The sequence below is a fragment of the Chiloscyllium punctatum genome, chromosome 30 (assembly GCF_047496795.1).
Source record: "Chiloscyllium punctatum isolate Juve2018m chromosome 30, sChiPun1.3, whole genome shotgun sequence".
Lineage (NCBI taxonomy): Eukaryota > Metazoa > Chordata > Chondrichthyes > Orectolobiformes > Hemiscylliidae > Chiloscyllium > Chiloscyllium punctatum.
Genome location: NC_092768.1, coordinates 47478980 through 47539927, shown reverse-complemented (window position 1 = coordinate 47539927; position 60948 = coordinate 47478980). Strand labels below are relative to the sequence as shown.

Here is a 60948-nt window from a genome sequence, read left to right as displayed (position 1 = left end):
GCAAGCAAGTCCTCACCTCAATGTTCTTGAGGTAGTAGAAAGCACTGAACCAGTTTCCAAGGGAGCAGCTGGCCCAGCACCTAATTTGTTGACCAACCAGTCTATGGGCAACAGGTATATTTAATTTAGCTTCCATGACTTGTGGCTGAAGTCAAAAAGGAGAAATCTATTGAGATACCTGCAATGGCACAAATATAATATTTCACATGGCCAAGAAGAACCAGTGTCCAGTAAAGCTCAGAGATTCAAGCAAATATTATAAGAAAAAGAGAGAAAGAAGGTGGTACCATTGATCTAAATGAAATTAGATCCTCACTAAAAGTCCAGCAACTTGGACAGGAACACACACTTGGAGCACTGGCATTTCAACATTACAGACAAGGTTTTAGTGTTTGATCAAAGACAAATTATTCTAGTTTTTTTGGAAAAACATTAAAAACATTGCAGCATTGTCAGGTGTACAGCCAAGGCTCACTAAGTAGTGTGGCATTCAGAGATCTCTGAAGACATTCAAGATTTCACAAACCATTGTAAAATCCACGAGTATACAGGATTACATAAAATTTCCATTTCTATAATCTCTGAAGAAAAGTCAAATGACAAAAACCAACAAAGTTTTCAAAAGAATGTAGTTGAGGAGAAAACAAATTTGCAGTACAACTCACTTGAGCTGATGGGTGAATCTTTAACTGAAGTTATTCAGACAGCAAAGCAATGTGATGAACAAATTAGTACAGCAGATTTGACTTTAATGTCGGGTAATGAGGTGACCCAAGTTCAAGTGGAAGGTTTTAATCTTGCAATCTTCAGAGAGGAATTGTCAGACCCATTGACAAAGGCAATACTAAATAAGCAGTAAACCTGGAGTAACATGCTTGAGGATGTAAAAATATCTAATTCACCAGGAAATCACGCACAGACAGCCAATGAAAATGTTCTACTTATTCAATAGGTCAAATTAAAGCATACTTCAACACAGTAGATTGAGAAGTAAGATTTTTTTCTTGCACAAAAATGAAGGTGAGGTGCATATGACACAACTGTAGCCAAATCTAACTCCACAGATTCAGAATGTGGTCAAGAAGAAATGGCTCAAAAATCTAGGATATTGCAAAAAAGAAGACACCTGTTTCCATGGAGCCATCATGAGCTAGTGGACATTCAGCCAGTTAAAGATTCTTCAGATGATGTCAGAGAATACCTGCCTGAAATAACAGAGGAGTTCCTCAATGAAGGGATTTTGGGAGAGAAAGTGGTTCTCCAAATAAAGGAATGCACCAACAACTACGTTTAGCAGGAATGACACCCATTTTGTGGAATGTTGATGAGAAAATAATTTTTTTAAATGGTGGACTGAAAGTAGCGTGGATCTTGCAGCTGCTCCCGAGACTCAAGCTTATTTCTAGATTTACTTCCAGATTTCTTGAAGTTATATCATTTCAGTAGTTTAAGACATTTATTTTGATTCAGATTTAGCTCTTTTCACAACAAAATCAATATTTAGATAAGCACATGAATAAGAAATGTTTGGAAGGGTCTGAGCTAAGCAGAGACAGGTCAGAATACTTTAGCTTGGGATTATGGTAGGTATGGACTGGTTAGGCCAAATGGTCTGTTTCCATACTATATGATTCTATGACGATAAAACATCCTCCAACAGAAAAATCATTCACAGACCAGTCAAGGCTAAGATCTCCTGTACTCTTGTCTGTTTACCAGCACCCAATCCATGTTCATCGATCCATGCATCACAATGAGAACCATTACAACATAGTCAATACAGGGTCACAGAAAACACAATAAAGTGAAGCAATCTGTGCACTTACACAGGAGAGACAACAAGAGAGGACAGCAAGCCAAGTCTACTCGGTACCTCAACCCATACCTTCCCAACTCCAGGGAGAGATAGCAGACAGAGATGAATCATTCAGCAGAGTTAAAACATATTTGAAAGCAGACTGAACAATGAAGCATGTTTTTCATTTCTTTTCTCTTGCAGTAAAGAAGATCATTGCTGAGACAGAAGATGTCTCAAACCATCCAGAAGATTGATGATGGCATCTTGTGAATGAAAGACAATGAGTGAGAGGTATCAATATACACAATCTCTGAGTTGCTAGTGGTTTATTCAAGGAAGTTCGATGTCAGCAGGAAAGTGCTGTGCAATCTTGTGGGGACACTGCTTAGAGGACTAATTCCCAACTGTGCTGATCATTCTCTTGCAGTTCAACAGATGGCTCTCAGTGCAGTCTATACCATCCTTTCCATCCAGTTAGTAGGTGAAGGAACCAGCCTGGAACAGCATCAAGAGCATGTAGAGATTGTGAAGAAATAATGGAACCTGATGAACAAGTCCAGTTCCAGAAGGGTTGTCAGATCACAGCTGATTTGCCAGAGCATGTTCCATGGTCAGCTGGACAACTATTGCTCAAGGTCTGTGGCAGTTGCCTGACAAATATCTGCTTCTTGCTCTTCGAAAACCTGTACCTACAACAGAGATGACAACTTCAGGGCTGGGCCTCGGACATCCTTCATGTGCTGGGACTTCATTTGGAGTTAATCGCTCACTAGGAAGTGAAACAGTGGATTCTAAGAGGGATAACCATTTTGACCTCACAGAACCAGACAGCAGCTGTGTCCCAGCCACTGCTCTGTTCCCCTCCCCGGAACAAGTTCTTCCAGGATGGGTGAAGAGCTGCAGCTAAGGGTACAGCCTGCATGGTGATTACTATTAAACGTCTTGTGTACTCACTCAAGAGAAAAACTTGCCCCATCAGTGGGGATTTGCACTCGGCCAATTTCTCCCTGCCAGCCATGGCCTATATGAAATTCTCACTCAGCCCAGAATGGCAGACGTGGTGACGACATTCTTCCCATAGATATTCAGTGGCCTACATATATCCCTCACCAATTGGGTGAATTTCCTTCCACCCAATGATTCGGATATTGAATCACAGCAGAGAGGTTTCACAGCGAATTGATGTTGATACAAGTCAGTCACTGAATGAAGTGTGTGAGGTCACTCAAAGCCCTGTTTGATCAGACCGGTTGAAGTGACATCTGTGGTGACAGTAGGAGACTGTCAGGAGGGGTTGTATTTGATCAGGGAGTTGTTCTGTTGACACTGTTCATTGACTAGCTTGCCAAATCTTTCGGCTGAGAGACTGTCAGGCAGTTCCGATGATCATCTTCTTTAGGAACTCCTGAAAGTATCATCTGTTTCAGAGCTGGGTCTCAAGAGATGCTGTGATTAACAGCTTGATCCAATACTTGTGTTGGTATGACTCCTCACCTGTTATTCAGTTACTGTGTGTCAGAGCTTTAGAAAACATCATTTTTGGAGTGAGACAACACTATTGAAGTCTGACAAATGCATTGGTCAGCCTGTTGGGGAATAAAGAGAACACCAGTGTAATCACATTTGCTGTGTTGTCTTATCTGTAAAAAAAAATCTCTGGCACCAGCAGAAACAATCAAGCCCTTTTTCAAAATCCTTACCAGGATTAAGCCACTCTTTGGGGCAGGTAGTAGCAAGTCTCAGTGGAAGCATTCCAAATGTTGGGAATATTGGCCAAATTTGGGGAGTGGGGTGACTTCCAGAAACAAATGTAAGTTTACATCATATGCTTGCTGTTGCATTCGGGCACTAAGAGTGAGGAAATCATCCAATGTTGCAGAACAACACTGCGGATGATCTTCTCCTTCACTGGATCTACAAAGGCTAGCTCCTTAAATGAAAGGCTTCTAGAGGAGCCAAGCTGGAGTCACCCGGACTTTAAGACGCATTTCACGTCAATGTGTTTATGATTATCCGAACACGGTGAATTCTTACATTTCAACTGTGTGTCCTTCATCTCCAGCCAGGACCATCTCTACAATCATGCAGTGGCCCTGTAATCATTCCTCAAGAAGCAGACACACCATTTTCAACTCACCCGATGGGCTACCTGGTACAAAATATTAATTGGTAATTGCTGCTGTCCAGCACCCAAATGAGACCTCAGGACATCAGCCTCTGAATATGGTCCAGAACCTTGTCTTCCTAACACCAACTCATCTACTCCAGATCTTCATATTGAAAATACTAACAGATTTTCTGAATATCAATGTTTGTGTAATACTAATGGATCTTTTCACCTTCATCACAATATCAGAAGTCCTTCCAAACCTTAATTTTATAACATTTCAGCTGTGTAAGAACCTTGCCATTCTAACACTAAGTGATCTCCCCAGATCCTCAAATTTGTATGCCACTTATCTCCTCCAGATTGAGGACATTGTAACAATAATTGACCTCCTCTAGATCCTCATCTTCGGAACAGAAATTGTTCCAAAAACATCCACCTTTTCATAATGCTAGGTGATCTCATCCTGAGCCTCAAGTTCATAAAAACAATTGACCCTTTTCACAGTTGTACTTGCAGATATTGTAAAGAAATAATTTTATTGTCAAGAAATATTTAGTTTCACTGTGGAATATTGGTGGACCTGCACATGTCACATAAATGCATGCACCTTCTCTCAGTGGAGACTGCTGGACCATGAGGGTCATCTTTTCCTGAGCAGCAGATGAAGAGAGGGCAAGGCTTGGGGTTTTAACTCACCTGGGAATGGAGACAACTAGACCTGCGGGAAACACCGACAGAGATACATCGATCCCGACAAAATTCATATAGACTGACAAAAGTTACATTAGCACAAAGCAGGGAAGTGATTGGTAGATAGTCTTTACATTGTTTCTCTACTTCAAAGAGAGAGTGAGAAAAGGCAAAAGTTGTAGCTTTTATTTAAATTAAATTTTCAAATTTAATTTTTTTTTACTTATCTGACTAAAAATGTTTTAATTAATGGTACACCAGGGGAGCTCAGTCTAATTGGTTGTGTTACCTGATATGGGAAAACATAGATGATCCTGGCAGACTGGATAACCACATCTGCAGGAAGTAGCACTGGTTTGATCAGCTTCAGAATGAGGTTTCAGAGCTTGAGCATCAACTGGAGGCACAGCAGTGATCCAACAGGCTGAGAGTTATGTGGACAGTATGTTTTTGGGGACATGGTCATCTGGCAACTTAAGAAGCATTTCTCATTGATGGTGACCACCAGTCAGTAGAAGGGAGGGAGTCAGAGATTCAGGAAAGCCCCAGAATGCATCTCACTCAAGACCAGATTTTCTGTATTGGAAAGCACTGAGAGTGATGGGTCCTCTGAGGAGTGCAGCCAGAGCTTTGTGGTGCAAGGTGGAGAGCAGAAAGAGTGCAAGAACAATAGTGGTGGGAAACTCAGCCAGGACTCACAGGTAATTCTGCAGCCACAGACCTAACTCCAGAATGGTGACTTACCTTCCTGGGGTCACAATCAAGGATGCCACTGAACCTCCAAAGCATTCTGAAGGGCAAGGGTGAACAGTCAGAGGTGGTTCAAATTGGTACCAATGAAATTGGTAGAAAGAGGGGAGAGATCATGCAACAAGAATTTAGGGAGCTATATAGCAAATTTAAAAAGCAGGTCCTCAAAGGCTGTAATCTCTGAATTTCTCCCAGTATCACATTCTGGTGAATATTGGAATAGGCGGATAGACCAGGTGAATGTGCTGGAGTAGAAACAGGACTTTAGCTTTCTGGATCACTGGGTCTATTTCCTGGGAAGGTAGGGCCTGAACAAGTGTGATGGTTTGTATCTGAACCACAACTGAGACATCATCCTTCCTGGGTGATTTGCTAGTGCAGTTTTGGTGGGGATTTAAACTAAATTTGGCAGCAGGATGGGATAGTGGATGCACAGTAGGGTGTGATACACAGAACAACATTGAAGAAGGACTAAGTCAGTCTCGAAAAACGTGCATGAATTGATGGTGTTGAATACCACAAGGGATACGATATTGTTGCTAGAATGGATCCGTGGTTGAGGGTGTGGCAGACTGGCAACAATATTCCATGGTATAGGAGCTTCAGGCCAGGAGGCAGGATGTAAAAGAAGCAGTGTTGCAATATTGATCAAAGGATCAATTACTGCAAGAGAGGGATGATATCTTAGAAGGCACCTCAAATGAGGCCATTAGTTGGAACTTTAAAACAAAAATGGGACACTCACAGCAACCCCAAGTAGTCAGAGAGAGAGGGAAGCCTGATAGGTAAGCAAATCTCACAGAAGTGTAAAAACAATAGGGTAATAAGACTACAGTATTTCAATTACCCCAATATTATCTGAGATACACAAAACTTGAAAGGCACAGAGGCAGCAGAATTCTTAAAATGTGGACAGGAAGGCTCTATGAGCAGGAAGTTTAGCAGGGTTTGAGGAAATATTTTTCATCCGATGGTGGATACCTGGAACTTACTACGTAAAAGGTGGGAACCCTCAACACATTTAAGAAGTATTCAAATAAGCATTTGAATTCAAATAAGCATTTGAATCGCCATAGCATACAAGGCTGCAGGTCAAGTGCTAAAAAATGGGATATGAATAAACACAAGAATGATGGGCCGAGCGTCTCTTTCCATTCTATAAAAACTCAATCACTCAGTGAAACGAGCCAATGCATTAATTCACAGAAAGCACCAAAGAGAATCAGTGCAGGAATCTATACAGACAGCAGTGAAGAGAATCAATGCAAAAGACATATCTTTTATTTACGGAGCTAGCTGCCCAAGATAAAGGACCAGTGTGAATATTATGATATGAGAGGATCAATGTGTGAATGGTCAAGATGGGTAGATGGATGAGGTAAGTAGGGGCTAGTGTAGTTAATGGGTTGAATGGCAGCTGGTTAGGGTGGGAGAATGGACAACTAAGTTGGGTGTTAGTCAGGTCAGGAGGGATTGTCAGAAGGGGAGTTCTGTCTGATCAGAGGTGATCGGGTATTAGGGATGGTCAGGTTGCATCTGGGAAGGTGGCCTATTGGATCGGGCAGTGAAGTTGTCCAGCCAAGAATCAGAGGTGATGGGGATCAGTTGGCTGTAGTCAATGGGTCAGATATTAGCTTGGGATTTAAAATCTCCTGGGCAACTATTCAGTTAAATGTTACATCTTGCTGGGGTAGCACACTGGAAATCAAGCCCCACTACTCTTGGAGATATCACAAAAATTAGAGATATTAAAACGCACATAGAAATCTCCGATTTAGATGTGCTTTATACCCAAAATAACAGAAAATACTGACTAGATTTCTGTACTTAACAACAATGACGATATATGAGAAGTAAACAGACTCTAGCTACAGGTCAACAATAAGGAGCTTCTGGCATATCACTCTACTCGTTAAAAGTCTAATCCCTTTCAAACTCTCCTTTACACACAGATACAGAGGGAAATAAGTGAGAATGGTTCCTGTTCATAGCATTCCAGAGATGATTCTTGTGAATGTTGGTCTTCCTTCTTCAGATGTTTTCACTGGTTTGCCATGGGGACCAGTTCACCCTTTTATAAAGTTGCGAACTGATTAATTAGAAAATATCATTTACTGCAACTGCTGAAGAAAAATTAAACTGCGTTTTCTTCAGATTGCTAGGTGTTTTTGTTCCAGAGAACAAATGCAGCTCCAAGCTGCCCCAAACCAATCACCATTGTTGGCAGACAGAAGGCCATTGTCAATGAGAACTGATCATTGTTTCAGTCAGTTACTAATTGCCAAAGCTGCCTTGTACACAACTCTCTGGTTCCAACTTGACTGCAACATACATTTCAGGTACTGCTGAAATCAGCAGCTATATGAACGATGCCTGCAATGACAGTCAAACTGCTTTCAAACCAGTCAACAATCCTCCAGCAATTCTTGATTTTAAAACAGTTCTTTTCTCATTTCAGTCCACAATTAAAAATACAGGAAAATAAAACAGAATTTATAAGAGCATATTGGAACTGAACAAACTCTCTGATACTAATTCAGATTTGGAGACTTTTTAAGAGGCTTTTTTCCCCATTGGACTTTGCAACTTCTCGGGAAATTCCCATAGGGATAGTATGTTTGAACTTGCAAGGGGTTTCATTGCACATTTTGTGCTTCAAGAGCAGTAGCTGATGATCTCGAGACTAGAAGATCTGCACTAATGTTTGCATTGGGCCCAATGCCTCCTGAAGCATGTCATGCTGTTGCTTCTTATTGAATCTAGACTATATCACACTGTGTATCAGCATCAACCTCCTTCTTAGATAGTGCAGCACTCGATAGCATGTCATTGATGTATATCTGTTTCCCTTGCTTGTACTTCACTTCCCAGTTACACCTCTGTACATGAAGTAACATTCTTCACCAGCCACAATACCCAGAACACAACAATCAGATACTTAAATACCATCTATGTACAGCGTTGTTCAGTTTGTGTTAACCCTCTGGATAATACAACTGGTTGTCCTTGTTGCAAGGGGTTTCTCTCAGTCCTGGCATCACAAAGCAGGGTGACTCCATTGTTGACAACACAGTGTTGTGATCACTAATTGTTTGATGGGAGTAAAAACTGCTTTTTTTTCCTGTGTCCCAGTCCTACTGAACACCCTGCATAGTGAGTTTGTGCGCAACTTTTAAAATTCACTCATGGGACATGGGCACAGCTGGCAGGGCCAGCATTTATTGTTTGTCCCTGGATGACCTTGAAAAGTGGTGGTGAGCTGTCATCTTGAACTACTGTAGTCTTTGTTCTGTAGGTAGATTGACAATGCTGTTAGGGAGGGAATTCACATTCAATGAGAGACTGGCAAATACTTGGGACTGTTGATGTTCTGAGAGACAAGATAACTTTGTGGAGGCTTCATTACAGAATACATGCCAGTAGGGTTCCTATCCTGCAATCATGTGTTGATGGACCAGGAGAAATTCCATGTGAAAGCCTTGTCATAAATATTGCACTGAAGAGTTTCTTTTCTGTGTGAATCTTGTAATGTCCTAGGTCATCAAAGATATCAGAAACCTTTTACTCCCCTGTATGAATCCTCTGGTGGAACAAGAGATTCCAGGACCTTGAGAATGATTTGTTGCATACATTGCACATAAATGGTTTCTCCCCTGTGTGGATGCACTGGTGTCTGTGGAGGCTTTCTGACTGCGAGAATGATTTGTCACACACTTCACACTTGAATGGTTTGCCTTCTGTGTGGATGCGTTGGTGTGTGCGAAGGATCCCTGACTGAGAGAACGATTTGTCACACACTTCACATGTGAATGGTTTCTCCCCAGTATGAACGTGATGGTGTGTGCGGAGGGTCGAGGATGACGAGAACGATTTATTGCAAACTTCACAAGTGAATGGTTTCTCCCCTGTATGAATCCTCTTATGGAGCAGCAGGTTGCATGACCTTGAGAATGATTTATTGCACACATCACATATGAATGGTTTCTCTCCTGTATGAATACGCTGATGTCTGCAGAGGTATGATGAATCTGAGAATGATTTGAAACATACTTCGCATGTGAATGGCTTCTCCCCTGTGTGAATGCGTTGGTGCTTGTGGAGTGTTGATGACACAGAGAATGATTTGTCACACACTTTGCATGTGAATGGTTTCTCCCCTGTGTGAATCCTCTGATGGAGCAGGAGACCTGACGTGTCAGAGAATGATTTGTCACAAACCTTGCACATGTATGGCTTCTCCCCTGTGTGAATGCGTTGGTGTATACGGAGTTGTCCTGACTGTGCAAACTTTTTGTCACACACATCGCACGTGAATGGCTTCTCCCCTGTGTGAACACGTTCATGTGTGCGCAGGTTTTCTGACTGCGAGAATACTTTGTCACACACCTTGCATCTGAAAGGTTTCTCCCCTGTGTGGATGCGTTGATGCACACGGAGATGTGACGACACGGAGAATGATTTATCACACACCTCACATGTGAATGGCTTCTCCCCCGTGTGAATCCTTTGATGGCGCAGGAGTCTAGATGAGTCAGAGAATGACTTGTCACAGACCTTACACTTGAATAGCTTCTCCCCTGTGTGGATGCGCTGATGTCTGCAGAGGTTCTCTGACTGTGAGAATGATTTCTCGCACACCTCACACCTGAATGGTTTCTCGCCTGTGTGAATGCGTTGGTGTTTACGCAGGGTTGATGACTGGGAGAATGATTTGATACACACTTCACACGTGAAAGGCTTTTCCCCTGTGTGAATGAGTTGGTGCACAAGGAGCTTTGATGACTGCAGAAATGATTTGTTGCATACCTCACACAAAAATGATTTTTTCCCCGTGTGAATGCGCTGATGATTCACCAGGCCTGATAACTGTGAAAAGCCCTTGTCACAAACCTCACAATTGAATACCTTCTCCCCAGTGTGAATGTGTTGCTGATTCATGAGCATTGATGATTGTGTGAAATCTCACGAATAGAGCTCACTCTTAAACAGCCTCTCCCCTGCAGGAATGTGTCAGTGGGTCATGAGACTTGATGAATGACTGAAGCTCTCAACTTGGAACCACTCACGCCACATCCCAGCCTCACCCTGACTGATCACCCACAGCCAAACCTTCAGAAAGGTTGGTTTTGATGGAAGGTTCCACACCACTAACCAGTTTCAGATCTGTCAATGGTCCCTTGAACCAACTGATTTCCAGATGATGGCCCAACGTTCTGTGTTGAACAATGCTACACGAGGACTGAATGCCTTCACACAGTTTTGCAGCTGTTCCTTGGGTGATGGTCAGCATCTATCTGCGACGTCTATCCTCTGTATTGTCTGGTGTTGTACAGTGCAATCGTTCTGTAAAACAGGAAAATAAAACAAGTTTCCTCCAACTCCTTCTACTCCTTAACTCGAGGGAATTATTCCTCAGTAATTTTTTTATTTATTTCTTTATTGGATAGAATTTTCTGTATAAATCGTCATTTGTTCCCATCTCTAATTGCTCTGAAGAGGAGGTGCTAAGCCACTTCATCAACCACTGCTGTCCATATGGTGTAGGGACATCCAAAGCACTTTAGGAATGGAGTTAAAAGATTTTGAACTGGTGGTAGCGTAACAATGGCAATACAGTTTCCAGACAGGCTGTGGGCTTTGAAGAGGAATTGGCAAGTGGTGATGTTCCTTTGCATTTACAAACAAGAACTAGGAGCTAAGCTATTCAGTCCCCTAATCTTACAAGTGTAGTAATTTCTGGACTACTTCTGGTTAGTGAGAATAGGAGGATTTGGCAGATGAATGCGTGGCTTGACAGCTGGTGCAGGGGGCAGGGATTCAGATTCTTTGATCATTGGGATTTCTTCTGGGGTAGCGGTTACCAAAAGAAGAGGGAGGGGTTGCACCTGACCTGGAGGGAGAGCCAATAACCTGGCAAGGAGATTTACTAGAGGGTTTAAACTAGTCTGGCAAGGGTGTATGATCCAAAGCAGTACTGAGACAAAAGAGAAGGATGAGGACAGTGCAGAGGTTAATGAGAGCAAGTTAAATCGTAAAGGTGGTGTTGGTAATCCCAGTACCAAACAGGACAGGCAAAAGCACCGCAGGGAGCAAGGGAAGTCTGAGTTAAACTGCATTTATTTCAATGCAAGAGGCCTGACAGGTAAGGCAAATTAACTCAGGACATGAATGGGTACACAGGACTGTGATACTATAGCTATTACAGAAACATGGCTGGGGGAGAGAAAGGATCGGCAGCTCAATGTCTCAGGGTACAGATGCTATAGAAAGGACAGAAGAGGAGTCAAGCAAGGAGGGGGAGTTGTAATTTTGAATCGGGAGGACACCACGGCACTGAAAACAGACATTCTAGAGAGTTCGTTCACTGAGTCTAAGTGGGTAGAACTGAGAAATAAAAAGGGGGAGATTATTTTGATAATATTGTACAAGAGGCCCTCTAGTAGTCAGCAGGAGATTGAGGAGCAAATATATAAACAGATCACAGATAGCTGCAAGAATAATAGGGTTTTAATAATAGGTGATTTTAACTTACCGAACATCAACTGAGATTGTCATAACGTTAAGGGCTTGGATGGAGAGAAATTTGTGAAGTAGGTCAGGAAGAATTTTTCATGCAGTAAGTAGATGGCTCTACTAGAGAAAACTTGACCTCCTCTTGGGAAATAAGGCAGGGCAAGCGACCGAAGTGTTAGTGGGGGAGCACTTTGGGACCAGTGACCGTAATTCCATTTCAGTACTTTTAAAATAGCTATGAAAAAGAATATGTCTGGTTCACAAGTTAGAGTGAAATTGGAGCAAGGCTAGTTTGATAGTCTTAGACAGGAAATTTCAAGAATTGATTCAGGGAAGCTGTTTGTAGGCAAAGGGATGTCTGGCAAGTGGGAGGCTTACAAAAGTGAATTAATGAGGCTTCAGGGCCAGAATGTTCCTGTTAGAGCAAAGGGTAAGGCTTGCAGGAGTAGGGAACACTGGATGATTAGAGTTATTGAGTCCTGGTCTTGAAAAAGAAGAAGGCATGTGACATGTAAAGGCAGCTGGGATCAAGGGATCCTTGAGAAGTACAGAGAGTGTTGGAGTACACTTGAGAGAAATCAGGAGGGCTAAAAGAGGACATGAGATGGCTTTGGAAGATAAGATAAATGAGAATCCAAAGAGATTCTACAAGTACATGAAGGGCAAAAGAGTAACTATGGAGAGAACACGGCCTATTAAAGATTGACAAGGTTATCTATGTGTGGAGATACAAGAGATGGGTGAGATCCTAAATTAATATTTCTTGTCAGTATTTACCGTCTTAAGGTGATGTCTTAAAAAAGTCCACATTACAGAAGAGGTGGTACAGGAAGTCTTAAAACATATTAAGCCAAATAAATCCCTGGGACCATGTATATCCCAGGACAATGGGAAGCTAGGGAGGAAATTGGGGGGCCCCTAGTGGAGACATTTACATCATCAACAGCCACAAGCGCTTGGAGATTGGGGTTGGCTTAATGTTATGCCATTATTTAAGAAAGGCTGCAGAGAAGTGCCTGGCAACTACAGACTGGTGAGCTTAATGTCCATAGTGGGTAAGTTGTTAAGGAGATTCTGAGAGACAGGATCTACAGGTATTTAGAGGGGCAAGGACTCATTTGGCATTGTCAGCATGGCTTTGTGCATGGGAAATCATGTTTCACGAATTTGATTAAGTTTTTGAAGGACTGACCAAGAGAGTAGATAAGGGCAGTATGATGATGTTGCTTACATGGACTTTAGCAAGGCCTTTGACAAGGTACCGCATGGTATGTTGTTGAGTCAGCTTAAATCTCATGGGATCTAGGGAGAGTTAGCCAACTGGATACAAAATTGGCTTGATGGCAGAAGGTGGTGGTACAGTGTTTTTTTTCAGAATGTGACCAGCAGTGTTTCACAGGGATTGGTGCTGGGTCCACTCTCATTCATCATTTATATAAATAATTTGGAGGAGAATTTAGGAGGTATGGTTAGTAAGTTTGCAGGTGACACCAAGATTGGCGGTATAGTGGACAGTGAAGAAGGTTATCTGGGAATGCAGTAATATCTTGATCAATTGGGCCAGTGATCTGCGGAATAGCAGATGGAGCTTGTTTTAGATGTTGCATTTTGGTAAGGCAAGGCTTACACAGTCAATGGCAGGACCCTTGGCAGCATTATAGAACAGATCTGTGGGTTCAGGTTCATAGCTCCTTAAAAATGGAGTCACAGGTAGACAGGGTAATGAAGGCAGTTTTCAGCATGCTTGTTTTCATCAGTCAGAGCACTGAGTCCAGGAGTTGGGATGTCTTGATGCAGCTATAAAAGACATTGGTGAAGCCACATTTGGAGTACAGCGTGTAGTTCTGGTTACCCCAATATAGAAAGGATATTATTAAACTGGAAAGAATGCAGATAAGATTTACTAGGATGCTACCTGGACTGGAAGGTTTGAGTTATAAGGAGAGTTTGTATATGCTGGTACTTTTTTTCTTGGAGCATGGGAAACTGAGGGGTGATGTTATAGAAGTCTATAAAATCATGAGGAGCATCGATAAGGTAGATAGCCACAAGTTATTCCCCATGATAGGAGTCTAAAACTAGAGGGCTTAGGTTTAAGGTGAGTAGGGAGAGATACAAAAGGATACACAGGGCAATTTTTTCACACAGAGGGTGATGAGTGTCTGGAATGGGCTGCCAGAGGTAGTAGTCGAAGCGAGTATAATGTTATCATTTAAGAAACATTTAGACAGGTACAAGAGTGGGATAGGTCTGGAGGGATATGGACCAAACACAGGCAAATGGGACTAGTTTGAATTGTGAAAACTGGGAGGCATGGGCAAGTTGGGATAAAGGGCGTGTTTCCATGCTGTCCACCTCTATGACTAATCTGCCGTAGTAGTCAATATGTTCTTGATTGTTCTGACTTTGGCCTAAACTCCATGTTCCAACCAATCATTGCTATTCCTTGTCCTTCTAAATCATAGAATTCATAGGTTTATAAGGTATTTTCAAAGCAGTGTGGCAGTGGTGTAAGAACTGAATGTTCAAGGTAGTGGATAGAATGCCAGTTGTGACAATACTATGGCTTTAAGAGGTGTATTTTAACCAGGCTTTTTTTGGAAGAGAGGTAATAAGCTGTCTATTTGAATCCGATAAAGTAAATAGCTTGTGATGGCTTGTTTTATTTTAAGTTGGAACAATTGAAGCAGTCTCAATGGATGGAGTCAAGCTCCCATAGAACCAAGATTTTTTAGTTTTGCTTTAAGCAGTTGCTGGGTCTTGATGCGGAATGTGGAAACTCTTATTACTCTCTCCGTTATATTTAAAAGCTGGAGTTTTCTTCCTGCTGCTGAGACAACCTATTTCACTGAATTTGCCTTTGCCAAGGGTGTGTTTATGGGATGTTACAATATTGGAGCAGTTAATTAGTAGTAGTTAATATATATTGTTTTGTTAAGCAATTTGATAGTTCCAGTAAAGCCAATTCGTTTATTTTACTTATAGTATATGAATAGTGTGTTCGTTTGAAGCCTGGTAATTTGACCAATCAAATTGCATCCAGAACACAAGATCTTACACTTATCTTTAACATAAGAAGCAAATAGGGTCTAGACTATCTCCTGAATATATTTTGAGGGGGTTTAGACTTGTCCATAACACAATTAAGCAGATTTCTTTGTCCTGGACAGTGTTGAGTTTTCTATGGAATGATGGAGCGGCGCCCATCCTCGCACATCATGCTCAACGTCACCGACATTTCACTGGTCAGTTTCCCAAGCTTCGGGAATCTCATACTGCTCCAGGAATATTTCGATTGGGTGTGAGAGATGTCAATCAGAGAGCACACCCACTCTCCCCATTCTCTTCTACACCATTCACAATTCATTCGCCAATTAGCAGTACCCAGGATAATAAATCAACTCCAAAAATAAACAGAGAACTCAGTAAGATAAATCAGTAAGAATCCTCACTCTGCACATCCCCGATAATTACATCTCACCTTCTCATATTCAAGAATGAGCCATCCACAAAAACCCAGCTGGAAATCAGAGGGAAATGCTTCCAATAAACATAATCAATACTAAACAAACAGCTCCAGTCAAACAGTTCAGCACAAAGCACCGAGTAAACAGCTCTCTCAGCTGGATCTTCTCACACAGCATAAGGGACATTTCCACCCCTGACTGCCCACAGGATAGTCAGACTGCCTGAAAAGTGGTGTGGATATTATGAGATACAATTTGTATAAACGCTGCCGTTCACTCGTCATCTCACTTGGTTTTCAGTCCCGACAGGAAGTGAACCAGCTCTGGAAGAGGAAGAGGAAGAGGAAGAGGAGAGAATGGGCAGAGTGGGTGGGCTCTCTGATTGACATCTCTCATAGTCAATCCAAATATTTCTGGTGTAACGCCAGTTTCCAGAAGCGTTCGGAATGACCAGAGAGATGGAGGTGACTTTGAGCAGCAGATGAGGTGGATATTTAAACTTGACATTGTCCCACCTGAATAAATCCTCACTTGCTGCAGCTGTTGTCTCAGTTCCCTTGGTAAATGTTTGACAGAGATTTCTAGTGTGAGAATATCGTTCTTCATCTTCAGAGGATTTCAAACTGACAACATCAGTGTGGGATGGGTTTAACAGCAAGTCAGAAGAGAGGAAAAACCTCAGCAGACAAGGCAGTGTTGCTGTGCCATAATGGGATTAGCTGAGAACAGGGAAGCGAGTTTTGAGAAGATTTCTTTTGCGAAGAAGGAAACACAGGAGGGAGGGACATAGAAGCAGAGAGATGACTAGAAAAGGAGATTGAGCAAATGCTTGAAAAGCAATGTTCCTCAGGGAGTGACACTGATTTGTGGAATGATTGTACTCTGGGAACAGCACATTGCTCAGCGAGTAATATGATGCCTAGAGGAGACTCTTTAGTTAGGAAGTAACTGTGACTTGGAGACTGACTCCTGTGACAATGCTGTCACTTTAAAAAGGTTATTTTGTCCTTGTTCTTTTGAAGAGAAGCCGTAAAGGCAAAGATACTGAAGCGTCTCGTTTAACAATGGAAGGGGAGTGGTCAATTCTCCCAGTTCAGGTTTTTTCTAGCTTGTATTAGCTGGGGCAGTCACAAGATGTCAGAGTCTAAAGGAGTTGCAAACTTTAGCAACAAATTCTTTTGAATTTCTTCTGAATTTCTCTGGAAGAAGATCCCCCTGCCTGTAAGAATCTGTGATTGAATTTACCCTTTTCCCAAAGGGTATGTTTAAAGGATGTTACTATATTGGAATAGTTCATTAGTTAATTCCTGTATCAAGTCAGTTAAGTTTTCCAATTGTTAAGTTATTCTAAATTCCGGTTTCTTTTGTTCATGCTTCAACTGTAGTGTTTAACTAAATTATTTTGTTTGAAGCCAAGTAGTTTGACCAGTTGCATCACGCTTGGAACAGCCACTTCACATTTACCTTTACAATAAGAAAAAGTTCAGGTCTAGGCTACCTGCTTAAAATATTCTGAGGGTGTCTAGCCTGGTCCATAACACTCCAGGGTGACCAATTTTGAGACAATAAAATGACAGGTATTTACGCTGTTGACCCATTGAATTCGGGAGTAGGGGATAGGGCCATTGCTGCTGTGATTACGAGGAAAGTGCTGTGGAGGGGGAGGCTCAGAATGGATGAGGGTAGTTAGTGATAGTCAGAGCTTGTTTCTGATGAAACTGTAGTTCTATCATTGCACACTTGGAAATATCCTTTTTGGTCCTCATTAAGCAATTTAAACAAAGAGCACCAATTGTAGCACCAACGTGGGGATGTGACCTTCTCCTCATCAAATGTTGCCAGAATGAGCTCAGAAAAGGTGAATCTGTCAGCACAGGGTAAACAGGTAGACAAATCTTCATTAACTATCAACTCCATAAGGACATAAAAGTCATAATCTACATGGCAGTCACTCTCCAAACAATATATTGATTCTGACTGGGGAATGAGACTGTGAAGCAGGGAGTGGCAATTGGAATCAGGGAGTAACTCCCTGATCAAGGCAATACCAATACTTAAGGAGTGACTGTGACTTGGACATTGACCTCATGGCAAAAACATCTGAGGAAATCACATCAAAATAAAAATTCTGCAGATGATAGGATGTCAGCTTCATGGAGTTTCTCTTACAACCTATCCCCTTTTCAGTCAAGTCATTGCCATTCACCCCTGGACAAATCAGAAAATTAGCCCTGAAGGAATAGCAAGCAGAAAGCTTCATGAGGAACACAAATGATTTGAGAATTGTACCAAGGAACAGTACAACTTAGATCTCCAATATTAACTGGCTTAAGGAGTAAATCGAGGCCAGAATCTTCAGTACCATTTAGGGAGATGTATTCAAATCGGGAGCCTCAAACCTTTATACTTTCACTCCATGGTCATCAGAAAACAATCTGTGACCAGTCACAGAAAACAACTGTAGAAAGTAATCACAGGTTTTCCATTTAACCATGTTGTTGGGAGCCAAGTTTAGATGATAAACATGTGGGTGGTAGTGAACACTGGCATGAAACCTGCAATCACAATGATACAACATTGCTGAAGCTCCAGATTACTGCCCACAAGCCTTAATGAATTCAAGGTTTGGTAGCCTTAATAAATTAATGAATTGATACAGTTTCAACCAGATTATGTTAGTTGTGTCTATAAATATCCATCATAGCCATATTGATTGTTAAATGCATAGATTATCTATCAAGATCCCTGCAAATCCATTGCTGTTCCACTTCTGCAAGAGGCATTGTAAACTGTCATAAATGTCCACTGCTTTTTGTCATTTATACAAATGATTTGGATGTGAACATAGGTTAGTATAAAGTTTGCAGGTTACGCCAAATATTGGAGGTGTAATGGACAGCAAAGAAGATTACCTCATAATACAACAGGATCTTGATCAGATGGGCCAATGGGCCGAAGAGTGGCAGATGGAGTTTAATTTAGATAAATATGAGGTGCTGCATTTTGGAAAGGCAAATCAGGGCAGGACTTATACACTTATTGGTAAGGTCTGAGGGAGTGAGTTTAACAAAGACATCCTGGAGTGCAGGTTCATAGTTCCTTGAAAGTGGATTCGCAGGTGGATAGGGAAGATGTTTGGTATGCTCGCTTTTATTGGTCAGTGCATTGAGTATAGGAGTTGGGAGGTCATATTTTAGCTGTACAGAACATTGGATAGACCATTATTGGAATACAGTGTTCAGTTCTGATCTCCCTGCTATAGGAAGGATGTTGTGAAACTTGAATGGGTTCAGAAAAGATTTACAGGGATGTTGCCAAGGTTAGATGGTTTGAACTTTAGGGATGCTGCCTGACCTGTTGCGCTTTTCCAGCAACACATTTTCAGCTCTGACCTCCAGCATCTGCAGTCCTCACTTTCTCCTAGGAGAGGCTGAATAGGCTGGGGCAAGGGACCTAAGGGGCAACTTCTTCACACAGAGGATGGTGTGTGAATGGAATGAGCTGCCAAAGACTAGTACAATTACGATATTTAAAAGACATCTGGATGGGTATCTGAATAGGAAGGCTTTTAAGGAATATGGTCCAAATGCTGGCAGACAGGACTAGATCAATTTAGGACATCTGGGTGGCATGGATGAGTTGGACATGCGGGTCTGTTACTGTGCTGCACATCTCTGTGATTCTATGAATACATTATTACAAATAACTGAAATTCTTGCCAGAATTACTGGTTTTGTAATAAATATTGACCACATTTCATTCCCAAACTTAATTTGATATTGGACATCTTTTCAATGCCTTGATTGGTTCATCTTTCAGTACTCTGATTGGATAATCATTTGAACACAACTCATCATGAGTTAAACCTTAAACATAAAAGTGTATATCAATCCTGACCAAAATCAGAGGCCAAAAATAATTATTCACATTAAAAATAACAGAATGTGAATAATACATAAAAATAGTTCTCCATGAGTCAAAAAGTGTGGCGTAATGAAGGATCAAAACAAATTATTGACTTGAACAAAGTGTATCAGTTCAGGAAATCAGCCCAGAGAAAACAATCATTCTGAAGGGTCAAAAAGTTTAGCGCTGAAGAAGCACAGCAGGTCAGGCAGCATCTGAGGAGCAGGAGAATTGACGTTTCCTGATGAAGGGCTTATGCCCAAAATGTCAACTCTCCTGCTCCTCGGTTGCCGTCTGATCTGCTGTGCGTTTCCAGCACCACACTTTTTGACTCATGGAGAACTATTGTTGTGTATTATTCACATTCTGTTATTTTTAATGTGAATAATTATTTTTGGCCTCTGATTTTGGTCAGGATTGATATACACTTTTATGTTTAAGGTTTAACTCATGATGAGTTTTTGTGAATTAGTTTTAACAAGCTTATTCTCAATTCTAATGACAGAATAAAGTTTACCAATCTCTTCTGATCTGGCATCTCAATTTACGAGGCTGTGTATTGAAGATCTTAGCTGAACTGTTGTGTCCTCTAATCCACTGCACTTAGTGACTCCTATACATTGCACCCAGTGACCCCTATACATTGTGCCGACTCCGACAGTTGATATACTGTGACTCCTGTAGATCACCCTCTTTGACTTAAAACCACCCGAAGTCTCTCCTATGGATTACCCAGATGCCTCCTATAGATAACTCTGAAAGGTCACTCCTTGCCATTGCCAGAGGTTTGGTATGCTTTCCTTTATTGGCCAGAGTATTGAGTACAGGAGTTGGGAGGTCATGTTGCGGCTGTACAGGACATTAGATTAGATTAGATTACTTACAGTGTGGAAACAGGCCCTTCGGCCCAACAAGTCCACACCGACCCGCCGAAGCATAACCCACCCATTCCCGTACATTTACCCTTTTATCTAACACTATGGGCAATTTAGCATGGCCAATTCACCTGACCTGCACATCTTTGGACTGTGGGAGGAAACCGGAGCCCCCGGAGGGAACCCACGCAGACACGGGGGGAATGTGCAAACTCCACACAGTCAGTCACCTGAGTCGGGAATTGAACCCGGATCTCTGGAGCTGTGAGGCAGCAGTGCTAACCACTGTGCCAACGTGCTGCCACTAGTTAGGCCACTGTTGGAATATTGTGTGCCAATCTGGTCTCCTTCTTATCGGAAAGATGTTATGAAACTTGAAAGGATTTAGAAAAGATTTACAACGATGTTGCCAGGGTTGGAGGATCTGAGTTACAGGGAGAGGCTGAACAGGCTGGGGCTGTTTTCCCTGGAGTGTCGGAAGCTGAGGGGTGACCTTATTACAAACTTATGAGGGGCATGGATAGGATAAATAGACAAAGTCTTTTCCCTGGGGTCAGGGAGTCCAGAACTAGAGGATATAGGTTTAGGGTGAGAGGGGAAAGATATAAAAGAAACCTAAAGGGCAACTTTTTCACGCAGAGGGTGGTGCGTGTATGGAATCAGCTGCCAGAGGATGTGGTGGAGGTTGGTACAACATTTAAGAGGCATTTGGATGGGTATACGAATAGGAAGGGTTTGGAGGAATATGGGCCGGGTGCTGGCAGGTGGGACTAGATTGGTTTGGGATATCTGGTCGGCATGGACGGGTTGGACTGAAGGGTCTGTTTCCGTGCTGTACATCTCTATGACTCTATAAGTCCCTGCCAGACCACTCCCGTCCTCAACAAATACCCAAAACATTAACCATGTGATCCACAAAAGTACGCACCGTCTCCTTTCCCCATGATACTGTCAAAAATTTCCCCTTCCCCTTCAGAATGATTTGGAGAAAAGGAGAACTGCAGATGCTGAAGAGTCAGAGTCAGAAAGTGTAGCACTGGAAAAGCACATCAGGTTAGACAGCAACTAAGGAGCTGGAGAGTTGACATTTCAGGCATAAGCATTTCAGGCATCAGGAAACATCAATTCTCCTGCTTCTCGGATGTTGCCTGACCTGCTGTGCTTTTCCAGCACCATACTTTGACTGATCTCCAGTATCTGCAGTCCTCACTTTCTCCTAATCTTTCTCTATGAACTGTGTAAGAGTTTATGCATTGTCCACAACTCTGAGATGTAAAATCCAGAATTGGGTACACTCCTTCCTACTATGCTCTGTACCTGGAGACCAAGCCAACCAGGAACTCAGGTCCAAGTCCGCAGCTCGAACCCTTCACTTTGCTGCTAAAATTACTGAGAAAGGACACATTGACCATAAAGGAGGAGAAAGTGAGGACTGCAGATGCTGGAGATCAAAGTCCAGAGTGTAGTGCTGGAAAAGCACAGCAGGTCAGGCAATATCCAAGGAGCAGGAGAATAGATGTTTCCTGATGAAGGGCTTATGCCTGAAATGTCAATTCTCCTGCTCCTCGGATGCCGCCTGACCTGCTGTGCTTTTCCAGCACCACACTCTCGAAATTGACCATAAAACCTCATCATCAGATTACTGGTTTTTAATGAGCCACTAACATGGAGATATAATTTATCTGGTGGGACAAAAATAGATGTTGACTATGTATGAGTAAGAGCTGTGTCAATACCTTGCACATTACAGTGATCATTAGAACAGATCTCACAGGGTATTGGTCAAGAAAGAGCCAATCAGCAGAATGTGGCTGCACCAGTTCTTCAAATGAGCATCATATACTTGTGTTAATCTCTCACATTTTACTCCATACCCTTGCATGTTATTTTTATGCACATAATCATCCAATGCCCTCTTGAATACTTCTATAGAATTTATCTCCCACCAGACTGCCAGGCAGTGTTTTTCATTCCAGGAGCCATTCTTGTAAATCACTTCTGCGCTCTCTCCAATGAGTTCACATCCATCCTACCACAACTATATACAATATTTCAGTTGAGGTCTATATAGTATCTTCTACAAGTTCAACATTACCTCCTTGCTTTTATAGGGATATTACATACGTACTTCATGTTCTGCAGCAATCCAACCACATTCAATGATCTATCCACATAAACATCCAGATCCTTGTGTTCTTGCATGCCCTTTGAAATACAACATAAAACAGGGGTTACAATTCTATGTTCTTCCCAATCAAAGTGCACAACTTCACACTCCTCTGCTTTGGAACTCTAGATTTGCCCACCCATTAACCTGTCGACGTCGTTTTGGAATTCTACACTGTCTACCTGATAGAGTGAATTTATATTTTTAACCTGTTAGGGTTATACAAAGATTTTCAGATTAGAGAAAACAACAGACGTTAAAAATCTTAGAAATGAGTCTGTCAGCAGGAATGTAAGCAACAATAGAAGGCAACATAACAAAATGAGTAAAGGGGAAGCAGCCACTGAAACTACAATATCGAAAATAAGATATAACCACCACCTGATGAAGGAGCAGCGCTCCGAAGGCTAGTGCTTCCAAATAAACCTGTTGGACTATAACGTGGTGTTGTGTGATTTTTAACTAAAATAAAATGAAATGTGTCCTGACTGGGTGAAGGAGATGTTAACAACATTAATCAATTATCTAGAATGGATAGTTGTGATTCTTTTTATGTTTGTATGAAGCAACATTGGAAGTTGAATAATGAGCTGATGTGACCAAATCAGTGCTATAAGATTTTCCCCTGCGCCTTCAGAGTTTTACTTCAGTTTAATTGAGTTGGAGCTCTCCCAGCATCGCTTCAATAAAATAATTATTAACCTGTACTCGATCTCTAGTAATTAATTAATAGAAGTAGCCTCAACACTTCTCGCACATTACAATTCTTCCAAGTTTTGCATCATCTCCAAACTGAATTAAATTGTAACCTGCACACCAAGATCCAGCTCATTAATTTAGCATATGGGATATAGGTAAATAATTACTAACTTTAGTGTATAACTGTGGATAATTGGGTACTAACTTTCGTGCAAAATTATTCGAGCAAATAATTTCTTTCATCATGATAGTTTAGATAATTTACAGTCTCAGCAAAATAGCTGAGAGAGCTGAAACGCATAAACTAGACGAGAAAAGACACATTGTTAAAATTTATATTTCAGGAATGGAATGTACCTATGAACAATGGAAGATGTTACAAGCAAACAGATAAGGTGAAAAGAACATCAAGATCCAAGTTTAGCAAAATCTCCCTTATGTCACCAACTTGGAGAAGTGGGGAAGTAATAAGGGTGGAACGCAGCTGGGTAGTGGCAGAACACAATAAGGGAGATTGATAGGTATGAAGGCCTATGAGGTAAACGGGGAGTACCAAAAATTAAAACTGTATAAATTGCAAAGCAATCCCTAAATGTGTGTGCCCACTGATCACCCCTTCTTGCAAGAATGTTTCAATAAAATTCTCTGCTTCAGATTTTGACTCGGACTGAAATTTATTATACTGTGAGTTTTATTTCTCACAAGGTGGGGGCTTCGTCTGGGAAGTCCTTCATCACCAGCAGGGTAAAGCACCGTCAACGGCTGGGAAGACGCATCCCATTATTACTATGGAAAGACAGGTCACTTTAAGAGAGAGTGTCCAGATCTGAAAAAGGAAGCAAAGGCAGTACCGTTTATGAACCTTGATGAAGAATAGGGGTGTCAGGGGATCCTGCCTCCAGGGACCCACCAGGAACCCTTGATAAATTGAAAGGTGGGACCTTACAAAGAGGACGTAGTTTTCCTAGTCGATAGGGGGGTAGCAAGGTCATTCTTAAATTTTAAGCCAAAGGGAGCGGGAGCAAAAGAGTTAATTGGATTATGGCGACAGTTTTGTGATGAGAGGCACGAAGAATCAGTTTTACGCTCATAAGATACTGCCACTAAATTGGGAATTGAATTAGCTGCAAATGGTGCTATGAAATCTGTTGAGGTTCTTAAAAATGAATGTGCTCGAGCAAAACAATTACAGAAACAGAATGAGAAGTCACAAGTGATTGGTAAACAAACAGAACTGCGCAATTACAGTTTTTAAAATGTTTTTGTCACTTGTTACGTTTTCACCCTGAATTATGTATTATATATAATTAATAATTAATATTTATAATAAATCAATTGTGTTAGCCTGAATCAATATTAATTGGCAGGATTCCTTCACGCATTCTCAGTGACCTGTCATATTGATTCATGGTTAATTTAAAACATGACTGCATTAATTCATTTTAAATTAAAGAACTGAAAGCTACATTACTGGCCAGAGTGCGTGCAGGCAGTGGCAGCAACAACCTTATTGGTAGAAGAGAGTCGAAAACTTACTTTTGGGGAAGCCTTAAATAGTCAGCATCCCAAATCAGGTACAGAACAAATTGCACAGAAAGCAGGACGATGGCTCAAAGACTCTAGGATCTTGAAATATGAGACAGTCTTAATAGAGCAGGATGATCTTGTGTTAGTCACAGACAGTTATGTGAATCCAGCTGCATTTCTGTGGCGGGGAGAGGGGGTAAAAGGCCCAATGGATATGCTGTAGTAGATGGAATAGAGGGAAGCGTTACTGTGGCTGTAAGACCGCCCAATGGCTGGTCAGCCCAAACTTGTGAACTCTATGCCCTAGAAAGAGCTCTCAGAAACTTAGAAGACAAAGAAGGAATGATATATACAGACTCCAAATATGCGTTTGGAATGGTACATACCTTTGGAAAAATTTGGCAAGAGAGAGGACTGATAAATAGCAGAGGAAATGAACTAGCACATGAGGAATCAATAAAACAAGTGCTGGAATCTTTGTTACCCCCGAGAGAAATATCGATAGTTCATATAAACGGACATCAGAAGGGGAATGACCCGGAAACAAGGGGAAATAAATTGGCCGATGAGGTAGCTAAAGAAGCGGCCCTAAATCCACAAGGAGCAGTGATACTCTCCCTAATATCTGCAATTCCAGACCTTCAGGGTACCCCGTTGTTTACTGCAAAGGAGGAAAAGGAACTAAAAGATTTAGGAGCTGCAAAGACAGCAGATGGGTGCTGGATGTTACCCGATGGGAGGGAAATGTTGAATAAAATGATGATGTGAGAAATTATGGCTGTCTTACACCAGGGGAGTCACTGGGGAGTGCAAGCAATTTGTGATTTAGTCTTAAGAAAATATGGATGCAAAGGGATATATACGATAGCCAAACAGATATGCGAGGGATGTGTAACATGTTAAAAAAAACAAGGAGGTGTTAAGGAAACAAGTCCTAGGAGGGAGAGAACCTGGGCTAAGACCATTTCTGAGCATTCGAGTAGATTATACCTAATTACCCCGAGTGGGAAGACTGAGTTATGCTGGTAATGATTGATCACCTAACTGGATGGGTGGAAGCATACCCTTTAGCCACTGCAACTGCAAGTGGGGTGTCCAAGATAATACCCGAACAATTAATCCCTAGATACGGTGTAGTGGAATGCATAGATTCAGATCAGAGAACTCATATTACCTCCAGGGTACTCCAGGGGGTAATGGAGGGATTAGGAATCTCCTGGGAGTTCCACACTCCTTGGCACTTCATCAGGAAAGGTTGAGAGAATGAACCAGACACTCAAGAAGCAGTTATCTAAATTAGTAGTAGAAACCAGACTCCCTTGGACTAAGTGTTTACCTAAAGCCCTTTTGCGAGTGCGAACAGCCCCAAGGAAAGATATGGGGCTGTCCCCTTATAAGATATTGTTTGGCCTGCCCTATCTGGGAACAAAAGGGGAACTGCCGACCCTGGAGACTAAAAATCTGTTCTTGAAGAAGTATATACTGGACTTGTCCTTCTCTTTGTCTTTCCTCAGAAAACAGACTCCATCCCCTGAATTCACTGTCCATCTGCTCCAGCCGGGGGGTTGGGTCCTAGTCAAATAGTGGACAGAGGCCAAATTGCAACCAGACTGGGAGGGGCTGGACCAAGCACTCCTAACCACTGAAACAGCAATAAGAACAGCAGAGAAAGGCTGGACTCACTACACTCGGATCAAAGGGCCAGTGGAATCTCCAGTTGAGACAGAAGTCTGAACAGCTGAATTGACAAAAGAACCACTTAAACTTAAGTTGAAAAGACTTTAAATAACTGACTATACAGTAGTGGCATGAGCGCGGGATAGTTTCTGTAATACAGTATGCAAAGTCTCTCCTGATTATATGGCAGCAGCGTAAGCGCGGGATAGTTTCTGCAGTACTGTATGTTAAGTCTCTCAGTACTTCCATACCACTACAGAATGGGAAAAATGTTTAGGTACATTATATCAGCTTTTCTAGTCTTAGGACTCTGTCAGATTATGGTGATGTCATCTTACTCAGTGATAACGGTTCCTGAAAGTACAAATCCACAAGTCATAGAAACAGATGCCTGCAGCCTGGTGGATTGTGGAGATGTAATAAATCAAAGGCAGTACAGTAACTCAGAGATACGTCTTAGATTTTATGAAAGAATTCCAAAGGGGGGTTGTGGCATGGGATAAAACCAGCGGGAAGAAAATGTCCCAGAGAGAAAAGTGTAAGAGATATCTTCGGAATAAAGAATGTAAAGAATGGCGGAGGCAGGAAGGCCTCAGAGGTGACCTCTTGATTAATCCACTCGTTACAGTACACCAAGACCCCTTCCATTCAGCTCTTGACTGTCCCGATAAAAAATGGAACCCAATATATTTAATAATAAAGAAAACTTCATGGTATGAAGCAGTTTTAGGGGGAGAAAACTATCAGGTCCAATTAAACCAAATCCTTGGGATAGAGATGAAAGCAGACGGGAAGAATTTCCTGGGATGTTGTTTTAAAATACAGGTGAAAGGCAGAAGCCGAGTAGGAGAAAGGAATAGTAAAATCCTTTACTCTAACCCTAAGGTGATAAAGATAGTAGAGGTAAAGGACTTAAAGCAGACCATTGAAGTAGAAACGGGATATGGGGGCACAAATGCCTGGGTTGAATGGGTAAAGTATACTGTGAAAAGTTTGAATAAAAGCAATTGTTATGCATGTGCCTGTGGGAGACCAATGGCCCAAGTAGTCCCCTTTCCGCTCAGGGGGAAGTGAAACAGGAGGAGCATGATATGCATAATAGCCCTGTATCAGGATGAGACTGCATGGAGTAATAAAAATTGTATGCCCTTCTATTAAAGTTCCCTCCTCTAAAGAAGGAAAGCTTGAAGATTCCGCCCCCCCATGTTATCGGCCGTGGTTGGAAATCACAGATTGTGTGTAAATAGGCGAGGAACAGATCGGTCCAGATATTTGGGGGAACTGAAATCATGTACCGAGATTGAGTACGTGACGGAAAAGGGAGGGAACTACTCGGCATTAAGGATTTTACGAGCAGATCTGTGGTGGTACTGCAGAGAGAAAATATAGAGACCCGCCCTACCTCCAGATTGGAGGGGCATGTGTGCAATTGTACAATTGGCAATTCCGTTCACCCTGGCATTTGAAAAGAAAGAGATAGTAAAGGAAGGGGGATGAAGTAAGAGATCATTATTGGGTACTTCGTTTGATGATCAGGTATATCTAGACTCTATAGGAGTCCCAAGAGGGGTACATGAAGAGTTCAAGGCTCGTAACCAGATCATGGCAGGCTTTGAATCAGCTCTCTTTTGGTGGGTAACAGTTAACAAAAATGTGGATTGGATAAATTATATTTTCTATAATCAGCAAAGGTTTATCAATCACACTAAAGATGCAATTAAAGGTATAGCCGAACAACTTGATGCAACCAGCCGAATGGCATGGGAGAATAGAATGGCCCTAGATATGATCCTAGCAGAAAAGGGGGGAGTGTGTGTAATGTTAGGAGGGAGCTGTTGTACCTTTATTCCAAATAACACAGCCCCACATGGGTCTATTACTCAAGCCCTGCAAGGTCTAACAACACTAGCCGAAGAACTAGCTGAAAATTCAGGAATCAGCACATTATTAACTGGGTGGCTAGAATCATGGTTTGGAAAATGGAAGGGTGTGGTGGTTTCAGTCCTTACCTCTTTGATCGTAGTGGTGGGAGTACTAATCGCACTAGGATGCTGTATCGTACCCTGCACACGGGGATTAATTCTAAAGTTGAAACAACTTTAGCCACACAAATGCCTTTAAAGAACAATCCGCGGGAAGGGCTCTACCTGTTGAACAATGAGGAATAAGTGACCCCGGGAAGAATTCCAGAATGGATGAAATTTCGGGAAAAATGTTGGTCAGTTTGGAAGCAACATATTAAAAAAAGCAGAAGATAACAAAAGATAATAAAAAAAAGGGGAGAAATTGTGGGATATAGGTAAAACAGTGGTACTTCTAAAAGTATAATTGAGTTCAAAGTTTGTGAGAAGATTTGTAACTCAGCTGCTCGTTGTTGTGGTTCTGTTCGCCGAGCTGGGAATTTGTGTTGCAGACGTTTCATTCCCTGTCTAGGTGACATCCTCAGTGCTTGGGAGCCTCCTGTGAAGCGCTTCTGTGTTGTTTCCTCTGGCATTTATCGTGGTTTGTCTCTGCCGCTTCCAGTTGTCAGTTCCAGCTTTCCACTGCAGTGACCGGTATATTGGGTCCAGGTCGGTGTGTTTGTTGATAGAATCTGTGGATGAGTGCCATGGCTCTAGGAATTCCCTGGCTGTTCTGTTTGGCTGGTCCTATAATAGTAGTGTTGTCCCAGTCGAACTCATGTTGCCTGTCATCTGCGTGTGTGGCTATTAAGGATAGCTGGTCGTGTCGTATATACTAATTAGTTATACAAATGTTATACATTAGTGTATAATTGTGCGATATAGGTAAATAATTACTAACTTTAGTGTATAATTGTGGATAATTCGGTACTAACTTTAGTGCATAATTATTCTAGCAAATAATTTCTTTCATCATGATAGTTTAAAAATTTACAGTCTCAGCAAAATAGCTGAGAGAGCTGAAACACATAAACTAGACGAGAAAAGACACATTGTTAAAATGTATATTCAGGAATGGAATGTACCTATGAACAATAGAAGATGTTACAAGCAAACAGATAAGGTGAAAAGAACATCAAGATCCAAGTTTAGCAAAATCTCCCTTATGTCACCAACTTGGAGAAGTGGGGAAGTAATAAGGGTGGAACGCAGCTGGGTAGTGGCAGAACACAATAAGGGAGATTGATAGGTATGAAGACCTATGAGGTAAACGGGGAGTACTAAAAATTAAAACTGTATAAATTGTAAAGCAATCGCTAAATGTGTGCGCCCACTGATCACCCCGTCTTGCAAGAAGGTTTCAATAAAATTCGCTGCTTCAGATTTTGACTCGGACTGAAATTTATTATACTGTGGGTTTTATTTCTCACACAGCAAGAAAAGCAAAACCTAATATCAATCCCTGGGGAACACTCCACAAACCTTCTTTCGGCTTAAAACATGCTTATTGACCGTTAATCTCTTTTTTTTTAATGACTCAGCCAATTTGGTCTCTATGTTGTTACTGTTCCTTGGATGCCAAGACCAATAATTTACCTCACAAGTCGTCCCACGTACAGAACTAAAAATGTCAAATCCTTATTGACAAAATGTTCCTGTAATTAATAATAGAATGTTTTATTTTGGGACAATAATATCTATAACAGAACAACAAATGTCAACATTTATCAGGTCTGTCCAAATCTTGTGAAACTCAACATCTCCAGAAATATCTCGGACATTTCAGAGAAAAAAAACTCACATTTGATGAGAGAATGTTGAAGATAGTTTCTCTGGCTGTGCCTTCCTGTGTTTGATGGAGCGAGGGACAGGCCATCTCCTCAAATATGACTGAATTACAGCCCCAAGCCCAGAAAGCTCCCTCTTCACTGAGGCTGTTTAAAATCTCCACAGGGACGCAGTTCAATTCATCCAAACCGCTCACAACCCCGCTCCGAACTACATTACCCATAGTGTATATGGGATCCGCGTCTGAACAGAGAGGGTCTGCAATATGGAATCAGGGAAAAGCTGCCCGCGGTGCCTGACGGGCATTGTAGTTCCTATCCACACAGCGACGGTTGGCACCCGAGCGTTCGGCAGTTTAAATTTGAAAGCGCGCGAGCTCGAGCGGCTTCACGAAGACGGCGCTGGAAACGGATGTGCGCCCTTGTAAATAGGATTTTTTTTTAATGGAAGGTTCCGCTTCCTATGAACTTGAAATTATAAACCCACTAATCGAGACAGTATCCCAGCTCACAATGACATTGATTATTATATTGCATAGAAGGAGGAAATGAAATAAATCAGCATTAATACGTAAATGATGTTAGGGAAATTCACGGGATATAAGGCTGATAAGTCTCCAGGATATCTCCAAATTTGCAAATGACACAAACCTTGGTGGTTGGGTGAACTGTGAGAAGAATACAGAGATGCTTCATTGTGACAAGTTGAATGAGTAGGTAAAATGCATGACAGATGAAATATAATGCGGTCATCCAATTTGAAAGCAAAAACAGGAAGGCAGATTATTATCTGACAATAGATAGCAAAAAGGAAAGGCGCAATGAGACCTGGCTGCCCTTGTACACTATCACAGAAAATATACATACAGGTGCAGCAGGTGGTGAAAAAGGCAAACTATGTTGGTCTTCACAGTGAGAAGATTTGAGTACAGAAGCAGGAATGTCTTGCTGCAATTGTAGATTGATTTTGTAAGATCACGCATGGAGCACTGCGTACAGCTTTGAAAGGATGTTCTGGCAAGGGAGGAAGTGCAACGAAGATTCATCAGACTGATTCCTAGAATGGCAAGACTGATGTATGAAGAGAGTCGAGAGTGTGGTGCTGGAAAAGCACAGCAGGTCAGGCAGCACCTGAGCACCAGGTGAATCGATGTTTCGGGCATAGGCCCTTCATCAGGAATTCCCGATGCCCAAAACATCGAATCTCTTGTTCCTCAGATGCTGCCTGGTCTGCTGTACTTTTCCAGCACCACACTCTTGACTCTGATCTCCAGCACTTGCAGTCCTCACTTTCTCCTAGTTGATTCCCTCATGATATGTGAAGAGAGACTGGATTGGTTAAGACTATTTTCACAGGTATTCAGAAGAATGGTGGGGGGATCTCAAAGATACCTGTAAAATTCCAGCAAGACCATAACAAGAGTAAATGCAGAAGGACATTCCAATGACAGGGAGCTCAGAACCAGGGGTCGCAATTTAAGGATTTGGGCTAGGACATTGAGGAGTGAGATGATGAAAAATTCTCATCCTGAGAGTGGTGAACCTGTAGAATTCTCTGCCATAACGTCATTAAGGCCAAAACATTGAATTTTTCTTAAAAAGGAGTGAAATATACTTCTTAGAGCAAAAGGAATCAAAAGATATGGGAAGAAAGCAGGAACAGGCTACTGAATTGGATGATCAGCCATGACCATGTTGAATGGCAGAACAGGCTTAAGGGGCTGAATGATCCACTCCTGTTGCTGTGTGAAAGGGAAGAGAATGGATCCTCTCTGCTAAGATAAAAAAAAGACAAGACTGTTGTGTACGTGTGGTTGGGGGAAGACAAATCGAGATCAGATATAATGTGGTAAGATTCTGAAGTTATGGACCTCGAGGCTGAAGTGGAAAATGAAGTGTTGTGCTTCAATGGAACATTGTAGCAGGCACAGGGCAAAAATGATTGCTTGAGAGCAAGATGGTTGATTGAAATGGTAGGTAGCTGGGAAGCTAGGGTCATTCTTACACATGGAGTGAAGTTGTTCAACAAAGTGGTCATTTGGTCTGTGTTTGATCTCACTAATGAAAAGGAGCACATTAGGAGCAACAAATGTAGTAAAATAGTTTGAAGGAAGTACAGAAAAAACAACACAATAATCCTGGGACTATAGCCATTTTACCTTTACCTTATTCAGTGTACATCAAACTCCGAATCGAACAAAATAACAAAACAGTTGAAAATGACTCATGCCATTTCCCAGAACACGAAATAAATCTTGGAAGAGTATAATTATCACACCATTATTACATCAAGGTCTGATGGGCTGAGGAAACTCATGTCTGTAGAGACTTACCCTCTACTTACTCACCATATTTAGAATAGTAGTCCTCCCAGACAGGACAGTACAAACATTCCCCATGGTACTAGTCAAACCCCTGTTACCTAAGAGGGTCTGTCTATAATTCATATCCCCACATGCACTCCCAAGAGCCGGCTCACTTCAATGCATTTACATACTCTCAAAACCACCAAAAAAAACACCAGGACAATGATTACTGTAAAACCCCTCCCCACCAAATCACCTCACACATTGTAACAATCTCACATCCTGGTTCATGATCAATCCATTAAGATTGGGAGCTGGTTTTGATGGGAAGACCCTGTTTGTTAGATCAAATTGGTTTCAATCTCATAAGTTAAAAAACATCACACAACACCCGTTTATAGTCCAACAGGTTTATTTGAAAGCACTAGCTTTTGGAACACTGTTCCTTCATCAGGTGGTTGTGGAGCATAAGACCATAAGACACAGAATTTATAGCAAAAGGGGTGGCATGGTGCCTCAGTGGTGAGCAGTGCTGCCTCACACCACCAGGGACCTGGGTTTGATTGCAACCTCAGATAACTGCCTGTGTGGAGTTTGCACATTCTCCCCATGTTTGCATGAGTTTCCTCCGGGTGCTCCAGTTTCCTCTCGCAATCCAGAGATGTGCAGGTTAGGTGAATTGGCCATGCTATATTGCTCATAGTGTTCGGGGATGTCTAGGCTACTGCATTAGTCGGGGGTAAGCATGGGACAATGGGGTGGGGTAATGGGTCTGGCTGAGTTACTCTTTGGGGGGGGGGGGGGGGGCGATGTGGGCTTGTTGGGCCGAAGGGCCTGTTTCCACACTGTAGGGATTCTACGAAGATTACAATGCCATGTAAGTGAAATGATATATTAAACAAACCTACATTGTTGTTAAATCTTTCATCCTTTAGAATGGGTTGCAGTTTTTGGAGCTGAGCTGAGATGTCACCCTTTATTATAAAACCTTATCTCAAGAATGTAACATAAAAGAAGTTCTGGAATTTACATAGTAATGAACCAAAAACTGCAACCCATTCTAAAAGATTAAAGACTTAATAACAATCTAGATTTGTTCAATTTATCATTTCAGTTACATGACACTGTAATCTTTTGCTATAAATTCTGTGTCTTATGGCCATATGCTCCACAACTCCCTGATGAAGGAGCAGTGCTCTGTGAAAGCCAGTGCTTCCAAATAAACCTTTTAACTCTGTCCACTCCAGTCCAACACCAGCTCCTCCACATCAATCTCATCAGAAAGTTCTCTGGGATGATCTCATTTAGGAGAAAGTGAGGACTGCAGATGCTGGAGATCAGAGTCAAGAGTGCGGTGCTGGAAAATCACAGCAGGTCAGGCAGCATCCAAGGTGTAGGTGAATCGATGTTTCAGGCATAAGCCCTTCATGCCCGAAACATTGATTCACCTGCTCCTTGGATGCTGCTTGACCTGCTGTGATTTTCCAGCACCACACTCTCGACTGGGATGATCATTTCAAAGAAATGTGGAGCACATTCAAGTGTGGTGGCTCCATACAGCTTGTTACATTGTCACTATTATTTACAGTCCTGTAGGGTGGCCAGAAGAGTTCAGTGATCAAAACAAATTGAACTGTATAGACACTCACTAATTGTGTGGTCTGCTGGATTTCATGAAATGTTTTTTCACTGCTGCCTCAGCCTTTCCATTTGACTGGGGATAATTTGGAGATGATGTGTGGTGTGGATTAATCAATCATTCAGGAAATGTCTGAATTCTTCACTTGTGAACTGAGATCATTGCCACTAATCACAATGTCATGAACTTCATGACGACTGGTGTGGTTTCAGACAGTCTACAATCTCACTGGGAGCTGCTCTAACTCCCCCCACGTCTCAAAAATAGACGACTGTGACAAGATAATCAGTTTCAGTGAGAGTGAAGAGGTATACTCCAAGTTTCATCCATGGGCTGTCTGGGATGTGACGAGTCATGATCATCTCTTTATCTTGTTTAGCTTGATGTTCATTACAAGCACTGCACTGGCTGATGTGGTGCTTCACCTCATTGTTAATGTTTGACCAGTACAGCACCTCTATTATCTTTTTCAGACTAGACTCAATTCCATGATGCTTTGTGTTGGATGTGTTTCCATATCTCTTTTCTCATCTCTTTAGGGATAACCTTTAGGGATAACCAAGATGCAATCTTGGGTGATCACTTCATCTCTGTTTGTCCAATATTCTCTTACAGTCACAGGGGAGTCCATAATGGTTTTAGTCCATTCTTTCATCACAATTTCTTGTAACATTTGAAGAATTACATCTGAAGAATTGAGTCATGGAAGACACTTTTCTGTCACAGCCAATGTCTGGGTTAATGATTTCCAGAGCATGTCATATTGTTGCTTCTTGAATCTGGAATATTTTGCAATCTGCACCAGCATCAAATTCCTTCAGAGACAGTGCAGTTCTCAACAGCACGTTAGTGTTGTATATCTATTTCCCTTGGTTGTACTTTACTTAATTTTCTGAGCTATCAATTGGAAGTGATGTCCTTTGCAAACATTTAAGAAAAGATCAAAGTGGTTTGAGAGACATCCTGTGAATTAGCTTGTGGTCAGAGTCCACCATCACTTTCTCTGTCACAAACAGGCATTGGTAAAAGCAAAGTCATTATTCACACTCTCTTTCTCAATTTGTATACAGAGTTGTTCAGTTTGTGTTAATGCTCTGGATACAAACACAGTGGGTTGTCCTCACTGCCTGGGGGTTACTCCAAGTCCTGTTTCACTGACATCACACTGCAGGGTGACTCCATTGTTACATCATAATCCCTCAGCACTGGTGATGTCATCACTAGTTGTTTGATGGGAGTGAAAGCTGCTTCTTGTTCTGTGTCCCAGTCCCACTGAACATCCTGCACAGTTAGACTGTGTACAGGTTCACATTCTGAGTACAGATTGGCAGGAACCTGACTAGTTAGACTTTGTGTGGGTTCACTCATGTTCAAGGAGATCCAACAACAGTCTGAATTGTTTCTCTCCTGTTTGAATGCTAATAAACCAGATATATACTGACTATGTCACACACCTCATCCCTGAATGTTTTCTCTCCTGTGGGAATCAGCTAGCGCTGTAGTAGATCAGAGGAATGGGTAGGAGCCTTGTCACAAACACTACATGAATCCCATTCTGTCCCAGGAGAAACATTATAAAAAGCTTTGTCAAAAACCTCACACTTGAACTATTACTCCCCTGTGTGGATCTTCCAGTGAAGCAGGAGATTCGATGATCGTGAAAATGATTTGTCACAAACATCACATATAAACGGTCTCTCCCCTGTATGAATCCTTTGATGGAGCAGGAGAGTGGATGAGCTTGAGAACAGTTTCTCACACACCTCACACCTGAATGGCTTCTCCCCTGTATGAATGCGTTGGTGAACACGGAGGTGTGATAATGTTGAGAATGATTTGTCACACACCTCACAAGTGAAAGGTTTCTCCCCTGTGTGGAAGCGTTGGTGTATACGGAGGTGTGATGACATCGAAAATGATTTGTCACATACCTTGCAGGTGAATGGTTTCTCCCCCGTGTGAATACGTTGGTGATTACGCAGAGTTGATGAAACCGAGAATGATTTATCACAAATCTCACATATAAAAGGTTTCTCCCCAGTGTGAACACGTTGGTGTACATGAAGGGTTGAAGACTGCGAGAATGATTTGTCACACGTCCCACAGGTAAATGGTTTCTCCCCTGTGTGAATACGTTGATGTCTGCGAAGGTGCGCTAAATCTGAGAATGATTTGTCACATACTTCGCACGTGAATGGTTTCTCCCCTGTGTGAATGCGCTGGTGTACATGAAGGGTCGATGACTGGGAGAACGATTTGTCACACACTTTGCATGTGAATGGTTTCTGCCCTGTGTGAATTCTCTGATGTCTCAGGAGGTGAGAAGAATCAGTAAAAGCCTTTTCACAAATTTCACACTGGAAGGGTTTCTCCCCGGTGTGAATCATCTGGTGTGTTAGCAGGTGGAAGGAGTAAGCAAAAGCCTTTTCACAAACCTCACACCTGAAGGGTTTCTCCCCTGTGTGAATCATCTGGTGTCTCAAGAGGGTTGTAGACGTTACAAAATATTTATCACAAACTTCACACTTGAATGGTTTAACTTCCATGGAATAGCCTTGTGTTAACAGTGTTTGTAACAAATGCACTTCACATGTCACCAGATTCTATGAACCTATGGAGCCCTCCTTACACCACCTCATACTTGAATGGCCTCTCCCCTGTAGGAGTGAGTCAGTGATTCAAGAGGCTCAATGATTGAAGCTCTCACCACAATTGCAGACCACTCAGATTTCTTCCCAGCCTCACCCTCACCAATCACCCACAGCGAACCTTCACAAAGGCTGGTTCTGATGGAAGGCTTCACACCACTGACCAGTTTCAGATCTGATGATATGTCAGAGCTCCCCTGACCCGACCAATTTCCAGATGATGGTTTCACTGCCCAACCTTCTCTGTGTTGAGCAATACGTTGAAGGGACTGGATTTCTCCCCACCGTTGTGCAGTTGATGATAGGCAGGATCTATCTGCAGTGACTACCCTCTCTGTATTTTCTGGTGTAGTATGGTGCAATCCTTCTGTAAAACAAGAAAAGGAAACATGACTTCCTACAACTCCCTCATACATCTTGAGAATTGTGGACAACCAGTAACAGGAGAAGGCAGCTCCATGACCACAGGGAGAAAGTGAGGACTGCAGATGCTGGACCGTCAAAAAGTGTGGCACTGGAAAGGTATAACATGGTTAGGCAGGATCCGAGGAGTAGGGGAGTCAACGTTTGGGCATAAGTCGTTCAATCAGGAATGTGTGATGGGAAAGGGACTGAGACATAAATAGGAGGGTGGGGTTGGGACTGGGGGGAAGGTGATAGGTAGATGCAGGTGGGGGGGATGTGTGATAGGTCAGTGGGAGGGTGGAGTGGATAGGTGGGGAGGAAGATGGTCAGGTAGGATATGTCAAGAGGGCGGTGCGAAGTTGGAGGGTTAGACTTGGGATGAGGTGGGGGGGGGGGGGAGGAGAGATTTGGAAACTAGTGAAGTCGATATTGATGCCACATGGTTGAAGGATCCCAAGGCTGAAGATGCAGTGTTCTTCCTCCAGTCGTCGAGTGGCTAGGATTTGGAGGTGGAGGAGGCCCAGTAACTTCAATGTCCTTGGTGGGGTGGGAGGCGAGTTGAAGTGGTCGGCCACAGGGCAATGGGATTCTTTGGAGCACGTGTCCCAAAGATGTTCGCTGAAATGCTCCGTGAGTTGGTATCCTGTCTCCCCGATGTAGAGGAGAACACGTTGAGACACAGACACAGTAGATGAGTGGGTGGGTGTGCAGGAAACTCTCTGCCAGATGTGAAAAGATCCTTTGGGGCCTTAAATGGAGGTGAGGATGGAGGTCTGGATGCAGGTTTACACCTCTTGCAGCAGTAAGGGAAGGTGCCGGGTATGAAGGCTGGGTTGGTGGGGGCAGGGGGGTTGGGGGGGGGGGGGGGGGGGGGGGGGGGGTGGGAGGCATGGACCTAATGAGGGAGTCATGGAGGGAATGGTCTCTGCAGAATGCAGATGAGGTAGGGAGGGAAATATATCTCTGGTGATGGGGTCTGATTGTAAGTGGCAGAAATGGCAGAGGATAATGCACTGTATCCGGAGATTAGTGGAAAGTGGAAGCTCCATGATCACCTCCATTCACAGCCATGCTGGAGTCAGCACATGAAAGCGAGACACAATGTTAACGTGTCTTCAGGAAAAAAATATCGAGTGGATGATCAAACCCACCCTCTCCTGAGAAACTGGGAGAAATCTGTGTCCCCAGATCATTCCAATCCTTCCCACAGTCGAAAAATCAGGATTGCATGATGAATGAGATGCTTATAAGACTGTTATATTTAAGGTATCTTTCAAACTTCATGGAAAATTTGACACTCTGGAAAGGAGGGTTTGTTGTGACGTTACATAACCCTGCTTGGTTACCATGAGGACAGGTTGGAAATTACTAAGCAAGATACAAAGTTATCACTCCCAAAGAAAAAGACAAGAGCAGCTGGTGCTGACTGCACAAACCATTTAGTAGACAATAGACAATAGGTGCAGGAGTAGGCCATTCTGCCCTTCGAGCCTGCACCACCATTCAATATAATCATGGCTGATCATTGCTAATCAGTATCCTCTTCCTGCCTTATCTCCATAACCCTTGATTCCACTATCCTTGAGAGCTCTATCCAATTCTTTCTTCAATGAATCCAGAGACTGGGCCTTCACTGCCCTCTGGGGCAGAGCATTCCACACAGCCACCACTCTCTGGGTGAACAAGTTTCTCCTCATCTCTGTCCTAAATTGTCTACCCCGTATTACAGAGAAAGAGAGAGTGAGAAAGACACCGGAGCCAAGGACTGCAATCAGTGTGGTCACTGGAGAGGAGGGGGTGACCTTTCTGTGGTCTGCCAGGGAAAATGTGGGAGGGGGCATAATTTCTGATTGAAGAGACAGATCCTGTGACAAGCTAAAGACTTCAGAATATTCATCCTGACAAGGCCAGGTTAGGAATCACTGGAGTGGGCCTCAATGTTGGCAGATGGTTCATTTGACAGTCACTTCAAGTTACAATTCAGTGAAATTGAGAGACATGAACCTATTGGAAACTGGGGCGGGGGGGGAGGGGGTAGGGTTTGATGTGAGACTGGTTCCTCGAAACCAGCTGAAAACCATTCATAAATTTGAACTGTGGGCTGGGATGTTCAAACATGTTAGAAGTTAAAGGACTTAAAGATCTCTTCTGTCATTAGCGTATCATTGTATAATTGGTACTGTTTAGACAATGTTGGTTTTAGTTGTCATGTTAGAGGTCTGGGATTCATATCGCTTTGAGGTAATACCACACTCCACAGGGATTACCACAATTCTTTAATCAACTCAAATAAAAACACATTCTCTGGTTATTAACACGCTGTTGTTTGTGGGAGCTTGCTGTGCGCATAATGACTGTCACATTTTGTACCATGAAACAATAACTACATTTCAAAACTACTTTACTGGCTGTAAAATACTATGTGACAACCTGGACATAAAAGGCTCCATATAAAAGACTATAAGATGTAGGATCAGAAGTAGGTCATTCAGTACATCAGCTCTGTGCCACCATTCAACGAGATCATGGATGATCAAATAATCCTCAACTCCAGCCTTCTCCCTTTATGCCCACAACTCTTAATGCCCTCACTGATTAAAAATCTGTCCATCTCAGCCTTGAATATACTTAGTGATCCAGTCTCAACAACCCTCCCTGGTACAGAATCATTACCCTCTGAAAAATGAAAGGTATCCTCATCTCAGTCTTAAATGAGTGACCCCTTACTCTGAGATTAATGCCTCTGGTCCTAGACTATCAAAATAATCTCTACTCACAGAGTCATAAAGCCATACAGCACAGAATCAAACCATTTGGTCTAACCAAACCCAAACTAAACTCATTCCACCTGCCTGCTCCTGGCCCACAGCCCTTAAAACCTTTCCCATTCATGTACTTGTCCAAATATCTTGTAATTGTGCCCACATCCACCACTTCCTCAGGAATTTCATTCCACACGTGAACCACCCTATGTATAAAAAATTTGCCCCTCGTGTATTTTTAAAATCTCTCTCCTCTCACCTTAAAAATGTGTCCCCAGTCTTGAAATTCCCCACCCTTGGGAAAAGACCTAGAGTTACCAGTAACTCTATCAATACCTCTCTTATTTCATCAACTTCTATAAAGTTGCCTGTCAAGCTCCTACGCTCTAGTGAAAAAGTCCCAACCTTTCCAACCCTTCTTTATAACTCAAACTCGACCCTGTCAAGTTCCCTGACAATGTTTCAATAAGCTCACCTCTCATCCTTCTAAACTCCAATGGACAGTGCGTGTGGAGTTTGCATATTCTCCCCGTGTCTGAGTGGGTTTCCTCCAGATGCTCCAGTTTCCTCTTCCAGTCCAAAGATGTGCAGGTTAAGTGGATTGGTCATGCTAAATTTCCTGTGGATTAGCCATGGGAAATGCAGGATTACAGGAATAGGTTAGGAGGTGCATCTGGGTGGAATGCTCGTCGGAGGGTCGGTGTGGGATCACTGGGCCAAACGTACAGGCCAAACTTCTTCAGCCTCTCCTCATAAAACAGCCCCTCCATATCCATATCAACCCGAGTGAACTTTCACTGGCCTGCCTCAAATACCAGAGTTATCAGAATCCTTGTTGTTTGTTTCTTTATTTACATCATTTTTGGTTTGAAGCCATGAACTGTAAGCTGGGAGCTGAAGGTGACCTTTGGATGATAAGCAGCAGCTTGATTTCTTATAAAGAGAACAAATGAACTGATTTTTGTTCGTGAGGCCAAGCTGGACATTAATTGCAGTTTGCTTCTTGTTCAAAGAATGCTCTATGATGAACACTTTGACTCTGGAGAGGCAATATGTTCAAACTGATGGAGGATGTTTGAATTAATTATGGCCTCACAGAGAGTTATGATACCAACCAGTATAACAAAGAAAATGTTGGGGAAACAACATAAAGACAAACGAAAATTTGAACTGGTTCTGAACTGTTCAGAACCTGCTGCGCTTTTCCAGCAACACATTTTTCAGCTCTGATACTCCAGCATCTGCAGTCCTCACTTTCTCCTTTCTGAACTGTTCACGACTGATTCAGGAGAATCAGAGGACCGTGATGTGATTACTCCCTGGTTATCTTCCCATTATCAATTTATTTAAAGTTTGGAAAGTAGGATGTCAGTTATGAGAAGTAAATAAATATTTCTGGGGGCATACTAGAAACCATTTGAATGCATGAATGTTGTCTGAAAATCAAATAAAACCAAATAATGAACAATTCCATGTGCTGGTGATATTTACAATAATGGAAGCAGCTTAAGTGAACTGGCCAATTGCATCTCACTTCTTTTTCTATTGATTTATTCTCTGTGTTTGTTTTTCTTTCTGAGAGTGGGGGCTAGAATCAGAGAAAGTTGAGTTTAAATCATAGCCATTAATTAGATTTCTGTGTTGTTTAACTTTGCTCAGCTTTAATAAATTGTTCATTTTTTTGTTTAAAGGTGGTGGCTGGTTTTGACTATCCACCAAGTGTGCTACTGGTATTTCACAAAGTCTGGTTGGGGTCAATTTTGAGTGTCTTTGAATGTTTAACTTCACTGTGTTGTGAGTACAGGGATAGTGAGACTGTAAAAACTAGTCACATTACTCCAGCTGTGGTCTGACTATTGCTGCGTATAGTTTCAGCAAAACTTCCCTACTTTGATACTCCATTTCCCTTTGAAATGAGGCCAATATTCCATTTCCTTTCCTTATTATCCACTGAACTTGGATGTTCGCTTTTAGTGATTTATGCACAAGGATTCTCAAATCACCATGTAGCTTTCCACTGCCTTTCTCCCTTTAAATAATTCAGTTTCTGTGTTCTTTAGCCATATTAGTTTCCCTCGTACTTTTTCTCTAGTGATAGTTATTACATTTACTTCCTTGCCTCCTTTTGCCCCTTGATTATTTAGTAATATTGGAATGTTTTCAGTCTTTTTTTTACTGTGAAGACAGATGCAAACCATTTATTCAATGCTCTGCATTTCCTGGTACCCCGTTATTATTTCTCCAGTCTTATTCTCTAAGGGGCCAATGTCCACCTCACTTCCTTTTTTTATATTTAAAGAAGCTCTTGCTGTCAGTCTTGATATTACTTGCAAATTTTCCCTCAAAGTTTATGTTCTCCCTCTTTGTTTTGGTTGTCTTTTGTTGGATTTTAAAATATTCCCAATTCTCTGTCTTATAACTAATCTTTGCCACAGTATATGTTTTTTCATGTTAAGTTCCCTGGTTAACCATGGTTGGCCTACCCCTTCCCAGAATTCTTCTTCCTTTGCTGCGAGCCATGAACTATATGCTTAATGTTTGCAAGTGTTCCTCATCCATCTTTGCTGCTAATCTCATTTCCCATCCGCTCAAGTTAGCTCTGTCCTCATTGCCTTGTACTTACCCTTATTTAAATTTAGCCCAGATTTTTCCAACCCATTTTGCTCCCTCTCAAACTGAATGCTGAATTCGACCTGTTTCCAAGGAGATCTTTATCTCTGACATAATTTAGTAAACCTGCCTCATTCACCAAAGTCCCTGAGAACCATCCAGCTACTCTCTGATTAGAGAGACGATGAGGAGATGCCAGAGTTGGACTGGAGGGGACAAGGTCAAAAATCAAACTACAGCAGATTATAGTCCATTAGACAGACAGAGAGTGAGAGAGAAAGAGAGAGAGAGAGAGAGAGAGAGAGAGACAGAGAGAGGGAGGGAGACAGAGAGAAGGAGAACTGGTGGTGGTTTATCCTGAGGGTCAGCATGCCTCAGGTGAGGGGAGCTATCGAGACTTTCATGGTGACCTCAGTTAGTGTGGTCATTGAACCCATGCTGTTGGCATTACTTTGCATTGCAAACCAACCTGCCTCGTTCCACATCACCAGACTCAAAGACAGCAAACTGTTTATTAACCAGGGCCAGGCATGTGCCGGTTGATCACATACTTAGGTTGATCAAGAGGTCCAAACAATCAATGTAAAAGCACATGCAAAATAATGGAAATGTAATGGAGGGTCGATATTATTGAGGTCCAATTCATAAGGTACCGGTTAAAACAAAGTTTGCTATAGCCTGATCGCTGTTTGAATTCCCAATAAATTGTTAGGATATAGAAAAGTACAGCACAGTACAGCCCTTTAGCCCATGATGTTGTGCCGAGCATTTATTTTAATCTAAGATCAACCTAACCTATGCGCCCCTGAATTTACTGCTGGCCATGTGCTTGTCCAGCAGTCGCTGTTCTGGGAATCTGTCCCAAATGGACTCTATGGATTCTTCCTCGTTGCTAACTCTGCTAATATAACTATCTCAATCTACATGAAGGTTAAAGTCACTCATGATTAATGTACTGCCTTTGTTACATGCCTTTATTATCTCCTAATTTATTCTCCGTTACACTGTATCGCTATTGTTACAGGGCTAAGAGACTACGGCTACCAGTGCCTCCTTCCCCTTTTTAGTTTTCACCTCTACCCATAAGGATTTTACAACATTGCTGCCTCAGAGCACCATGAACCAAGGTTCGATTCCACCCTTAGGCGACAGTCTGTGTGGAGTTTAGCATATTCTCCCTGTGTCTGTGTGGATTTCTTCCGAGTGCTCCATTTCCCCCCACAGTCAAAATATGTTCAGGCTAGGTAGATTGGCCATGCAAAATTGTCCCGTAGTATCTAGGGATGTGCAGGCTAGGTGCATTAGCTATTGGAAATGCGTTGTTGGAGGGATAGGGTCAGGTGCTGGATCTGGGAGGGGGGGGGGGGGGGTGCTCTTCGGAAGGTCAGTGTTGATTCTATCATTTCTTGCTTTTGTACTTATTCCATCCTGTACCAACAATGCTAATTCCACCACTCTTTCAAAAAGTCATATCACTAAATATTTAGTTCCCAGTATTGATTTCCTAGTAACTAAGTTTCCACAATGGCTATACAATCATATTTTATATGCTATTAATCTGTATTTGTGCCATTAGTTCATTTGTTTTGCTCCAAAACTATGAATGTTCAAATAAAGAGCCATAATTTTGGCTTTTTACAACTGTTTCCAGCTTTGACCCTATTGTTGATGTTTTTCTATGTTTTTATACTCTGTACTTTCCTGTCCCACTTTGGGTATCGTTACCCAAATAGCTGCACTGTATTGCTGCCATATCCTCTTGCTTTGAAATCATACATATCCCCTCTCCCAAACCCATGCCTACTGTAGAAGCCCCCTACCCCTGATTACTTTAAAGCCCTTCACATAGCCCTAGTTATTCATTTTGCCAAGACACTGGTCCCAGCACAATAACCTGACCCACCAGAACAGCTCCCTTCCACTTCAGTACTGGTGTCGGTGCCCCATTAATTGAAACCTAGTCCAGCAACAACAATTTTTGAGGCATGTATTAAACTCCTTAATTTTATTTATTCTGCACTACTTTGTTCATGACTCAGGTAGTCACCCAGAGATTAATACCTTGGGGGGTTTGCTTTCTAATTTAGCTCCTGTTTAAAATCTTTCAGCACAGTTTCCTTTCGAGTCCTATCATGTTGTTAATACCAACAGGGACAACAACAATTGGATCCCTCCCCTCCCTCTCCAAGCTCTTCTTCATCCCCTATCCTAAACTCTGGTACCAGACAGTCAACACAGCCTTCTCACTGCTCTTGGCTGCCAAGAATAGTATCTATCCTCCTTACCGTACAGTCCCCTACCACAAACGCATTTCTATTTCCTCTGGCCACTTTAAAAGCTCCCTATACCAAGGTCGTCAGTTTGCCCATCCTTCCTGAGTACCCACTCTCATCTATATAGTTTGCAAGAACCTTGTAACTTTTGGACAATTCCAGGGACTGAGACTCCTTGATTGTGGCCCCCTTGGGTCCTCAACCAATCAGCTTCTTTGTCCAGATACACACATCACAATGTGGGTTATGATGTGACTCTGCCGCTGGTCTCAGTGCAGGTCGGCCTCTTGATCCACACCTTTTTATTCTCTTTCGTTTACCTCTCATTCCAGAAATTTACTTCTTATAGTAAACCCTTAGTTAAAGCAGCTTCGTCACTCTTTAGTCAGTAACACTTTTGGTCCTGGTGTCTCTCTCTGTTACAGCCCAACATTGACCAGGCTCCATGCTAGCCCAAGGGCGTTTTTCGAATAGTTTATTTATTAAAGAGATTACTGAGATAGGAAGAACGTAATATTGTCCACAGGACAACAACCAGCTCCCAACACAGAGAACTCAACAACAGGAAATCAGTAAGAATTCTCAGACCCCTGCATCTCCAGATAATTACACCTCACCATCTCATATTCCGGAATGATCCATCAACAAAACCCAACCTGGAAATCAGAGGGAAATGCTTCCAATAAACACACTCAATATCCAACACACAGCTCCAGTCAAACAGTTCAGCACAAAGCACCGAGTAAACAGCTCTCTCAGCTGGATCTTCTCACACAGCATAAGGGACATTTCCACCCCCTGATTACCCACAGGATAGTCAGACTGCCTGAAGATTGGTGTGGATATTATGGGATACAATTTGTATAAAAGCTGCTCCTTCACTCACCATCTCCTCACTTGGTTTTCAGTCCCTATAGGAAGTGAACCAGCTCTGGAAGAGGAAGAGGAGACAATGGGCAGAGTGGGTGGACTCTCTGATTGACGTCTCTCACAGTCAATCCAAATATTTCTGGAGCAACATGAGTTTCCTGAAACTTGGGAAACTGACCGGGGAAATGGAGGTGACTTTGAGCAGCAGATCAGGTGGGGATTTAAACTTGTCATTGTCCCATCTGAATAAAACCTCACTTATTGCAGCTGCTGTCTCAGTTCGTCTGGTAAATATTTGACAGGGATTTCTAGTGTGGGAATAGTATTCTTCATCCTCGGAGACTTTCGGACTGACAGCATCAGTGTGGGGTTATGTATCCTCAGAAGTGTTTCATTGCAGATCAGAAAAGTAAGGCCTACAGCATCAAGGCAGTGATGATCTACAGTGGTGGGATCAGCGCATGCACAAGAGAGAGGGACATGTCAGTGATGGCCTGGAAAGTGAATCTGTGCTCAGTAACTGTTAAGAGTATAAAGTTGTCACTGGGCACTGACCTGCGGAATAATGTCTCTTGCCAACTTCTCTGTAAGCCATTCACACTCTTCAAGTGATAGTCACACAGCACAGAAATAGACCCTTTGGTCCAACCAGTTCTTGCCCTCCATAATCTCAAACTAAACTAGTCCCACCTGGCTGTGATTGGCCCATATATGGTATCTCCAAACGTTTCTGTTTAATGTACCTATCTAAATGTCTTATAAATGTACCCGCATCCACCACTTCCTCTGGAAGTTCATTCAAGACATGAATCACTTTCTTGTAAAAAAAGTACCTCACCCTCTCTTCTGATGCCTCACCTCTTGCTTGATCCCTGGCTCTGTCCCTGGACCCTTACCTCTTTCATGACTCTCGGTCACTTTCCAGTATTTGGAAGGTAACAATTCTAATGACTTTGAAGCGTAAGAGAGGTTGGAAATGGGGCAGTAGGTTGGAAGAGCAAATAGCTAAAAGGTTAGTTTCTTCGAGGAAATGAGTGTTAACAGCATAAATTACTTGTTAAAGGGACAAATCAGAGGAGGAGAACCATGAACGGTATCAATAAACATAGGGATCAAGAAGGGATGTTAAGTGATCAACTCATAATAATCTGTTCAAGGAAACAGGAGGTCGCTCTCATGGACAAAATGAGCTCAGAGAGGGCCTGAGGGGAAATAGGACAGAAACTAGAGAAAGTTGTGAGTTTCGCTAAAGGGCGGGAATGGGGGAGTGCAGGAATGGGAGTTTGTCCAGGTGGCTCATGAAAAAGAGAGAAGTGACAGAGGCAACCAAGGGGTGGTTCAATCTTATTTTTTTGAGCAGAGAGCTCAATAACCAGGGAGGAATTATTGAATGTCATTAATGTCAGAATCAGAAGGGAGTTAAGGAGTAGTTTCTCACCCAGAAGGTCATGCGCGTCTGGATATCCCAGTGTCTAAAAGGGTGATTGAGGCAGAAATCCTTCATTACATTTAACAAGCATCTGCTATGAATTTGAAGGAGTAACACTCTAATTTTAAAGTGGGGTTAAAATAACTTCTCCACACGTAGACGGCCATATCAAACACTTGCAGAGAAGGTACAGCATGGGTTAGACAGAGTTGGATCAACCTGGGTCACTCATATCCAGATCAGGATCAAGACTCTCCTGCCTTAGTCACTGGGTAAATATGGAATCCTCCGAACACAGCATATCTAATGGTTGGAGAAGGCACTGCAGTTCCTCTTGCTCTGTATTTGGAGAAAATTCTCCAGACACGGTGATTTTGTGTTTCTGTTTCATAATTAAATTATTGTGATATTTTCTAATCAACCTGTTCCACAACTCTGGAGCAAATGGGACTTGTTCCAGCCTCCTGGTGCAAATCTGGAGCACAGCCACTGTTCCACAAGAGGCTCCTCTGAAATGATCAATCAGTTCTTAAGCATGACACCAGCAATTCATATAAATGTTTCTGCCTAGTTTCAAATTAGGGCCATTATAAACCAGCAACTGAGTTGGTTTATTATTATTCATGTTATTCATCATTATTCTGTGATCCTGATTCTAATTACTTTGATTAAACAGAACTTGTCAAATCATTGGAATTAATGAACTCAAAGACAATAACAGGTTACCACTCAATTATAGCCCAGGGAACAGGAAGCATGGGGAAGGGACAGGGATGGGATTGTTTGTCTCATACCAATGATGTTACATTGTTGGAAACAATTTACAGCAACAGGTGGAGACCATTTAGCCCCTCAAACGCAATCCAAATTTAGCTCTATGATGGGCAATCTGTATGTCAAGTCTATTTCCCTGCCTTTTGATCGTGGTCCCCTGATTTGCTGGGAAATATGAGGAGGTTAGATGGCCAAGTTCAGAAGACTGAGAGGGGATCTGATTGAGACATATAAGATTATTAAAGGTTTGGACACTCTGGAGGCAGGAAACATGTTTCCACTGATGGGTGAGTGCCGAACCAGAGGACACAGCTTAAAAATACGGGGTAGACCATTTAGGACAGAGATGAGGAGAAACTTCTTCACCCAGAGAGTGGTGGCTGTGTGGAATGCTCTGCCCCAGAGGGCAGTGGAGGCCCAGTCTCTGGATTCATTTAAGAAAGAGTTAGATAGAGCTCTCAAGGATAGTGGAACCAAGACTTATGGAGATAAGGCAGGAACAGGATACTGATTAAGGATGATCAGCCATGATCATATTGAATGGTGGTGCAGGCTCGAAGGGCAGAATGGCCTACTCCCGCACCTATTGTCTATTGTCTATTATTGGGTTTGAGTGAGTATTGAGCATATTTACCTGGCAGGGGAGATACCATGATCACCAAGGTGGTTCTCTGCTTCTCGGTTGTACTTGCGCAGAATCCTGTGCATTTGTGACCAATTCGAAAGGGCCTCGGGGGCCAAGGTAAACCGAGGCAAGAGCGAGGCCATGCTCTTTGGGAACTGGGCAGACCAATCCTCGATCCCCTTCACCGTCAGGATCGACCACCTGAAGGTGCTGGGTATTTGGTTCGGGGGGGCTGGGGCGTGCGCCAAGACCTGGGAGGAGCGGATCAGGAAGATGAGACAGAAACTAGGCAGATGGGGGCAACGGTCGCTCTCCATCGCGGGAAAAAACCTGGTCATCAGGTGTGAGGCCCTGTCATTGCTGTTATACGTGGCACAGGTCTGGCCTATTCCCAGAACCTGTGCCGCTGCAGTCACCCGGGCCATCTTCCAGTTTATATGGAGGTCAAAGATGGACCAGGTCTGAAGGGACTCACTGTACAAAGATCTGGGCAACGGGGGAAAAATTACACCCAAGGCCACCCTCACCCTGATGGCCACCTTTGTGAGTAGCTGCATCAAGCTGTGCGTGGATCCCCGGTACGCAAACACCAAGTGTCACCACGTACTGAGGTTCTACCTGTCCCCGGTGTTTCGAATTCCGCTGCCGCGGAATGCTCCGAGTAGTTGGACCGTTCCGTATCACCTGTCCTTCGTGGAGATATTTATGAGGAAAAACACCTTTGACCACAAGTCCATCAGGAAGTGGTCAGCACGTAGCGTCCTTGAGACCCTTCGGGAAAAGGAGAGGGCGGATCCTATCGAGCGGTTCCCTGAGCAGACTGTCAAAGCCATTTGGCAGAATGCCTCATCGCCAGAACTTTCCAACAAGCACCAAGACGTGGCTTGGCTGGTGGTGAGAAGGGCTCTGCCTGTGAGATCCTTTATACACGCCCGGACTCTCTGCCGCACCGCACGCTGCCCTCGAAGCGGCTGTGGGGGGGAACGAGACTGTCACACACCTCCTTCTGGAATGTGCCTATGCAGAGGAAGTCTGGAGAGGAATGCAGTGGTGTTTGTCGAGGTTCGTCCCGAGCAGCGCCGTGACGCGGGACTCCGTGCTCTACGGTCTGTTCCCCGGGACTCACACCGAGATGAACATTAACTGCGCCTGGAGGATCATCAACTCGGTGAAGGACGCTCTCTGGGCGGTCCGAAACCTGTTGATCTTCCAGTTGAAGGAGTTGACCCCAACTGAGTGTTGCAGACTGGCACATTCCAAGGTCCAGGACTCCGTGTTGAGGGATGCGCTGAAGCTTGGGGCAGCTGCCGCCAAGGCGCGGTGGGGAAAGACCACCGTGTAACATCTGCCTGCCTAAAGAAGAACAGGGGGCCCACGCAGTCATTTGGGCTCCGCTGACGCCTCAGGTTAAATATATCGACATATGATGGATAAATGTACAGACCTGTATATAAAAATTATAAATTCTGATCTCTGTATGAAAATGTTGACATATGTATGGCATGACCAACTGCACACACCATCAAATTATTTTATGAATAAAGTATATTTTTGAAATAAAAAAAAGGTGGTTCTCCAGGACGAGGCTATCCCATTGCACTTCGGGTGTGCTGACGCCTGCGATGTCCCCAAATGCGGGATACTCGACTGCAAAATTTGTGGTAGTGGGGGACTGCGTTCGCGCTCTCCCCTGGTTTACAAGTAAAAAACAGATCTTTCAAATTATACCGCTAACTTGTGCGTCATACGGTTTTCTATGTTCAATTCAGTTTCACCCAAATCGACAGATATGCCGCACGTTTAACTTCATCTTGCAATAAACCGCTATGTTCAAAGCTTTTTCATAAGAGGATCAAGCCCTTCAAATAACCAAATATCCCCCCCGCATTTGCTCCATTTCCCTCTATTTACCGCCTGCCTATTCCACTATTGCTCAAAATGCCTCTTTCAACAATTTATTCGACAGATTATATTCAGCTTTGTCCACTGATTCTTCACCACCTGCTCCACGTAAAGGGAGACGGTGGATCCTGTGTCTACTTCTCATGATTTTTGAGGCCTCAATCAGGGCCCTCCTCCACCTCCCTCTTTTCAATGAAAATAATCCTAATCTACTTAACCTCTCTTCATAGTTAGCCATGGTCCACATTCTTTCGGCAATGTTGGGACCAGAACTGCACGTAGTATTCCTAACGTGGCCGAACCAAAGTCTGAAACAACTGTAACATGACCTGCCAACTCTTCCTGATGAAGGGCTTTTGCCCAAAACATTGATTTTCCTGCTCCTCGGCTGCTGCCCGGCCTGCTGTGCTTTTCCAGCACCACACTCTCAACTGATAAAGGTAAGTGTCCTCTATGCTTTCTTAACTACCTATTAACCTGTTTAACCACCTTCTGGAATCTGTAGGAAAGCACCCACTATCCCTCTGTTCTTCTGAGCTTCCTAATGTCCTGCCATTCATTGAGTACTCCCTTGTCTCCTTACTTCTTCCAAAGTGTATTACCTCACACTTATCAGGGTCAAATTCCATCTGTCACAGATCTGCCTGGAAGTGTATATATCAACAATATCCTCTTGTAACCTAAAATGTTTCTCCTCACCATGAACCACCCAGCTAATCTACGTATCATCCAAAACCTTACTTATCATCCCCCCACCTTCTTATTTATGTTATTTATAAATAAACACAAACAATAACAGACCCATGGTGATCCCTGTCGTATGCCACTGAACAGTCACACAAATAACCGTCCACAACCACCCTCTGCCTCCTGCCATTAAGCCAATTTTGGATCCAGCTTGTCAAGTAATTCTTGATCCTATGAGCTTTTACCAACTTTATCAGTTTCCAACATGGGACCTTGTCCAAGGCCTTGCTGAAATGTATACAAACTACATTAACTGCAATACCATCTATACGAGTAACCTGGCTTGATAAAACATCTTTTGTCTTATTTTGGTTTTAATGAGGTGGCCTGTAACTGAGACAGAAGCATAGAATGATGTAGATTTTAACCAGAAGAAATGAAGATTTTGTATAATAAACCATATTGTATTTTTTCCTTCTCATTGGAGGACATTGAATAGGCTTGAGCAGCTCGAGAGGGGAACGGATCTGTTGGGGATCACAAGTGGAGGTGATGGTGGGGTTGAGTAAATCAGTCACTGCAGAAATGTTGTGGTGAATGGGGGGGGGTCAAAGGCCTGGATAACGTTTTTTGTTTTGAGTGTGTGGTTATCAGTGAATTGGGAAATAGTTCTTTTTCCCAAGGAGGAATACAGAAGGCCGCAGACCTGGAATGTGAATGTGGGATGTAGATTAGGGTTAGTGATCAGAGCTGGCCTTCTTTGTGATGGAAGGATGAGGATGAGAGGACTAAGGCCAGGTGAGACAGCAAGACCAAGGAGGTGGCAAGGAATCATGGTTGGAGAAATAACTGAAACTGACAGTCAGGACAACCAAGGAAACTTCTAGAAAGATGATTATTCCTCACATATAATCGATACTTTGCAATATTAATTACTGACACACAAAAAAGCAAACATCAATCTGTCTTTTCATTCCTCGAATTGATATAATTAGGAGATCACAATAGGTCAGGCAGCATCTATGGAGAGACAGCGAGCAAATGTTTCAAGTCTAGACGACTCTTCATCAAATTGTGTTTGAAAAGAAAGGGCCGGCCCACAAAAAAGCATCAAATTTGGCAGTAATTACCTCGAGGGAAAAGGTCAAGTTACAATCACCACACACCCCCAAATTTTGGACAGGCCCAGTGTCCCAATGGATAAGTCACTGTCCTCCCAAAACCAGGGATTGTGGGTTCAAGTCCCAGCTGGGGTGGAGCAAAGTTTGCTCAAGATACAAACCTCAAAGCCCTTTCTCTCGACATTGTTTGATCTGAATGTGGCAATCTAGGCAGTTCCCACTCAGTCCCTTCTCACTCTGTCACTTGCTTTCCAGTGACACAACCAATGTAATACTTCTCTCAAGCTGAGCACCATTGCCATCTCACACCAGTTCCCAGACAAATCCTGTCCCTTTAGATGCTGTCTTCAGTTTAGCCAAATCCCCACAATCACTACTTTGAAATGCCAATTGATGAAGTGTAAAATTCTATTGAGAGATTTATGTCAGAACGGATTTTTTTATTTCAAAAATATACTTTATTCATAAAATAATTTGATGGTCTGTACAGTTGGTCATGCCATACATACGTAAACATTTGCATACACAGATCAGAATTTTAAAAGACCCAGTACAACCCATGGACAAAACCAACATCTTCTACAAAATTCCACGCAAGGACTGCCACAAACACCACGTAGGACAAACAGGAAGAAAGTTAGCCACCAGGATACATGAACACCAGCTAGCCACAAAAAGACACGACCCTCTCTCCCTCGTAGCCCTACACACGGATGAAAAAAACCACCATTTTGACTGAGACAACACATCTATCCTGGGACAGGCTAAGCAAAGACATGCCAGAGAATTCCTCGAGGCCTGGCACTCTAACCACAACGCCATAAACAAGCACATAGATCAAGATGCCATCTATCAACCCCTCAGAAAACAAACAGGAAATGACATCACCACAAACCCCAGGAACCCCATCCAGGAGAAAGATATAAATAGAAAGCAGGAGACAACAGCTTCTAATCACTTCGAGGTCGCCACTGATGATGTTACCGAGCCAGGGAATGAAACGTCTGGATATCAAACCTATCAGGAGGAGAAAGTGAGGACTGCAGATGCTGGAGATCAGAGCTGAAAATGTGTTGCTGGAAAAGCGCAGCAGGTCAGGCAGCATCCAAGGAACAGGAGAATTGATGTTTCGGGCATCAGCCCTTCTTCATCAAACCTATAGCTCAGCGAGCAAAACTACACCTTAAACCTCAAACTACAAACCTTCACAAACCTTGCAAACACCTGTTAGACTATAACCTGGGGTTGTGTGGTTTTTAACTTTCTACACCCCAGTCTAACACTGGCATCTCCCAATCCAGCCTTTCTCTGGTCTGACTGGCTGGGGCAGGACTGGCCGCCAGGTTCGAATTGGGCTATATTTAAAATGTCAGGTTCGCTTACCCTGTTCAGAGAAAAAGGAGCTGTCGACTAATATCGACAAACTGTCAGAGAAATGTCCCAATAAAGCAGAAAGCACACAACCAGATCGGGTGAAATCGACAAGATCTTTATTCCAAGCGATTAAGATTAAAGGTGCCAGGTACAAGTAAATATTTCTCAACATTGTTTGGATGAGAGCTTAAACTGAGAGCACCGTCTTCTCTGGCTGCACATTACACGTTTTCAACACCCTTTTTTGCTTTGAAAAACAGTCGCCTGTGATTCAAATGTAAATATCGTTTACACATGTCTTTGATTTACGGGACTTACTTACTTACACTAATAACGGAACGTGTTTTACCAATGAGATGTACTAATGATCGTTGAAATATAAGATAGATATCTGATTAGATTAGATTCCCTAGAGTGTGGAAACAGGCCCTTCGGCCCCAACAAGGCCACACTGACCCTGTGGGAGAAATTAGCCCAATAAGGCAGATAGTACACAAATCAGATCGGGTGAAATTGACAAGCTGTTTATTACAAGCGATATGGTTGGAAGAGAAACTGACTAGTCTGATACAGAACTGATAGTCTGTACAGGGAGATCAGGGGTTCTCTTCCTTGAGCTGAGGATGAAGTCAGGTTTTATAGGAGTCTGATACAAAAAGATGAATGAAAATGGGGAAAGATACAATGTATCTGGATATGGAGTAATCTAGTTACAAAACAGTTATCGGATGAATGTCCTGAATCACGATACAATGCAACATCCTGACAGTATCAATGGGATCAGGAAATTCCAGCTCTTTGCAGGTTGGTGAGAATATCTCTTCTGTAAAAGTAAGGAGCTTCCATTGTTCCTGTCCTGGGAACAATGTCCTTGGTGCTGTCTCTCCATCTGACCTGTTCTTTGTGTGGCTTTGGTATTGCTGTGTTATGAGACTGCCCTCGGGGTTGTGGGAGGTTCGCAATCTGCTTTGAGAGTGCAAGATTTCTTTTAATTTGAAAATTTATACTTTATTCATAGAAATGTCTTTACATGTAAGTGTTTTCTCACAAATGCAGGGTACAGTAGCATATCAAAGAAGCAATTACACATTGGAGTTTTACCCTAATCATCAAATAAATGGCATCTCTTAGATTAGATTATTTACAGTGTGGAAACAGGCCCTTCGGCCCAACAAGTCCACACCGACCCTCTGAAGAGCCACCCACCCAGACCCATTCCCCTACATTTACCCCTTCACCTAACACTGTGGGTAATCTAGCATGGTCAATTCACCGAGCCTGCACATCTTTGGACTGTGGGAGGAAACCGGAGCACCCGGAGGAAACCCACGCAGTCACGGGGAGAATGTGCAAACTCCACACACACCGTCACCCGAGGCGGGTACTGAACCGGGGTCGCTGGCGCTGTGAGGCAGCAGTGCTAACTACTGTGCCACCGTGCCACTGACAAGATTGCATTTACAGAATATGATAAAGAGGTCTATATTACCCTGTTCATAGTGGGTCAAACTGAAGTTCAGGTTGTTCTTCCTGCTCCCAAAGAAGAATTGAAGCATGGACTATTTCTAAATGGGGAGAACATTTGGAAATCTGAAGTGCAAAGAGACTTGCAAAGTCCACCATTCTCTCAAGGTAAAACTTGTAGGTTGAGTCAGTAGTTGGGAAGGCAAATGCAATGTTGGCATTTACTTTGAGACGAACAAATAACAAAGAAATTTACACAAACAGGCCCTTCAGCCCTCTAAGCCTCTGCCGATTCAGCTTCTCTGTCTAAACCTGCCACCTATTTTCAAAAGCTCTGTGTCGTTTTGTTCCCTCCCCATTCATGTATCTACCTGGATACATCGTCAATGACCTTGTTTTTCCAGCCCCTACCACCTCCACTAACAATGTGTTGCAGGCACCCACAACCTTCTGCCTGATGAACTTTCCACACATAACTCCCCTAAACTTTGCCCCTCTCACTGTGAACATGTGACCCCTAGTGATTGAATCCTCCAGTCTGGGGAAAAGCTTCTTGCTGTCCATCCTGTGTCTACTTCTCATGATTTTTGAGGCCTCAATCAGGGCCCTCCTCAACCTCCGTCATTTACAATGAAGATAATCCTAATCTACTTAACCTCTCTTCATAGTTAGCTATGGTCCATATTGTTTCGGCAATGTTGGGACCAGAACTGCACGTAGTATTCCTAATGTGGCCGAACCAAAGTCTGAAACAACTGTAACATGACCTGCCAACTCTTGCACTCAATACCCGTCTGATGAAGGAAAGGATGCCGTATGCCTTTTTGACCACTCTACTGATCTACGTTGCCACCTTCAGGGAACAATGGACCTGAACACCAAGATCTCTCTGTACGTCAATTTTCCCCAGGACTTTTCCATTTATTCTATAGTTCACTCTGGAATTTGATCTTCCAAGATCCATCACCTCGCATTTGTCCGGAGTGAACACCATCTGCCATTTCTCTGCCCAATTCACCAATCTGTCTGTATTCTGCGGTATTCTCTGACAGACCCCTTCACTCTCTGCTACGCCACCAGTCTTAGTTTCATCTGCAAACTTGCTCATGAAGCAACCCACATGTTCCTGCAAATCATTTATGTACATCACAAGCAACAGTGATCCCAGCATGGATCCCTGTGGAACACCATAGGACACAGGTCTCCATTTTGAGAAGCTCCCCTCCACTAATACTCTCTGTCTGCTGTTGCCCAACCTGTTCTCTGTCCATCTAGCTAGAACAGCCTGGACCCCGTGCGACTTCACCTTCTCCATCAGCTTACCATAGGGAACCCTATCAAATGCCTTACCAAAGTCCATGTATATGACACCTCTGTCCCTTCCCTCATTAATCAACTAGGACTTGAATATAAAAGCAGAGATGTACTTCTGAGGATCTATAAAGCTCTGGACATAGAGTGATAGAGATATACAGCATGGAAACAGACCCTTCAGTCCAACTCATCCATGCCGACCAGATATCCTAACCTAATCTAGGCCCATTTGCCAGCACTTGGCCCATATCCCTCCAAACCCTTCCTATTCATATACCATCCAGATGCCTTTTCAATGCTGTAATTGTACCAGCCTCCACCACTTCCTCTGAAAAATGTGTTGCTGGAAAAGCGCAGCAGGTCAGGCAACATCCAAGAAGAAGGAGAATCGATGTTTCGGGCATAAGCTCTTCTCCACCACTTCCTCTGGCAGCTCATTCCATACACGTACCACACTGTGTGTGAAAACGTTGTCCCTTAGTTCCCTTTGAGATCTTTCAATTCTCACCCTGAACGTATGCCCTCTAGTTCTGGACTCACCCACCCGAGGGAAAAAGATCTTGTCTTTTTATCCTATCCATTCCCCTCATGATTTTATAAACCTCTATAAGGTCACCCCTCAGCCTCCGACACTCCAGGGAAAACAGTCCCAGCCTATTCAGTCTCTCCCAAAAGCTCAAATCCTCCAAACCTGACAACATCCTTGTAAATGTATTCTGAACCATTTCAAGGTTCACAACATCCTTTCGATAGTAAGGAGACCAGAATTGGACACAATACTCCAAACTCTGCCTCACCAATGTCCTGTACAGTCGCAACATAAAATCCCAACTCTGATACTGTACCCTCCAACCAATGAAGGGAAGCACACAAAATACCTTCTGTAATTGATCTGTGAGTCGACTTTCAAGGAAGCGTGAACCGACACTCCAAGGTCTTTATGTTCAGCAACACTCCCTACATTCAGAGTGTGGCAAATTCATGGAATTCACTGCCACAGAAGGCCTAGTCAGTTCCAAATCACACCACAACAGGTTCATTTGGAAGCACTAGCTTTCAGAGCGCTGCTCCTTCATCACGTGGTCGGGGAGAATAAGACACAGAATTTAGAGCAAAAGTTTACAGTGTGATGTAACTGAAATTATATACCGAAAAAGACCTCGATTGTTTGTTAAGTCTCTCATGTTTTAGAATGACTATGTTGGTTTCCGCTCGACAGGATCCGCCCTCTCCTTTTCCCGAAGGGTCTCAAGGACGCTACGTGCTGACCACTTCCTGATGGACTTGTGGTCAAAGGTGTTTTTCCTCATAAATTTCTCCACGAAGGACAGGTGATACGGAACGGTCCAACTACTCGGAGCGTTCCGCGGCAGCGAGGCCAGGCCCATCCTTCGCAACACCGGGGACAGGTAGAACCTCAGTACGTAGTGACACTTGGTGTTTGCGTACCGGGGATCCACGCACAGCTTGATGCAGCAACACACAAAGGTGGCCATCAGGGTGAGGGTGGCATTGGGCGTGTTTTTTCCCCCATTGCACCGGTCTTTGTACATAGAGTCTCTTCGGACCCGGTCCATCTTTGATCTCCAAATGAATTGGAAGATGGCCCGGGTGACTGCGGCGGCACAGGTCCTGGGGATAGGCCAGACCTGTGCCACATATAGCAATACTGAGAGTACCTCACACCTGATGACCAGGTTTTTTCCCGCGATGGAGAGCGACCGTTGCCCCCATCTGCCTAGTTTCTGTCTCATCTTCCTGATCCGCTCCTCCCAGGTCTTGGCGCACGCCCCAGCCCCCCCGAACCAAATACCCAGCACCTTCAGGTGGTCAGTCCTAACGGTGAAGGGGATAGAGGATTGGTCGGCCCAGTTCCCGAAGAGCATGGCCTCGCTCTTGCCTCGGTTTACCTTGGCCCCCGAGGCCCGTTCGAACTGGTCGCAGATGCACACGAGTCTGTGCACGGACAGCGGATCCGAGCAGAAAACAGCGACGTCATCCATGTACAGGGAGGCCTTAACCTGCAGGCCCCCGCTGCCAGGAATTGTCACCCCTCTCAGGCTCGCATCCTTCCTGATGGATTCGGCAAATGGCTCTATGCAACACACAAACAAGGCGGGTGAGAGGGGGCATCCCTGCCTGACTCCAGATCTTACAAGGAAGCTATCTGATTCCCAACCATTGATTGAGACTGCACTGACAATGTTGGTGTAGAGCAGTCTGATCCAATTTCCGATTCCCTCCCCAAAGCCCATTTTGGAGAGGACATCCCTCATATATGTATGCGATATCCTGTCAAAGGCTTTCTCCTGGTCCAGGCTGATGAGGCAGGTGTCCACCCCCCTGTCCTGCACGTAGGCGATCGTATCCCTGAGGAATGCGAGACTCTCAGAGATCTTCCTGCCCGGTACAGCACAGGTTTGGTCCGGGTGGATCACCGATCCCAGAGCAGACCTGACCCGGTTGGCGATGACCTTTGACAAGATTTTGTAGTCTGCATTTAACAGTGAGATCGGTCTCCAATTTCTAATTTCCTCCCTCTCCCCCTTCCGCTTGTAGACGAGGGTGATGATGCCTTTCCTCATGGATTCACTCATGGTACCTGCCCGAAGCATACTGACATACACCTCCAGCAGGTCCTGGCCGATCAAGTCCCAGAGAGCGGAATAAACCTCGACCGGTAAGCCGTCGCTTCCGGGAGTTTTATTCTTTTCGAAGGACTCGAGGGCCTTGGTCAGTTCATCCGTGTGACCTTTACCAATGACCACAAACAGGGTGTCCTCATGCCAACAAGCAATCCCTGTAATACACCCATCCTACCCATCCCAAAACCCGGGAGGCCAGTAAAGTGATGTTTTCTCCAGGATCTGAGTGCTGTCAATGGAATTGTGATTCCCTGCTCCCCAGTGGTCCCGGACACTAATGCCATACTCACCAGCATCCCTGCTTCCTCCACCTGCTTTTCTGTAACTGACCTCTGCCCAACTCTTTTCTCCATCAAACTGTCCCCTGAGAGCCAGTACCTTTTCCCTTTTACATACAGCAGCTGCCAGTAGACATGGACCAGGCCTCCCCAGGGTTACACGGACAGCCACATAGTCTATGCCGCTGCAGCACACTGTACCCTCTCTACTCTACACCTGCCATGCAACAGCACCCTCCTGCAATAGGCAGACGACTTGTTCCTGGCCTCCACCTCCACTGAATCATGGATACAGGATGCTCTGCTGTCAGGCAAAGGATGGACACAGGCTCTCCATGGAGAAAATGCAACTCTGCCAATACCCAGTCCAGTACTTGGGGTACAAACTCTCACATGGCCTCAGGGCATGATCGAGAGAGAGAGAGAGAGTCACGCCCATCACCCAGCTTCCCCCGCCAGTCACAAGAGCTCAGCTGCAGATTTTCCTGGGGATGGGGAATTCTTTCAGGCACTGGATCCCAGACCACCGTGCCATTGATGAACCCCTGTGGGAGGCATCCTCACCAAAGCAGCCAGCGAAAGTGACCTGGACACCAAAGTTAGAACAGGCATTCACTGATCTAAAACAGCCCTGGGGGTCCCAGATTACTCTCAGCCCTTCTACCTGTACGTCAACAAATCCGAGGGGTTTGCATCCAGCATTTTAACACAGCTGCCTGGGGATCCCAGCGCCCTGTTGCTTTTGACTCTGTACACTTACTGCCTGTTGTATGGGGAACACTGGCATGTCTGAGTGCTATGGCAGCAACTGTGGGAACAGTAGAGAAGGCTAACCCCCATTGTGCTGGATCACCCATGGACTGTTTTGGTTCCCCATTCGGTCTCCCTGCTGCTAAATTCTGACACAACCCAACATTTCACTGCCACCCGGAGAACTAGCTATGAGGTCGCTTTACTGTCTAAAGCTGACCTGCCCCTACAATGTACCCCTGCTCTGAACCCCACCACCCTGCTCCCACTCACTCAGAACGCCATTGCGGACGACCAGGACTGTTTAGATCTTGTTCAGCAGGTTGTCACTCCACGCACTGACCTCTGTGAAACACCTCTAGACAATCCTGACCTCATACTCTATACAGATGGCTCATCCTTCAGGCCCTCAGACCACTGTACACTGGCAGGGTATGCCGTCTGTTCCCCTTTCACAGTCCGAGAGTCGGCTGCACTGCCAGATGGCACATCCTCACAGACTGCGGAGCAGTTTGTGGTCACTAGGGCTTGTATCATTGGTAAAGGTCACACGGAAAACATTGATACTGACTCTAGATAGGCCTTCAGAGTCGTCCATGATTTTTAGCCCACTTTGGAAACAGAGAGGCTTCATCACGTCAGCAGGGAGGCCACTACAACACACTGCGCTGACCTCTAACCTCCTGGAAGCGGTCCTTTTACCCTCCACCCTAGCCATTATAAAATGAGCTGCCCATACCTCTGCCACTGACCGTGTCACCCTGGGGAATGCCTCAGCTGACCCAGCAGCCTGGGAGGCCGTCCTGCCTCCCCCTGCATACCCCAGAATAGGGAAGGCCCCAGTCTTGCCTGACTCAATGGAGGCAGTGCGAGCTGGCCAAGAGGCTTCTCCACCGCAAGGAAAGGAGAGTTGGGCCCCACATTGGGACCACACAGTCTCCTTCCCTACAGCTGCTCAGACACCCTGACGGCCGCATCATTTGCCCAAGAGCCCACCTACACTCACTGACCCTCGCAGCCCATGGCATAGGTCACATGGGCAAGAGGGACATGATGCAGACTTTAACGCAGTCCTGGTAGGCACCAGGATTTGCTGCCACTGCCCTGCTAGATTATGTTCAGGCCCTTAGCAGGAGCATTAGTGTTATACACACCCAGGTCAGAGGTTGTAGCAAAACATTGCCCCGGTGGGATGGATCTTTGAG

The 60948-nt window shown here is 43.5% G+C and overlaps 2 protein-coding genes and 1 pseudogene across 2 annotated transcripts; 1 reads left to right on the top strand and 2 right to left on the bottom strand.

Moving 5' to 3' along the window:
• Window positions 1–7441: 7441 nt before the first annotated feature.
• LOC140455623 (uncharacterized) lies at window positions 7442–10292 on the bottom strand. The gene has a single exon (XM_072550565.1). It carries the CDS (start codon window positions 10290–10292, stop codon window positions 8910–8912), a length of 1383 nt encoding a protein of 460 aa, XP_072406666.1. The 3' UTR covers window positions 7442–8909.
• Window positions 10293–10618: 326 nt separating this feature from the next.
• LOC140455649 (uncharacterized) lies at window positions 10619–45674 on the bottom strand. Its single transcript, XM_072550625.1, has 5 exons — window positions 45397–45674; window positions 40103–40246; window positions 33823–36827; window positions 22238–22314; window positions 10619–10691 (listed from the first exon to the last, which is right to left on the bottom strand). The coding sequence occupies exon 3, from the start codon at window positions 36356–36358 to the stop codon at window positions 35423–35425; it is 936 nt and encodes a 311-aa protein (XP_072406726.1). The 5' UTR covers window positions 36359–36827; window positions 40103–40246; window positions 45397–45674; the 3' UTR covers window positions 10619–10691; window positions 22238–22314; window positions 33823–35422.
• A 4090-nt stretch (window positions 45675–49764) lies between these two features.
• Window positions 49765–49901, top strand: LOC140455761 (U1 spliceosomal RNA; annotated as a pseudogene).
• Window positions 49902–60948: the final 11047 nt, after the last annotated feature.

What these genes read in the sequence shown, in the direction of transcription:
- LOC140455623 (XM_072550565.1), bottom strand. Translation starts at nt 10,292, where the DNA reads ATGCTCATGAATCAGCAACACATTCACACTGGGGAGAAGGTATTCAAT.
- LOC140455649 (XM_072550625.1), bottom strand. Translation starts at nt 36,358, where the DNA reads ATGGAAGTTAAACCATTCAAGTGTGAAGTTTGTGATAAATATTTTGTA.